This window comes from Pelobates fuscus, chromosome 5 (genome assembly GCF_036172605.1).
Source record: "Pelobates fuscus isolate aPelFus1 chromosome 5, aPelFus1.pri, whole genome shotgun sequence".
In the NCBI taxonomy this organism is placed as follows: domain Eukaryota; kingdom Metazoa; phylum Chordata; class Amphibia; order Anura; family Pelobatidae; genus Pelobates; species Pelobates fuscus.
This window is the reverse complement of record NC_086321.1, coordinates 248,418,444-248,490,532: the sequence shown is the minus strand read 5'-3', so window position 1 is coordinate 248,490,532 and position 72,089 is coordinate 248,418,444. Positions and strand designations below refer to the sequence as shown.

The window sequence follows — 72,089 nt, the reverse complement described above, 5'->3', positions numbered from 1 at the left end:
CGGGATATTTGCATTTTTTATATATACATATACATGCATACATATTATAAAATATAAATAATAAGTAAATAAAAATAAATAAAAAATGTAAAAATAATAAAAATTAATTTTACAAAATTATATATATATGTAATTTTATTCTAACTGTATTTATATATATATATATATATATATATATATACTCATAAATGAAAAAAATCAAAATGCACTCACAGGTCTTCAAATTAGTGGACAAATTGGTGCTTTATTTGGTCATCAAAAAAGTGTACAAAAATCAATCGACGTTTCGACCCTGCCGGGTCTTTTTTAAGATCATAGAGTACATGACAGTACTGTGTTTATATATCAAATACAAATCTAAAAGAAAGTGCACTTACCCAATGGTGAAGTGAGGAGGAGTGAGTCTGTCCGTTACAACCCGGAAGTGATTGGAAGCCGTATAGGACGTCACGTGATCGGGACGTCGGGCGGAGTCAAAGTGGTTGCCGAGGCAACAATATACACAGAACATGATTACATGCCGGGCACAAGTGAAGCATTAGGGAGGACTAAGTGAAAACTGCTGAAGGGTCTACTTAACCCTGATGCCAGAAAAGAGCACTGGTAGACAATAACCAGTGCTGTGCAATACTGTGCGTGGTGTAAAAAAACACACAAGTGATAAAGTGTAGCCACCAAGTGAATGCAAAGTAGTGAGAAAATATATATACATGACATCCTAAATAAAATGAAATAAAATAAAATCAAGAGCAGAGAACAACATATATTCATACATTGCTGTGTTATGGTACTTTTTCAGTAAACCAAAATGTTTAAGCGTCTATCTGTTCCTGTCCAAATTAAAGAGAATTGAATTGCGTATATACGCTGAAGTAATTCAGTCTGACACACGGAGTTCAGGTTAAAATAACTTCGAGGAAATTTATTGGCAAGTGCAGAATCAGCGGGCGCGCAGGCCCTTTTAAGAGACATTTTCGTCATCATTGATTATCAAGATATCAGTGAATAAACATCATTAATTGGATTAATTGTTAAGTGTCTGGGTTAGTGTCCACCTATCAATATAATTAATTGGATCAAAAGCTAAGTGGTTAGTTCCGTGTCCACCCACCAAGAGGTGGTACTTTTCCGGACACGGGTGGGGGACAAGGGGTCTTGAGCGTCATTTTACTCGGTCGGTGATGTCAAATCTCGTGGTTAGGTGCAAGGTCTCTTATGAATAGAACATTTCATTACTACTGTGTTCTCATGGCCTTTAAATTATATTATGTTGCGAGTTAGGGGAAATTCAACAGTTCCTGGGTTAGTCATATCCTTATGGAGAATACTGTCCTTGTCTATTGTATTAAATGTGCTGAGAAATACTGTCATGTAATGTAGTTTTCATATGAAGAAGTCAGGTTATGAGGACAAAATGGAGGATTTGTCACAGTGTCAGGTTAATACAGAGTTAGAGCAGCAATTCAATATAAATACAATAAGATTTTTAATAATTCTACATCAGTCCCCCCTATGAAATGTTAGATTCTAAGAGATAAAAACTTTATTTGTTAATACCAGAAGACGTGTTAGCCCAAAGGCACAGAAACCCCGTGGCCGCTAGCTAGGTGTTAATGCAAAGTGCAAGTCTGTCCCTATTTTCTGACCCTACTAGGCTAGCTCATCTGTCAGTATGGCTCTCGAACACTTCACACCCAAGGGTATCCCATGGCAGCTAACCCACCACTTCTCCACATGGGGCCTTTACCATTCACCGACAGATGCTGTCCCTAATCTAGTCCCTTCCTAGAACTCTCGCACTTTATCATCAAAAGGGATGGATTGCAGCGGCAAACAGGGTGAGTTGAGATCCTGGAAATCTTGGTCATCAACATCAAGTAGTGTGAAAGTGGGTGCCGCTTGGTCAATAGTCTTCGTGAGAGCTTTCCTCAGGCAGGGGAAGACACAACAAAAGAGAAGAGCAAAGATAAAAAGAGAAATTAGTATTGCCATACCAATATGCATTAAAGCCTTTTTCCAACCCGTCATCCAACCAAACCATCTGTCCCAGGGATCTTTTATCCCAGAATTCTTTTTTAATTCTTCTGAGAGGTCATTTAATTTTGCTATGGCTAATGTAACTTTACCATTAGGACCTGTGTTTTCTGGGATGTAGGTACAACATGTCATGGTGTCGGGCAAAATTTTACATACCCCTCCTTTTTCGGCTAGGATCATATCCAGGGCTATTCTATTTTGGAAGGCCATTTGGGATGTTGCCTGCAACTGTTCGGCTAATCCCTGGAGGGCATCTCTGGTGTAATTAACGAAACGCTGTTGATTGTAATAAATGTAGTTTATCCAATTTAAGTTCTTGTTTGCAGTAACTATGGTAAAAATTGATTCAAATCCTGCAGCAACTTCATCTCTTGCTTTAAATTCATTGGGTACCCCCCTAGGCACCCCAATGGCATCAATGTAAATGTGAGGGTCAAAACTTCCTTTTACTGGGGCTTCACGCTTGGCCTTAGTGTGGCTGGACTCATGGGTGTTGGTGTGTGTGTCAGAAATAATGTGTATAGGCATAATGGCCTTGGCCAATGTACACTCCCCCCACCACTCTGTGTCCATTCTGGATCTTAACTGTAAATCCCCACACAACCAGTAAATATCTCCCAGTGACCTAGTGTGCTGCTGCAGCAAACGTACAGGAACAGTTCTATACGTAGTACAATAACCTGCGGGAAAGTTACCCACAAATTTACCAATCCCATCATGTTTGACATAGCAAGTGTAATTACCTTTATATACGGTAACACCATGAGGAGGTCTTACATTTTTGGCTATAAGAGGATACTCCGCTGTCCATGTTTGACATTGAGACCTGTTGAAATTATATTGGTAGGCAAAAAGACTTAAAATGCATTTTTCATCATCTACTGGCAGGGTTAAAGGTACAGTGCCCAGATGAGGCCGGGCACCACCACACACATAGCATGCGGTTCGGTTATGTTTATTGGCATTATATTTCATCCATTCTAACCATAGGTTAACATCATTAAAACCTGTTTCAGCGGCCATAGTATCTTCAAAGGTGGGGTTAGCAATGGCCATCATGTCCTTAAAGGACTGGATGTGTGGTTTTAATGGGTTTGTGACCATATGAGTAGCTCCTCGCCACTCAGGGGAATTACACATATCTTTAAGGTAGAAATGCCCTAATTTAGTATAGGAACCCTTTTTCCAGTACATTCCTAATACATATTGGTCTGCATCTGTTGGGCTTGGATGCTCAACATTAAGAATTAATTTCATTGGTGTGCCTCCTCCAGGCTTTCTCAGAGTCATTCTTTGAAGGAGGGACCTACCATGATCATCTACTTTAGATAAGGCACTTTTTGGCTTGTAGCCCCAGGAAGGCCCGGCATTCCATCCCGCCGCCCCCCAATGGCCACAATCATGCCCCCATTGTTTGTCAACTACACAAACATATGGATCTTTTACATGAGGGATATCTCTATAGATATTCTGGATCTGTGTTGTAGTGAATGGGCATTCTACGATGTCACAATAATCAAAGGTATAGGTAGCCACACGGGTACATGATGAATTATACCAGAAGGTGTACCCACTAGCATCTTTAGTGATGGCTACTTGCTGGGCCTTAATTAAACTAATTAAGGAGACAATGTACCAGAGGTACATGGTTGTGCGGTATCTGCTTCCTCTGGGGCAGGAGACTTCTTGCAGTGGGAAGCGTGGATCCAATGTGGCCTGCCGGCCAATTTGACGGAAGTTGCGGTGATCAGGAGAACTTGGAATGGCCCGTCAAATCTTGGTTCCAGGGAGCTTTTCCGCACGAACTTCTTAACCAGAACCCAATCTCCGGGAAGCAGGTTATGGGTACCTGTGTTCAGATCAGGATCTGGAATTGAAGAGAAAACTTGGGCATGTATTTTGTTCAAGGCACTTGCAAGTTCAGTTACATAGTCTACTAAAACATCTGATTGAAGCTGTAACTGCTGTGGATAATAACAACCTAGCCTGGGTGCTGTCCCAAATAGAATTTCATATGGGGATAACGAGTGTTTCCCTCTAGGTGTGTGCCTAACGCTGAACAAAGCTATTGACAGACTTTCTGGCCAGGGCATTTTTGTTTCTTGTGACATTTTTAACATTCTGGCTTTTAGAGTGCCATTCATGCGCTCTACTTTACCACTACTTTGTGGGTGGTAAGGGGTGTGGAAGGCTAGGGTCACTCCCAGAGCAGTCCAAATTTCTTTAGTCACTGTTGCTGTAAAGGCTGGGCCTTGATCACTTTCAATGACTTCTGGAAGTCCAAATCTACATACAATGTCTGTAAGTAGGCGTCTTGCGGTTGTTTTTGCAGTGATATTGGCTACAGGGTAGGCTTCTGGCCAGCCTGAGAACATGTCCACTATGACTAGTGCATATTCATGGGGCCCACTCTTGGGCATTTGGATGTGGTCAATTTGGATTCGCTGGAAGGGGTACATGGGCTTTGCCAGGTGTTTTGCAGGCACCTTGATTGGTCTTCCTGGATTACATTTTGCACAAATGACACAGGCCCTGCAGAAGCTGTTGATCAGGGTTGTGATTCCAGGTGCTTCATAATATTTTTGAATGAGGGCGGCCATTAGGTCTTTTGACAGATGTGCAGGCCCATGGGCCCATTGGACAACTGCTGGGTATAAGCTTCTTGGAAGGCAAAATTTAGAATTGTTGTAGTATATTCCGTCCTTTAGGACAGCTCCTTTCTTCTTCCATTTCTGGATTTCTTCAGGGGTAATTGTAGCTTGTTGTTCTCGTAGAATTCTTAGGTCAGTAGGAAGAGTTTGTAAGGTAAAGATAGGAACTTCTTCTTCTTGACCGGACACTTCTTCGTCCACTTCCTGCAAATCTCTGGCTGCTTGCTTAGCAGCCTGATCAGCCAAATGGTTGCCCTTTGCTTCATCTGAATCCAATTTCCCATGTGCCTTTACTTTCAAAACGGCCACTTCTTCAGGGAGTAGGAGGGCATCCATTAGTTCCTTGATTGCAGAGCTGTGTTTGACTGGTGTACCGGCAGTGGTAAGAAATCCTCTTGTCTTCCAAATGAGGCCGAAGTCATGTGCCACACCCAGAGCATATCTTGAATCTGTATAGATGTTGGCACGCTTTCCCTTGGAAATCTTGCATGCTGAAGTCAGGGCTTGCAATTCAGCTTCTTGCGCAGACATTGCTGGCGGTAGAGGTGATGACTTGAGAACTTCCCCTGTTGTGGTTACGGCATATCCTGTATGGTATTTTCCTTCTTCATCAGCATACCTTGAACCGTCCACAAACAGAGTAAAATCCGGATCCGGTAATGGATTCTCATGCACAGTTGGTAAGTGTACTGTTTCCATTACCATCTGTTCGAAACAGTCATGAGGAGTTTCTGGGTCATAGTCATTTGTTATAACTAGGTCTTTAAATTCTTTTTCTAGGAAGTGGCGTGGCCATGCTTCCAGAAGGTCAGTTGTTGGGTATTTGACAATACCATTTTCCTGTAGCTGTTCTTCATCCATGGTGGCCCATAACTTTGCCATGGGCCCGAGATCATTCCATGACTTTGTCTTCAATTTGGTAACAGGAATATGTGGGATAGCAGTATCCCAATGGCGGTAAAGGTAGTTAAGTTGTTGAGGTAATTGGACCAAGACCATGCTATTGCCTTCAGAGTCACAATAGAAATCTTGAGCAGTGAGCTTAACATCAGTCCAATGGTAGAGCTCATCTTCATAGCAAGGCTCGGGAGTAATGTCTGGTTTGTACCACATGGTACAGAAGGCGTAATCTGGGCCTTCACAGAGAGGCTTTTCATCTTCATAAAATGTCAAATGTGGATGCATGACTTTCTTGATACATCCACAAAGCAGGTAAATGTAGGTTTCATCTGTGATAAATCCATAATAGATACCCCCCTCAGGGAGTGGAAGAAGAGTGGATGGGTTAAGAACTTGACATCTTTGGATGGAAATGTTGTCAGGTAGAAGAAGATGGCACTGCAGGCGTAGGTGTCTGGCTGGAGACACGTGCTTGAGCTGGACTTGGTTGATGATGGCAGAAATGTCATGAGGGGCCAAAACAACCAGGGGGTGGCCAAGGACCAGGTCTGAGGTTCTTTCTATGAGCTCTCTTGCAGCAAAAACAGCCCTGAGACAGGAAGGGGTCCCTCTGGCCACAATGTCCAGTTGACATGAGAAATATCCAATAGGCCTCTGGCGGCCTCTTAAGTCATTAGTTTGGGTGAGAACTCCTGTTGCGTGGCCTTGTCTTTCAGAGACAAATAATTTGAAAGGTTTTGAGTAGTCAGGTAGGCCCAAGGCAGGAGCAGAAGCAATGGCACGCTTAAGAGATTTGAAATTGTCCAGAGCTTCGTTGGTCAGGCCGAATGGATCTGACTTGAGTGCATCGTAGAGAGGTTGCATAAGCAGAGAGGCCTCTGGGATCCATGCTCTGCAGTAGGAAATGAGGCCTAAGAAGGCATGAAGAGATTTTGAAGTCCTTGGGGGTTGAATGTCCAGAATTGTTCTGACTCGGTCCCGAGTGAGATGTCTGGTACCTTGAGATAATAATTCTACATCAGCTGTATCTGTAAGATTTGTGCAAGGGTACTGGATCTTGCATGTTCTATGCACTAAAGCATATTATAAGATGTACTAATAAAATGTTAGTACTAATGAGTATGTACTGGACTGCACAGATGACACTGACTTGTTCAACTGTATACATGTACTATCTGAGTATATTTCCTTTCTAGAGGACTAGGATGATCAGAAGGACGACCTACTAAATATCTAACTACCCACAAATAGAATAATCTGAAATTCCATGTAGACAGAAAAAAGAAAAACAAAAGAGAAGTAAATAAAATAGATGACTGGAAGCCACAAGTAGGAAAATGTAGCATAGTACCTGATATAGACACACGATGAACTGAAAAGCATGTGATTGCTGTAAACAGAAGGAAAAACTTGTAGTATATAAAGAAACAGCAGTACAACATGGGACTAATGTATATGAAAGCTAGACTCCAGCCACAAACTAAAAAGACACCTGTCTCTAAATATTATCCTCAAAAGGATTGATTCCTCAAAAAAATCATAATTATAGCATGCTTAAAGCATGTGATTGCTGTATACAGAAAGAAAAACTTGTAATATATAAAAAACAACAGAAAAAACATGGGTCTAATGTTTATGAAAGCTAGACTCCAGCCACAAACTAAAAAGACACCTGTCTCTAGATATTATCCTCAAAAGGATTGATTCCTCAAAAAATCATAATTATAGCATGTGTTTGCTGTATACATATCAAAATGCCACAAGTGAATGAAAACACAGGGACTAACCATACGCAACACTCCTGATTCTCTGAACCATGATAGGAGGCCTTTAGGGAAAACATTTGTTAATATACTAAACATGCTATAAGCATATCATTACTACCTACATCAGTTCAGGTATGTGACAATAATATCCGCCTGAGCTTAAACAAAAAGAAACTGTGTTACAGGCTTACGCCAGTAATTGTAACGTATGTTTGCTTTATACATATCAAAATGCCAAAAGTAAATAAAAACACAAGGATTAACCATACGCGACACTCCTGATTATCTAAACCATAATCAGTGGCCTTTAGGAAAAACATTTGTTAATATACTAAACAAGCTGGAAGCATATTATTGCTACCTACATCAATTCTGGAATGTAGCGGTAATATCTGCCTGAGCTGAGCAAAAGGAAACTCCATGCTTCCGCCAATCATTGACATAAAGCCACTGGTGAAAAGAAATAAAAATAAAAAATAAAACCCATGAAAAAAATAAATGAAGAGTATATGAAAAATATAACAGAAAAAATGAAAATGAAGGAATCTTAATACTACAAGGCTCACAGGAACATTGAATATACATTGTTTTCATTTAGTCCCTTGGGTGTAACTGTGTCCAAGTAGTGGATCCAATAGGATTCTCTCTGTAGAAGGATTTTAGAACGATCACCACCACGGACAAGAGGAGGTACATGATCAATTCCGATAAATTTAAGTGTGGGAAGATGGTGCTGCATAGCCCAAAAATGTTTAGCCACAGGTTTTTCTGTGGTCTGGTCCCTATATGCCGTCATTATTCCGGATCGATGACCCCGCATCCTATCACGTAATGTGAGGTCTGTCTTCCCGACATACGATAGTCCACATGGACAGGTGACCATGTAGATGACATGGTCTGTCGTGCAAGTGATGTAATGCTTGATCGGTATCCGTTTGCCCGTGTGCAAATAAAATACTAAAGTATTTTAGATTTGTGGATGACATCCTTCTCCTATGGACCACCACACATCAAGAACTGGAAGAGATGGTACAACATCTGAATACGTTACCTACTACTATAAAATTTACTCTTAATCACCATTGTGACCAAATCCATTTTTTGGATGTTCTATTGTACAAAAAAAATGGTAAAATTGGCTACACTTTATACCGCAAAGACACAGACAGAAATACCATTCTATCAGCCACCAGTTTTCACCCTCAACATTTAAAAGACTCTTTACCCATTTCTCAGTTCCTCAGAGTCCTACGTTACAATAGTGATACTTCTAACATGAACATCCAGCTGGCATAAATGAAACAACGTTTTATCGACAGAGGCTATGCCCCCCGCACATTGGAGATTGCTGAACAAAGAGCCAGAGTACGCCTAGATTCCAGTGCCAACACCAAAACCATGAAAACACAATTGTTTCTCCCTATGACCTACCATACAGCAACTACAAAAATAAGAAACACGATATACAGACACTGGGACGTGATACAAGCTGATAAGAATCTCCCTTCAATCTTCCAACAACGTCCCTTGATTAGCTACAAGAGAAACCGTAATCTGAGGGACCTACTAGTTCGCAATGACCCCATTCAATGTTATACTAAGAAAACATGGATCAAAAAGAAGGGCTGTTTTAAGTGCACTGGTTGTGTAACATGCAGCCATATGCTGACCAGCACTTCATTTGCCCATCCACACACGGGCAAACGGATACCGATCAAGCATTACATCACTTGCACGACAGACCATGTCATCTACATGGTGACCTGTCCATGTGGACTATCGTATGTCGGGAAGACAGACCTCACATTACGTGATAGGATGCGGGGTCATCGATCCAGAATAATGACGGCATATAGGGACCAGACCACAGAAAAACCTGTGGCTAAACATTTTTTGGCTATGCAGCACCATCTTCCCACACTTAAATTTATCGGAATTGATCATGTACCTCCTCTTGTCCGTGGTGGTGATCGTTCTAAAATCCTTCTACAGAGAGAATCCTATTGGATCCACTACTTGGACACAGTTACACCCAAGGGACTAAATGAAAACAATGTATATTCAATGTTCCTGTGAGCCTTGTAGTATTAAGATTCCTTCATTTTCATTTTTTCTGTTATATTTTTCATATACTCTTCATTTATTATTTTTTTCATGGGTTTTATTTCTTTTCACCAGTGGCTTTATGTCAATGATTGGCGGAAGCATGGAGTTTCCTTTTGCTCAGCTCAGGCAGATATTACCGCTACATTCCAGAATTGATGTAGGTAGCAATAATATGCTTCCAGCTTGTTTAGTATATTAACAAATGTTTTTCCTAAAGGCCACTGATTATGGTTTAGATAATCAGGAGTGTCGCGTATGGTTAATCCCTGTGTTTTTATTTACTTTTGGCATTTTGATATGTATAAAGCAAACATACGTTACAATTACTGGCGTAAGCCTGAAACACAGTTTCTTTTTGTTTAAGCTCAGGCGGATACTACTGTCACATACCTGAACTGATGTAGGTAGTAATGATATGCTTATAGCATGTTTAGTATATTAACAAATGTTTTCCCTAAAGGCCTCCTATCATGGTTCAGAGAATCAGGAGTGTTGCGTATGGTTAGTCCCTGTGTTTTCATTCACTTGTGGCATTTTGATATGTATACAGCAAACACATGCTATAATTATGATTTTTTGAGGCATCAATCCTTTTGAGGATAATATCTAGAGACAGGTGTCTTTTTAGTTTGTGGCTGGAGTCTAGCTTTCATAAACATTAGACCCATGTTTTTTCTGTTGTTTTTTATATATTACAAGTTTTTCCTTCTGTATACAGCAATCACATGCTATAAGCATGCTATAATTATGATTTTTTGAGGAATCAATCCTTTTGAGGATAATATTTAGAGACAGGTGTCTTTTTAGTTTGTGGCTGGAGTCTAGCTTTCATATACATTAGACCCATGTTGTACTGTTGTTTCTTTATATACTACAAGTTTTTCCTTCTGTATACAGCAATCACATGCTTTTCAGTTCATCGTGTGTCTATATCAGGTACTATGCTAAATTTTCCTATTTGTGGCTTCCAGTCATCTATTTTATTTACTTCTCTTTTCTTTTTCTTTTTTCTGTCTACATGGAATTTCAGATTATTCTATTTGTGGGTAGTTAGATATTTAGTAGGTCGTCCTTCTGATCATCCTAGTCCTCTAGAAAGGAAATATACTCAGATAGTACATGTATACAGTTGAACAAGTCAGTGTCATCTGTGCAGTCCAGTACATACTCATTAGTACTAACATTTTATTAGTACATCTTATAATATGCTTTAGAGCATAGAACATGCAAGATCCAGTACCCTTGCACAAATCTTACATATACAGCAATGTATGAATATATGTTGTTCTCTGCTCTTGATTTTATTTTATTTCATTTTATTTAGGATGTCATGTATATATATTTTCTCACTACTTTGCATTCACTTGGTGGCTACACTTTATCACTTGTGTGTTTTTTTACACCACGCACAGTATTGCACAGCACTGGTTATTGTCTACCAGTGCTCTTTTCTGGCATCAGGGTTAAGTAAACCCTTCAGCAGTTTTCACTTAGTCCTCCCTAATGCTTCACTTGTGCCCGGCATGTAATCATGTTCTGTGTATATTGTTGCCTCGGCAACCACTTTGACTCCGCCCGACGTCCCGATCACGTGACGTCCTATACGGCTTCCAATCACTTCCGGGTTGTAACGGACAGACTCACTCCTCCTCACTTCACCATTGGGTAAGTGCACTTTCTTTTAGATTTGTATTTGATATATAAACACAGTACTGTCATGTACTCTATGATCTTGAAAAAGACCCGGCAGGGTCGAAACGTCGATTGATTTTTGTACACTATTTTGATGACCAAATAAAGCACCAATTTGTCCACTAATTTGAAGACCTGTGAGTGCATTTTGATTTTTTTCATTTATGAGTATATATATCTGACGCCAGCAATTTGCACCCAGGCACATGTGATATAATTAATTATTTTTGGAGGAGAGTGCCAAGCTTCCATTTGTTTATATATATATATATATATATATATATATATATATATATCTCAAAATACACTTAGAATGAAATCATAAATATATGTATATATAAATAAATAATAATAATACAAAATATATGAATCCATATACAAAATTACATCAATAATTTCATAAATATACATGTAGACTTCAAATATATAAATAAATATATATATATATATATATATATATATATGTATATTTAAATTCTACGTGCATATTTATGTATTATTTTTACATAATTAAGTAATTTTATTGATTTAAGAGACCTGCCTGACAACACAGGCCGAAAGTCCAGATATTTTAATTTGCTAGCACTGTATTTAACCCTGTAACTTTCTATGACACCCTACAACCTGTACATGGGGGGTACTGTTTTTGGGGGGTACTTGGTGGATTAAGTAACCAATCAGAGTGTTATGAGTCAAATTAAACAGCGTGGGAAAATTCCAAAGAACTTTCCCACGCTGTGTAAAATGACACAAAGCACTTTGATTGGTGGATTTCAAACCAACCAATCAGAGTGCTGTGACAGGTAAATGTAGAGACTTACCTGTCAGTCTCTTCATTTACCTGTCAGAGCACTCTGATTGAATGGCTTAAACCCACCAATCAGAGTGCTCTGAGCCTAATTGCAGGGCGGGGCAAGGCTTTATAAGCCTTGCCCTGCCCTGCAGAGCTCAGTCTGCGCGGAGATTTTTTTTTTTTTTTTTTTTTTTTTTTAATTGCGTCGGTTATATATATATTTAAATTCTACGTGCATATTTATGTATTATTTTTACATAATTAAGTAATTTTATTGATTTGAGAGACCTGCCTGACAACACAGGCCGAAAGTCCAGAGAATTTAATTTGCTAGCACTGTATTGAACCCTGTAACTTTCTATGACACCCTACAACCTGTACATGGGGGGTACTGTTTTACTCAGGAGACTTCACTGAACACAAATATTAGTGTTTCCAAACAGTAAAACCTATGTGACTAAGTAGCCACTTAAAAGGACTGGACATCCCATATTGAATACCCTGGGTTGTCTACCTTAAAAAAATATGTACATGTGAGGTGTGATTCAGAGATTTATGACAGATAACAGTATTACAATGTCGCTATTGATACATTTTAAAAATTCCCTGCCTGTACAGTCCCTATGTGATTCCCGGTTAAACTACCGAAAGCCACACGAAGGCGCGACCTCCGGGAAGCTAGCGTGTGCCGTCAATTGACCACTAGTGATGTCGCAAACATGAAATTTTCCATTCGCGAACGGCAAACGCGAACTTCCGCAAATGTCCGCGAACGGGCGAACCTGGCGAACCGCCATAGACTTCAATAGGCAGGCGAATTTTAAAACCCACAGGGACTCTTTCTGGCCACAATAGTGATGGAAAAGTTGTTTCAAGGGGACTAACACCTGGACTGTGGCATGCCGGAGGGGGATCCATGGCAAAACTCCCATGGAAAATTACATAGTTGATGCAGAGTCTGGTTTTAATCCATAAAGGGCATAAATCACCTAATATTCCTAAATTGTTTGGAATAACGTGTAGACATGTGCAATTTGTTTCGGTCCGAATATGTACGTGTACTTCCGAATGTCCGAATTGCCGAAGTCCCGAATTGCCGAAGTGCCGAATTATAACAAGGGGTGGACCTAATGTCCTCCCCCGGGCCCCCACCCCTGAGCGGCGGGTGGGGGCCCTAAATACTAATGGGGGGGACCTAATGTCATCCCCCCTGGCCCCCACCCCTGAGCGGTTGGTGAAGGGCCCTACAGTAAAATAAGGGGGGGACCTAATGTCCTCCCCCCTGGCCCCCACCCCTGAGCGGTGGGTGGGGGCCCTAAATACTAATAAGGGTGGGGGACCTAATGTCCTGCCCCCTGGCCCCCACCCCTGAGCGGCGGGTGGGGGCCCTAAATACTAAAAAGGGGGGGACCTAAGGTCCTCCCCCCTGGCCCCCACCCCTGAGCGGTGGGTGGGGGCCCTAAATACTAATAAGGGGGAGGACCTAATGTCCTCCCCCCGGCCCCCACCCCTGAGCGGCGGGTGGGGGGCCATAAATACTAAAAAGGGGGGACCTAATGTCCTCCCCCCGGGCCCTCACCCCTGAGCGGCGGGTGGGGGCCCTAAATAAGAAAAGGGGGGACCTAATGTCCTGCCCCCTGACCCACACCCCTGAGCGGTGGGTGGGGGCCCTAAATACTAATAGCGGGGGACCTAATGTCCTCCCCCCTGGCCCCCACCCCTGAGCGGTGGGTGGGGGCCCTACAGTAAAATAAGGGGGGACCTAATGTCCTCCCCCCTGGTCACCACCCCTGAGCGGTGGGTGGGGGCCCTACAGTAAAATAAGGGGGGGGACCTAATGTCCTCCCCCCTGGTCCCCACCCCTGAGCAGTGGGTGGGGGCCCTAAATACTAAAAAGGGGGGATGACCTAATGTCCTCCCCCCGGGCCCCCACCCCTGAGCGGCGGGTGGGGGCCCTAAATCAGAATAGGGGGGGACCTAATGTCCTCCCCCCTGGCCCCCACCCCTCTGATTGGTGGATTAAGTAACCAATCAGAGTGTTATGAGTCAAATTAAACAGCGTGGGAAAATTCCAAAGAACTTTCCCACGCTGTGTAAAATGACACAAAGCACTTTGATTGGTGGATTTCAAACCAACCAATCAGAGTGCAGTGACAGGTAAATGTAGAGACTTACCTGTCAGTCTCTTCATTTACCTGTCAGAGCACTCTGATTGGATGGCTTAAACCCACCAATCAGAGTGCTCTGAGCCTAATTGCAGGGCGGGGCAAGGCTTTATAAGCCTTCCCCCGCCCTGCAGAGCTCAGTCTGCGCGGAGCCCTCCATGGGTGAAGATGGATTTTTTTTTTTGCGCTCGTTTTTTTTTCTTTCTTTTTTTTTTTTAATTGCGTCGGTTATTATGGTTTTTTATTTGGCTTTTTGGGGGCTGAAAAAAGAAGATTTTAAAAGAAAGAAAACATCCAATGGTAAGTTTTTTTTATTTTTCTTTACAGGTTCTTAGTTAAAGGTCCCCCCCTCATTATTTTTAGGGTGAGGGGGGTAGGTAGGGGGATACTTTTTTTGGGGGGGGAGGGGGTGACTAGGGGTTTGGGGACCCCTAGTCACCTGGGGGGACATTTTTTTTAGGGCCCCCACCCACCGCTTAGGGGTGGGGGCCGGGGGAGGACAATAGGCCCCCCCTATTGGTATTTTGGGCCCCCACATGCCGCTCAGGGGTGGGGGCCAGGGGGGAGGACATTAGGTCCCCCCTTATTAGTATTTAGAGCCCCCCACCCGCCGCTCAGGGGTGGGGGCCAGGGGGGAGGACCTTAGGTCCCCCCCCTTTTTAGTATTGCGTGCCCCCACCCGCCGCTTAGGGGTGGGGGCCAGGGGGGAGGACATTAGGTCCCTCCCCCCTTATTAGTATTTAGGGCCCCCACGCACCGCTCAGGGGTGGGGGCCAGGGGGGAGGACATTAGGTCCCCCCCTTATTCATGTTTAGGGACCCCATCCACCGCTCAGGGGTGGGGGCCAGGGGGGAGGACATTAGGTCCCCCCCCATTTGTATTTAGGGCCCCCACCCGTCGCTCAGGGGTGGGGGCCAGGGGGGAGGACATTAGATGTCACCCCTCCTTGTTCTTGTTAAGGGCCCCCACCGCCGCTCAGGGGTGGGGGCCGGTGGGGAGGACAATAGGTCCTCTCCGCTTTTTTTTACTTTAGGGCCCCCACCCGCTCAGGGAGGGGGGACCCTTTTTTATTTTTATTTTTAACAGTGAGCAGCCACAGGCTGTGGGAATTAGGGAGTTATCTACCAAGCGGCTGCAACAAAAGTCCCGAAAAGTCCGGAAATGCGGGAGGGATAATGTATAATAAACAGTTTACTGGCTATGGGGGGATAATGTATAATAAACACAGGTTACTGGCTATGGGGAAGATAATGTATAATAAACACAGGTTACTGGCTATGGGGGGATAATGTATAATAAACACAGGTTACTGGTTGTGGGGGGGTAATGTATAATAAACACAGGTTACTGGTTGTGGGGGGATAATGTATAATAAACAGAGGTTACTGGCTATGGGGGAGATAATGTATAATAAGCACAGGTTACTGGCTATGGGGGGGATAATGTATAATAAACACAGGTTACTGGCTATGGGGGGATAATGTATAATAAACACAGGTTACTGGTTGTGGGGTCTAATGTATAATAAACACAGGTTACTGGCTATGGGGGAGACAATGTATAATAAGCACAGGTTACTGGCTATGGGGTGATAATGTATAATAAACACAGGTTACTGGCTACGGGAGGATAATGTATAATAAACACAGGTTATTGGCTATGGGAGGATAATGTATAATAAACACAGGTTACTGGCTATGGGGGGATAATGTATAATAAACACAGGTTACTGGCTATGGGAGGATAATGTATAATAAACATAGGTTACTGGCTATGGGGGGATAATGTATAATAAACACAGGTTACTGGCTATGGGGGGATAATGTATAATAAACACAGGTTACTGGCTATGGGGGGATAATGTATAATAAACACAGGTTACTGGCTATGGGGGGATAATGTATAATAAACACAGGTTACTGGCTATGGGGGGATATGTATAATAAACACAGGTTACTGGCTATGGAGGATAATGTATAATAAACACAAAAAAAAAAAAGAATGCAGCTTCAGAATTAATCTAAATTGTATGCTGTCCAGGAGGTGGGAGGATCTGGGAGGAAGGGTCTGCTGTTGATTGGCTGGAATGTGTCTGCTGACTGTGAGAACAGGGTCAAAGTTTACTCAATGATGACGAATAGGGGGCGGACCGAATATCGCATATGTTCGCCATCCGTGGCGAACGCGAACACGCTATGTTCGCCAGGCACTATTCGCCAGCGAACCATTCGGGACATCACTATTGACCACCCAGTAGCTGCGATTAACCGCAGCTTAATTGATTGTACTGGGTGGTCGCGGTTACACATAGCCGCCACCCGGTGGCGGTGTTATGGAGCTCCCCGGATGGCCAGCAGTGCTCAGCCCAGAATCAGAGCACTAAAAGCAGATACTTTTATGTGCAGGCACTGCTGAGCCTCCAGCCTTCCCTTCTTCTATTTTGGTTGTTTAAACGAACGCTGGATTGACTTTACTTAAGTGAATGTTTTAACCCAGATAGCTATACCATGGAGCCTATTTGTGTAATTAAAAGCTTTGGCTCCATGGCAATTGAACTGTATGTGCGTGATCTGAGCGCTATTCGGTAGTTATGTGCGCTCAGATCTAAGCTATCTGGGGATATGTGACATGTATGGGGTTGGTGTAGTAAATGTAGTATTATATGTTTTAATGTATTTTACTGTCTCTGTGACCCCACGTGTATAATGGCGATTTGCCTCTGTCCTGGGAGATAATTGGATTACTTCCCAATTATCTCCCGGATAGAGGGAGGGAAATTAGGATGCATTGTGGGGATGTTTTACTTCTGTGTGTCTGAATGTTATTACATGTCTGTCTGTGTTACAGTCTTCCATCTGGTCCCTTAGGGGAGTGTCCACCAGGTGGGAGACCTGCATAAATACCGGGCAGGTAGCCCTCAATAAACCAGAATCCTGTTTTACCCTCAATACGGAGCTTGGTCTCGTGATTGAGGGGATTTACTGTACGCGGTTAGAGACTGATTGCTGGGAATGTAAGCCGCTTGGATGCTGTGTGTGTTCGTCTGTTAGCAGCTATTCGTAAGATTACCGTTCGGGAGTTTGGAGTACTACTGGGTATACTGTTCGGGAGTTTGGAGCATTCCCTTCTATCCAGTTCGGGAGTTTGGTGTTTTGCAGTAGCTGTGTCTCTGGAAGGGAAGATCTACTAAACGGCGCTTTAACCCTTTTATGTCCGGGGTGCCGTTACATAGCCCTATAACGCATAACTCCTACTGTAGCCCTATAACGCTAGAAACACTGGTGTTTTTAAACTGAGGACAAAATTTGGAATCTATTTAGCAATTTTTTTCATTCGCTTGTCCTGAAAAAAACAATATATAATTTGTATGGGAACAGTAAATGAGAGAGAGGAAAATTACAGCTAAACACAAACACCAAAAAAGTGTTAAAACAGTCCTGGTGCTTAACGTACAACATGGCCAAAAAAGTCCTTAATGGGTTAATGAATAGACAGGGGGGAAAAAAGAAAACTACATAGGTCAATTACAGAGTTATTCACTAAAGTGAGAATTGTTGGATTCAAAATGAATTAAAAGTTAATTTCAAATGTAAAGTCAAAGTAGCCTAAATTAGAAATTAACTTTGAATTCCCAACAGTTCTCACTTTAGTAAATAACCCTGTAAGAATAAAGAAAGACGGGCTGGAGAGAATCAGTGGCAAAGAGTGAGCAGAGAAATTATGAACACAGAGACTGCAAGCTTTGGAAAAAGAAACAGGAGAAAGATGGGGATAAATGCTGACGAGCGAGAATACACAGATCTAGAAGAATTCTCCATCTCAGCTACAATCTAAGCTCAGCTGTTTTTGCTTAAAGGGACACTCCAGGCACCCAGACCACTTCTGCCCATTGGAGTGGTCTGGGTGCTAACTCCCACTACCCTTAACCCTGCAGCTGTAAATATTGCAGTTTTCATAAATAATTACATTGCAGGGTTAACTCCTCCTCTAGTGGCTGTCTAGTAGACAGCCACTAGAGGGCACTTCCAGGTTTCTGTGCTAGAGCGTCGCTGGACGTCCTCACGCTGTGTGAGGACCTCCAGCGTCGCTCAATTCCCCATAGGAAAGCATTGAAAGCATTTTCAATGCTTACCTATGGAGAGGTCTAATGCGCGCGCATGCGCATTAGGTTTCCCCCACCGGCGGACGTCAGCGGGGGAGGAGCGTGTCAGATGCTTGGTCGGTCCTCCTTCTTCAAATTTGGGGCACTGCGCGGGCAATCTAATGTGCCACCAGATAGGAGTGGTGTGTTTAGTATTATTCTTATCAGTTTAATATCTTTTGCGTCTCCTATCAGTGGACATGTATATGGCAGCCATTTTAGGAACCGCACACCTGGGACCCGAGCAAGGTCACCTCGTTCAACAGGCTACAACATTTGTCCCTGGAAAACTAGCCTGGACATCATGCACAACTTATATGTATATGGCAGCGATTTTTGTAACAGGGATATGGAAGAAGATGCTTGGTCGGTCCTCCTTCTTCAAATTTGGGGCACTGCGCGGGCAATCTAATGTGCCACCAGATAGGAGTGGTGAGTTTAGTAATATTCTTATCAGTTTAATACCTTTCGCGTCTCCTATCAGTGGACGTGTATATGGCAGCGATTTTAGGAACCGCACACCTGGGACCCGAGCAAGGTCACCTCGTTCAACAGGCTACAACATTTGTCCCTGGAAAACTAGCCTGGACATCATGCACAACTTATATGTATATGGCAGCGATTTTTGGAACAGCGAGATGGAAGAAGATGCTTGGTCGGTCCTCCTTCTTCAAATTTGGGGCACTGCGCGGGCAATCTAATGTGCCACCAGATAGGAGTGGTGAGTTTAGTAATATTCTTATCAGTTTAATACCTTTCGCGTCTCCTATCAGTGGACGTGTATATGGCAGCCATTTTAGGAACCGCACACCTGGGACCCGAGCAAGGTCACCTCGTTCAACAGGCTACAACATTTGTCCCTGGAAAACTAGCCTGGACATCATGCACAACTTATATGTATATGGCAGCGATTTTTGGAACAGCGAGATGGAAGAAGATGGTTGGTCGGTCCTCCTTCTTCAAATTTGGGGCACTGCGCGGGCAAAATAATGTGCCAACAGATAGGAGTGGTGTGTTTAGTATTATTCTTATCAGTTTAATATCTTTCGCGTCTCCTATCAGTGGACGTGTATATGGCAGCCATTTTAGGAACCGCACACCTGGGACCCGAGCAAGGTCACCTCGTTCAACAGGCTACAACATTTGTCCCTAGAAAACTAGCCTGGACATCATGCACAACTTATATGTATATGGCAGCGATTTTTGTAACAGGGAGATGGAAGAAGATGGGTCGGTCCTCTTACTTCCAATTTGGGGCACTGCGCGTGCAATCTAATGTGCCACCAGATAGGAGTGGTGTGTTTAGTATTATTCTTATCAGTTTAATACCTTTCGCGTCTCCTATCAGTGGACGTGTATATGGCAGCGATTTTAGGAACCGCACACCTGGGACCCGAGCAAGGTCACCTCGTTCAACAGGCTACAACATTTGTCCCTGGAAAACTAGCCTGGACATCATGCACAACTTATATGTATATGGCAGCGATTTTTGTAACAGGGAGATGGAAGAAGATGCTTGGTCGGTCCTCCTACTTCAAATTTGGGGCACTGCGCGGGCAATCTAATGTGCCACCAGATAGGAGTAGTGTGTTTAGTATTATTCTTATCAGTTTAATACCTTTCTCGTCTCCTATCAGTGGACGTGTATATGGCAGCCATTTTAGGAACCGCATACCTGGGACCCAAGCAAGGTCACCTCGTTCAACAGGCTACAACATTTGTCCCTGGAAAACTAGCCTGGACATCATGCACAACTTATATGTATATGGCAGCGATTTTTGTAACAGGGAGATGGAAGAAGATGCTTGGTCGGTCCTCCTACTTCAAATTTGGGGCACTGCGCAGGCAATCTAATGTGCCACCAGATAGGAGTGGTGTGTTTAGTATTATTCTTATCAGTTTAATACCTTTCGCGTCTCCTATCAGTGGACGTGTATATGGCAGCCATTTTAGGAACCGCACACCTGGGACCCGAGCAAGGTCACCTCGTTCAACAGGCTACAACATTTGTCCCTGGAAAACTAGCCTGGACATCATGCACAACTTATATGTATATGGCAGCTATTTTTGTAACAGGGAGATGGAAGAAGATGCTTGGTCGGTCCTCCTTCTTCAAATTTGGGGCACTGCGCGGGCAATCTAATGTGCCACCAGATAGGAGTGGTGTGTTTAGTATTATTCTTATCAGTTTAATACCTTTCGCGTCCCTATCAGTGGACGTGTATATGGCAGCGATTTTAGGAACCGCACACCTGGGACCCGAGCAAGGTCACCTCGTTCAACAGGCTACAACATTTGTCCCTGGAAAACTAGCCTGGACATCATGCACAACTTATATGTATATGACAGCGATTTTTGTAACAGGGAGATGGAAGAAGATGCTTGGTCGGTCCTCCTTCTTCAAATTTGGGGCACTGCGCGGGCAATATAATGTGCCACCAGATAGGAGTGGTGTGTTTAGTATTATTCTCAGGGGTGTTTTATCCGCAAGGCAAACAAGGCATTTGCCTTGGGCGGCATTTTCCAGGGGGCGGCAAAAAACGCCGCCCCCAAATGCCTAGGGCAAATGCCTTGTTAGCCTTGCGGCTAACTGGGCTGCCGGTCGGGCTGATGGGCTGGGCGGGCGGCTGGCGAGGGAGCTCTTCCTCTGAGCGCTCTGCTCAGCTCCCTCGCGCGCCGCAGAGTGAGGCTGGGAACCGGAAGATGACGTCATCTTCCGGCTCCCAGCCTCACTCTGCGGTGCGCGAGGGAGCTGAGCAGAGAGCTCAGAGGAAGAGCTCCCTCGCCAGCCGCCTACCCGCCAGCGCACAGCAGCCACTGGACCACCAGGGAGAAAGACCTCCCCCCAGCATTCCCAAAGGTAAGGAGGCTGGGGGTAGGTTAAATTATATATTATATTATATATGTTATATTATATTATATTATATATTATATTATATATATTATATTATATTATATATATTATATTATATATTATATATATTATATTATATATTATATATATTATATTATATATTATATATATTATATTATATATGTTATATTATATATTATATCTATTATATATGTTATATTATATATTATATCTATTATATATGTTATATTATATTATATATATTATATTATATATAATATATTATTATATATTATATTATTATATATTATATTATATATTATATTATTATATATTATATTATATATTATATTTTATATTATATATATGAGAGTGTGTGTGTCTGCTAGTGAGTGTGTGTGTGTCTGCTAGTGAGTGTGTGTGTGTGTCTGTTAGCTAGTGTATGCGTATCTGTCAGTGAATGTGTGTGTGTGTATTTAGAATGCGGGACGGGGGGGAAGGGTTGGGTGGGGGTGGCGCGGGGGGGTGGGGGAGATGGGTGCCTGAGTTTTGTCCTGCCTAGGGCAGCACAAAACCAGGATACACCACTGATTATTCTTATCAGTTTAATACCTTTTGCGTCTCCTATCAGTGGACGTGTATATGGCAGCCATTTTAGGAACCGCACACCTGGGACCCGAGCAAGGTCACCTCGTTCAACAGGCTACAACATTTGTCCCTGGAAAACTATTATGGACATCATGTACAACTTATATGGATATGGCAGCGATTTTTGTAACAGGGAGATGGAAGAAGATGCTTGGTCGGTCCTTTTACTTCAAATTTGGGGCACTGCGCGTGCAATCTAATGTGCCACCAGATAGGAGTGGTGTGTTTAGTATTATTCTTATCAGTTTAATATCTTTCGCGTCTCCTATCAGTGGACGTGTATATGGCAGCCATTTTAGGAACCGCACACCTGGGACCCGAGCAAGGTCACCTCGTTCAACAGGCTACAACATTTGTCCCTGGAAAACTAGCCTGGTGGCACATTAGACAGGGAGATGGAAGAAGATGCTTGGTCGGTCCTCTTACTTCAAATTTGGGGCACTGCGCGTGCAATCTAATGTGCCACCAGATAGGAGTGGTGTGTTTAGTATTATTCTTATCAGTTTAATAATACCTGTTGTGTCTCCTATCAGTGGACGTGTATATGGCAGCGATTTTAGGAACTGCACACCTGGGAGGCATGGCATAAGGATTTGAGTACAGCCTTCTCAGAAGAACAATGGAACCAAGCCTTCATAGCCCATAAAGGTAGATCCAGATGCGCATCCCACCTAGAGCTAATGCGCAAGATACAATATAGGTGGTACTTGGTACCGACTAGACTAGCGACCATATATCCCAACACCTCGAGACTTTGCTGGAGATGTTTAATAGAGTAGGGCACAATGCTCCACATCTGGTGGGCCTGCTCGGCCATCAGAGGATACTGGAAGGCAGTTGAGGGGGTGATACAAGGGGCACTTGTCACGAGAACCAACCTGAGACCAGAAAGTGCCCTACCCTTCATCTCGATTGACCCATTCCCAAAAGCACATGCCGACCTAACATATCATATTTTGATTGCTGCCAACTTATTAATAGCCAGAGGGTGGAAACAACAACAGCCACCGGAGAGATCTAGCCTTCTCCAACAGATCTCCCTAAACCTAGCATATGAAACAAAAACCTGCCAGCGGCTACACCCCCCACACCACATAGTGGAAGCCAGGAACATATGGGAGGCGTATCTGAGGAAGGAGGAGGAGGGGGTCGTGTTAGAACAATAACATATCACATATATATATATATATATATATACACGAAGGATGAATAGTACCACTCCTAAGACCTAACTGCTCTGACGCAGAGAGACAACGACTCCAAACACCATGGTACAACAGCCAACATTGAGGTATACCAAGCTGAGGTTAAACAATCTACAGGGCATAACGGAACAAACACCCACATTGTACATAGTTAAGTAGTTAGATAAGGGAATAGACCTGGTGACCGCACACAGCGTGCTAACTAAGAAGGAGACAAAGGGAGATGAGGGGCTTCCGACGTCTATTTCCCCCGTTCTTCTTCCCCTACCGTAGCCTGTCCCCAGGTTTCCCCCTTCCCATACACCGGATCAAACCCAGGTTTAGGAGAGAAAGACAACCATGACATGAAACTAGACCAAAGGCACAAGGGCAGCGGAAAAACTCCCACGAGAATGAATAACCAGTTTGCTCTTGAATGTATAAGATGTGAATAAGATCGATGTACCTTAACCGCTTACCCTCCCTTTTTTCCTTTCTGTATCCCGAACAAGTTCTCTGATAAAATAAACATTGTCAGATTCAAGTTCTTGTGCCCCACAGTTCAAATTAACATTCAAATGACAATTCATGACAGATCACACAAGTGAATAGCCCTGCCAACGTCGTCTCATAATTTTTTTGTTTTCTAAGAAGAAATAGAAATGCAAGAGCAGAATAGAGACTGTTCCCCGTCCTCAGAGACCATGATACACACTGACACAGAGCAGAATAGGGACTGTTCCCCCTACATAGGGTCACTATGTGCCTTTTTTTTGGTTTGGTTTTTGAAGCCACAGTGCAGCACCAGATGGCCTAAAAATTAGGCATGTACACATGCCTGAAAAATTTGGTATTGTTGCAGCCGCTGCTGTAGCAGCGGCCAGAAAAATTGATGTTTGTTTCACAGGCAGAAATTGCCCTAAAACATGTCGGCTTGAACCCTAGTTGGTGGCGGATAAGTCAAGCAAGTCAACCGGCATTCAGAGCTAAAATACAGCAGCGTGTGGACCATTTTTAGCCCAATGCAGCTCATCTCATCAGGCCTTTTTTAATCGAATGTATCGCCCAGTGTCAGTCCCTTCGGGATCCATCCCTCATTCATCTTAATAAAGGTTAGGTAATCTAGACTTTTTTGACCTAGGCGACTTCTCTTCTCAGTGACAATACCTCCTGCTGCACTGAAGGTCCTTTCTGACAGGACACTTGAAGCGGGGCAGGCCAGAAGTTCTATCGCAAATTGGGATAGCTCAGGCCACAGGTCAAGCCTGCATACCCAGTAGTCAAGGGGTTCATCGCTCCTCAGAGTGTCGATATCTGCAGTTAAGGCGAGGTAGTCTGCTACCTGTCGGTCGAGTCGCTCTCTGAGGGTGGATCCCGAAGGGCTGTTGCGATGCGTAGGACTTAAAAAGGTCTGCATGTCCTCCATCAACAACACGTCTTTAAAGCGTCCTGTCCTTGCCGGCGTGGTCGTGGGAGGAGGAGGAGGATGACTTCCACCTCTCCCCCTGTTAGATTCCCGTTGTGCTGTGACATCGCCCTTATACGCTGTGTAAAGCATACGTTTGAATTAATTTTGCAAATGCTGCATCCTTTCCGACTTGTTGTAATTCGGTAACATTTCCGCCACTTTCTGCTTATACCGGGGGTCTAGTAGTGTGGACACCCAGTACAGGTCATTCTCCTTCAGCCTTTTTATACGAGGGTCCCTCAACAGGCACGACAGCATGAAAGACCCCATTTGCACAAGGTTGGATGCCGAGCTACTCATTTCCCATTCCTCCTCCTCACTGATGTCAATGAAGGTATGTTCTTCCCCCCAGCCACGTACAACACCACGGGTACCAGATAGGTGACAACGAGCACCCTGGGATGCCTGTTGTGGTTGGTCTTCCTCCTCCTCCTCCTCAAAGCCACATTCCTCCTCTGACTCCTCTTCCTCACAATCCTCTTCCAGCATTGCCGCAGGTCCAGCAAGCGATGCTGATAAGGCTGTTTCTGGTGGTGATGGTGACCACAACTCTTCCTCTTCACGCTCATCTACGGCCTGATCCAGCACTCTTCGCAGGGCACGCTCCAGGAAGAAAACAAATGGTATGATGTCGCTGATGGTGCCTTCGGTGCGACTGACTAGGTTTGTCACCTCCTCAAAAGGACGCATGAGCCTACAGGCATTGCGCATGAGCGTCCAGTAACGTGGCAAAAAAAATCCCAGCTCCTCAGAGGCTGTCCTAGCACCCCGGTCATACAAATATTCATTAACAGCTTTTTCTTGTTGGAGTAGGCGGTCGAACATTAGGAGTGTTGAATTCCAACGTGTCGGGCTGTCGCAAATCAAGCGCCTCACTGGCATGTTGTTTCGCCGCTGGATATCGGCAAAGTGGGCCATGGCCGTGTAGGAACGCCTGAAATGGCCACACACCTTCCTGGCCTGCTTCAGGACGTCCTGTAAGCCTGTGTACTTATGCACAAAGCGTTGTACGATCAGATTACACACATGTGCCATGCACGGCACATGTGTCAACTTGCCCAACTTCAATGCCGCTAACAAATTTGTTCCGTTGTCACAAACTACTTTGCCAATATCCAGTTGCTGCGGAGTCAGCCACTTTTCCACCTGTGCGTTCAGGGCGGACAGGAGTGCTTGTCCGGTGTGACTCTCTGCTTTCAAGCAAGTCAAACCCAAGACGGCGTGACACTGCCGTATCCAGGATGTGGAATAGTACCTGGGGAGCTGGGTGGGTGCCGTTTATGTGGAGCAAGACGCAGCAGCAGAAGTGGACTCAGCCGAGAAGGTTATGGAAGAGGATGGAGTAGGAGGAGTAGAGGAGGTGGCAGCAGGACTGCCTGCAAGTCATGGCGGTGTCACCAACTCCTCTGAAGAGCCATGCATTCCATGCTTGGCAGCAGTCAGCAGGTTTACCCAATGCGCAGTGTAGGTGATACACTGGAAACCTTTTTTCTTTGTAAAAGCACGCTATAGAGACACCAGATATGAGTGGCAATGTGCACTGGCACAGGTCTGCAGAGCACACGCTGAAGGCCTGACACACCCGCTTTAATTACACTGACTGCTATTAGCTTACACTGGAAACCTTTTTTTCTTTGTAAAAGCATGCTACAGAGACACCAGATATGAGTGGCAATGTGCACTGGCACAGGTCTGCAGAGCACAGGCTGTAGGCCTGACACACCCGCTTGAAGACAAGTAACTGCTATTCAATCTAGAACAGTGAAAAAAGTTTTTTGGTTTTAAATGCACGCTACAGAGACACCAGATATGAGTGGCAATGTGCACTGGCACAGTTCTGCAGAGCACACGCTGTAGGCCTGACACACCCGCTTTAAGGACACTGACTGCTATTTGCTTACACTGGAAACCTTTTTTTCTTTGTAAAAGCACGCTATAGAGACACCAGATATGAGTGGCAATGTGCACTGGCACAGTTCTGCAGAGCACACGCTGAAGGCCTGACACACCCGCTTTAAGGACACTGACTGCTATTAGCTTACACTGGAAACCTTTTTTCTTTGTAAAAGCACGCTATAGAGACACCAGATATGAGTGGCAACTGTCAAAGTACACAGGCAGGGGTCTGCAGAGAACACGCTGAAGGAGGCCTGACACCCAGACGCTTGCAGACAACTAACTGCTCTTCAATCTATTACAGTGAAATGTTTTTATTTTTTTTTAAATGTAAAGCTTAAGCCATTGTGACAACAGATATGAGTGGTGGCACTGTGCAAATGGGCACAGCATCCGCTGAGCCTGACACAGAAGCTGGCAGACAACTAAATGCTCTTCAATCTATTACAGTGAAAAAAACATTTATTTTTTTAAATGTAAAGCTTAAGCTATTGTGACAACAGATATGAGTGGTGGCACTGTACAAATGGGCACAGCAGCCACTGAGCCTGACACAGAAGCTGGCAGGCAGGCAACTGCAATTACATTACACAGAAAAAAAAAAAAAGCAGACTGATGTTCTAGCCCTAAAAAGGGCTTTTTGGGGTGCTGTTCTTACAGCAGAGATCAGATGAGTCCTTCAGGACTGTAGTGGACACTGAATACCCTAGCCTAGCTATCAATTTCCCTATCTAATCAGCAGCAGCTACCCTTTCCCTCCTCTCACTAAGCATGCAGCTTTAGAATGAATCTAAAATGGATGCTGGGAGGGAGGTGGGAGGTGGGAGGGTGTGGAAGGGAGGGTCTGCTGCTGATTTGCTGGAATGTTTCTGCCGCGCATGTGTTCGCCCGCGGCGGCGAACACGAACACGCTATGTTCGCCAGGAACTATTCACCGGCGAACAGTTCGGTACATCACTATCTCGAACCTTCAACATGATCAAACAACTCAGTGATGAGAGGGATAGGATAAGCGTTTTGAACCGTTATATTGTTCAGACCCCTGTAGTCTATACATGGCCTCAAATCACCCTCTTTCTTGGCAACGAAAAAGAAACCAGCACAAGCAGGAGAGGAGGACCTTCTGATAAAACCTTTACTTAAGAATTCCCGTATGTACTCCTCCATAACCTGATTTTCTTTCTCAGAATGCAGGTAGACCTTACCCCTAGGGGGCATAGTACCTGGTAACAGGTTTATGGCACAATCATAATCACGGTGTGGAGGTAGCTTATCAGCCTCCCTTTTTTCAAAAATCAATGCGAGGTCTGCATACACAGAAGGGACAGAAACAGAAAGCGGTTTAGCAGTGGGCACATTAAGTAGACAAACAGAACGCACACGGGCCATACAGTCTCGTTGACAAGATTCCCCCTGGGAGAGTATATCTAAACAACCCCAATCAAGTACTGGGTTGTGTTTAACTAACCAGGGAAAACCCAGAACGATGGAAGCTGTAGGGGAGTCAATTATTTGGAAGGTTAACCTTTCCCTGTGCAAGGCACCCACGGTCATAACAATTTCTTGGGTTTTATGGGTCACCAGGGTTTTTTTAAGTGGTCTACCATCTATGGCCTTAACGGCCAAGGGTGTGGCCTTTTGGATCAGAGTCAAGGCTGCGGTTTTAGCAAAATTCTCATTCATAAGGTTTTCTGCAGCACCTGAATCGATCAAGGCTTTGGTTGTTATAGTGGTTTGATTGACCAAAAGAATAACCGTAATAAACGGTCTAGAGATGGACACATAAGGGGAAAAGGTCATAACACCCGAGGCCGACCCCTCTCTAGGCCTTAGGTGCTGACGTTTCCCTGCAGATTAGGCAGGTTCTTCGGAGATGCCCCCTCTTTCCACAATAAAGGCATAACCCCTCCTTCTGCGATATGCTCTTTCAGCTTCAGTTAACCCTATAGCACCCAATTGCATGGGTTCGGGAGATGGTTGATTAGGAGGAGGTAATGCTAGTAATGCTGTACTTGGTAAAGCAGGTAGCACCTGTGTATTCATCCGTCTTTGACTACGCCTCTCTCTAATACGGTTGTTAATAAGAATGATATAATCTATTACATCATCCAGAAGAACAGGCAATTCCCTGGATGCTATCTCATCTAGTATGTAAGCGGCCAAACCCTCCTGAAAGGCTGTTACGAGGGCGTCGTTATTCCAAACGACTTCAGCTGCAAGAGTGCGGAATTCAATAGTATAATCCGCTACTGATCTATTTCCTTGTCGGACCCTAAGCAGAGCTTTGCCAGCAGAAGCAACCCTACCGGGTTGATCAAATGTGCGTTTGAAAACTGTCAAAAAGTCTGCAAAGGACATTGGGGATGTATTCTCCCACATGGGATTAGCCCATGCTAAAGCTTTCCCGGACAAGTTGTTAATTAAAAAAACAATTTCTATCAGTGGGGTAGGAACGAGGATTCATCACCAAATGAATATCAATTTGGTTGAGGAAACCACGACACAATGCTGGATCACCGCTATAGCGCTGTGGAGGTGTCATGTGAAACACGTGAGCAGGAATGGGTACTGGATCGGGAATGGGTTCTGGCACAGCAGCAACAGCTTCTTGAACGGCAGGTTGCAAGTGGGCCGTACGAGCCAGTATGGTTTGTAAAGCCTGGGCAAACTGATCCATACGGTGGTCTAAACCATCCATTCTAGCCTCATGATTCACTAACAGCTGTGGAATGTCAGCGGGTTCCATGGTGGCCCTGTTGTAATGTCACGACTCGGGAACCTAACACGCTAACAGGTCACAGAAAGTAAAGGGTGCAATACCGATCCTTAGAATGGCCGGGTTAAGCACACTAAGAATAGTCAGGAGACAAGCCAAGTAAAGGGAGCCAGAAAACAGGAAAATCGGAATAACAAGCCAAATAATCGGTAACCAGAGAGAAACACGAGCACACTGCAATAGAGGTATCACAAGACCACAACAGGGCACTGAGAGACAGGAAAGGTAAGTATATAAATCCTGTGGTTAATTCTGATTGGATAGCTTCCAATCAGAATTAACAATCACACGTGGGAGATATTTACACCTCCCACTGTGATTATGGTACTGTGGCTTTAACGCCGGGTCACGTGACTGGCCCCGGCATTCGTATAAACGTGCGGGCTCCCAGTGTGCAGCGTTATACATGCTGCCGCTGGGAGGCGAGGAGGAGGACATGAGCGGTGCATGGAGCTGTGAGGACGCCGCTCGCTGACAGGTAGGGGAAGGGGAAACCTGGCGAAGGACTGAGGCGAAGGACTGAGGGTGAGTGCTGCAAGTGGATTGCAGCCTCCCCTTACAGCCGCCCACAGTGCCCTGACACAGAGTGCTCTGTGTCATTTTACACAGCGTGGGAAAATTCCAAAGAACTTTCCCACACTGTGTAAAATAATAATAACAAAGTATTTAACCAGGAAAGGTACATTCAGATGACACAGAGCACTCTGATTGGTGGATTTCAAGCCAACCAATCAGAGTGCTGTGACAGGTAAATGTAGAGACTTACCTGTCAGTCTCTTCATTTACCTGTCAGAGCACTATGATTGGATGGCTTAAACCCAGCAATCAGAGTGCTCTGAGCCTAATTGCAGGGCGGGCAAGGCTTTATAAGTCAGTCGGAGCCCTCCATGGGTGAAGAAGGATTATTTTAATTTTTGCACTCGTTTTTTGGTTGTTTTTTTTTTTAAACTGCATCGGTTATTGTGTATTTTTATTTGGCCTTTTTTGGGGCTGAAAAAAGAAGATTTTAGAAGAAAGAAGACATCAAATGGTAAGTCTATTTTTTTTTACAGATATTTAGACAAGGGTCCCCCCTCATTATTTTTAGGATGAGGGGGGTAGGTAGGGGTCATTTTTTTGCGGGGAGGAGGGTTACTAGGGGTTTGGGGACCCCTAGTCACCTGGGGGGGATTTTTATTTATGACCCCCACCACTGCTCAGGGGTGGGGCCCGGGGGGGAGGACATTAGGTCCCCCCCCTTATTGTTATTTAGGGCCCCCACCCACCGCTCAGGGGTGGGGCCGGGGTGAGAACAGTAGGTCCCCCCTTCAAATTCTTATTTATGGCCCCCACCCACCGTGCAGGGGTGGGGGCCAGGGGGGAGGACAGTAGGTCCCCCCTCCACATTCTTATTTAGAGCCCCCACCCGTCGCACAGGGGTGGGGGCAATAGGTTTTTTTTTTGTTTTTTTTACAGTGAGTAGTCACTGGCTTCTCACTGTTTACTAGACACGCCCCTACTCGCGGTATAGCGAGTAGGGGCTGAATTTACTAATACTAAGTAATCTTTACTTATTATTAGTAAATGTGGCTGAATGACCAATTTAGGTATTTCAGCCTTTTGGTAGATAGCTCCCTAATACCGTGTGAATTAGGGAGTTATCTACTAAGCGGCTGCTTATTTTATGTTATTTTTCAGTGATTTCCCTATCCACATTTGTTTGCAGGGCACTTGTCCTACTCTTACCCCCATTTTACTTCCTTTTGCAGCCCTCTAGCACTTTCCAAGTTTTTTAGAGCCAATTTTGTGGCCAAAAGTTCGGGTCCCCATTGACTTCAATGGGGTTCGGGTTCAAGTTCGGGGTCAAGTTCGAGCCCGAACATCCCCGAACATCCAGGTGTCCACTCAACTCTAGTTAGGGGGCGTAAGACGCATACAGGGACTGGGGAAAGGTAATATGTATTATACACAAAAGGGACTTGGGAGATCATAAGAGAAAAACCAAGGGGGTGTAAGACATACAAAGGAGAAGAGGGAGGCGTAAAAAGACACAGGTTAAGATGCTTTGGGTGGGGTGTGGGTTGCAAAACCTTCACCTATGTAAGCAAAAATCCTTGCACCAGCCCTGCCCCAATGTTAGGTCCAGGCAACCTTCTCTAGTATAGTCTCTGTTGTAGACTACATCTCCCATAATGTTGACAAACCAACAAGGAAGATGTAGTCCATGATTTCAGGAGTGTTGAACATTGCCTACTACTTGCTTTATGTAATATTAATGGGCCACCGGATAGACCCCTATTCCTTATTTAAGTGAAATCGAGTCCTGAGAAGGGAGAATGATTATTCATTACCTGAACCTCTGCAAGTTAACACTTTACACAGGATCAAGGTAAAAGAGGGAACATGCCAGAACATGGTGAAGATATTTGCAATCAAGTCTCATGCACTATATTAACTGCTTAGTTTAATTGCTTTGGAGTATTCAGATATATTATCTTCCAGAGTACCTGGTGGTGAAAATGGAATATGCCTCTACTAACCCAGGTGTGGTACCATATAGAGAGTATTAAACAAAAAGTACAGTCTTAGTATCTTCACTTTCCACACCCTGTATGGTGCATTAACCCTAATTACAGTAAATCAAACAAAATTTACATGCGTTCAGACTAGGACAATGAATTTGGCATAGATGTGGGTTTCCTCCAAAAAAAGTATACTGTATTTTTGCCTTTATATAACAGAAACTGTGCATCCGCAGACTTAACAGCATCCTATCCATATACAAAGTATTCATTCCATATACGAAGTATCAATTGCAGATACACTACATTCATTCCAGACAAAATGTATCCATTCTAGATGCAAACATCCACGGCCGATAAAAAGTATCTATTCCAGATTTAGATTTAAAAGAAATTTAGTGCTGCTAGCCATGTTTTCTTCATTTTAAATTTTTTTTTTTATTATTACTATTTATGTATTTTGTTATATGTAGTTAGGAAAGTGAACTAGGAAAAATGATACAGAAGAGAAAATGGAAAAGGAGGAAACAAGTCCATCCACAACAAAATGTACAAGAATATAGGAAATTTTTAAAATGCATGAAATATAGTCAATAAACTTTGAACAATAAATGCGTTTATAACACTACATACATTGTTAAACAGTGTCAAATCTAATGAAGAGAGTCTGTTGATTAAAAGAAACATTGCATTTGTCTTCATCTTCGAAAAACAAAGCTGGTAGACACTGTAATGTGAGGAGCATATTGCAGCTGGCCAAAGTACAGTGAGACAAGGTAGGATCAGTCAGAAATGTTCAATTAGAAATGAGGAAACTATTTGAAGGAGAGGTACAATAAAGCGTTACTAATTTATTAATGGTCAGCGCTCACATAGCCTGGATTGAATAAAGTCATAATAAAGCGCATTTTTTTGTTTTTTGAAGATGTGCTGCGTCTGGATGAGATAAATCAGACTAAGCCTAGCTCTGACAGACTGTCCATCATCTGTGGGCTGACCAGGTCCACTGGGCACCTCCCCCAGTTGTCTAGTGGTCGGTGCAGGTACGCTCCCCCGCGGAGCAACACTAGCAGTGTATCCAGAAAGCCAGAGCCGGCTGCATCGTGGGCTGGAGTCATTCCTGTGGATGGGTCCGCGATATTTGGGTCAGCAAAATAATCAATCAGGAGTTGTGCCATCTGAGAACTTCCCATCATCATCACCTGCCGGTACATGTATAGAAATAATAAGGGCAGTGTATTAAAATGTAATAGAAAATAATTTAATGTTACTCTAAAATAGTTATTTACTGTTCTCTAGAATACGTGTACTTCACCATATTTATTCTTTGTTGGGAACATGCGATCACCTTATTTGGGATCAGTTCTATTAATCCGCATCATTATGCGATACCACTTTTCTTGCTAAAAACATTTCTTGGGGGCAATATCATGGAGTGCTGTCACTTTTACGGATGGATAGATAGATAGATAGATAGATAGATAGATAGATAGATAGATAGATAGATAGATAGATCAAAATAACTGTAATGAAAATACAGCTAACTTGATTTTTTTTCCCACCCAATTTGTCTTTTTTGGCTGCGAAATTCACTATTTTTGAATTCCAGATTTTTCATGAATTATAATAGAAACAAGATTTTTTTATGTTGTCACTTAATTAAACGTTCAGTTCAGTGTTTGGATCAAATAATTGTGTTTAATTTCAATTGCCTATTCTGGTTTAATGAGTATAACCCCCAGACTTCTCCCCCTATATTTCCACTTTCTGCGTTTGTATTTATATTTAAAGGGAACATGCAGGGATACTTACCAAAGTTAGAATAAAGGGAATTTCACATTTAAGACCAGAGTCACCGAAATAAAAGCACGGCGACTATAGTGAATAATCCTTCTAAAAGCTCAGTTCATTTTTAAGATATCATAATTAATTTGCGTTTAATTTGAATTGCCCATTCTTGTGTTAATTACACTTTATCTAAAATGTGTAAACAAGTAAAGTAAAGTAGTAGTAGTAAAATGTGAATATATATGTTTCCCTTTCCAATTTAATTCGGTAATTGTAATACTGGTACCAGTCATTTGTGACGCAATAAATAATAAATTCATAGCAAATTCGTTCATAAAATACATTTCTAAAAAAAAACACAAGTCATCCTGGGAAAATCTTAGGTAGCTTTGCTTATGTCTGTTGTCAGCTCATGAAAAAAATAAATAAATCGCTGTTTAGTGAATAAGCCCCGCATTCAATCCCCCACCCCCTCATTCAACTTTTGTGTGTAAAATATATTAAAGTAGGTAAGGGAATAAAGGCATCACAGAATATATATATATATATATTAATTGGGTAACATCGTTCCTTCCCTGCACCCACAAACCTGTATGGGGCACCTTCCAAAGGAGTTTTTGACATTGGGATCCGCACCCTCTTGTAACATGGTTCTTGCTAGCTGCAGGTCCCCTCTGGCTGCTGCACTCGATAACTGGTCAGCAATTGTAGCCATGATATCTGTTAATAAATATAAATGAAACATGTACATCTATATGGGTGGGTAGACACGCCCCTTCCCTCATGTGATTAGACGGCAGCCAATGACTGCAGACGTGCTGTGCAATGCTGCAGTGCTGCCATGAGGTCTGTTTTTTTTTTCTTTCTCAAGTCTCCATTAATGTAAGATGCTACAGTTTTCTTTCCTTTATTCTGTTTTTTTTTTCTTCTACAAACCAGGAAATGCCCGCCCATGTACAGCAAGCAAAACTTGGCACCTAGTCATCTGAAAGCGTCCTTACAGCAAAAACATCTGGCATACCAACAAGTACAAACAATTTAATAGAAATGGATTGATTTATTTATTTTAGATCTGCCAGAATTCTTTTTACTTATATATGATGTGTCATACAAACTGCATTAACCCTCTAGCAAACACAACAATTCTGTATTCGACTAGTAGATTTTTTTTTATAAAGTCCATAATGTATACAGTTTAACTAAAATGTACCAATACTTTTAAAATACATTTTTTTTTATTTTTTATTGCACTAACATGGTTATTCGTTAAACAGTGAATTGTTTTGAATTGGGATTGAGTCTTACAAATATAGGACAAAATAGATCATTGAGAAAAACCATTAGTAAGTAGTTCTTATTCCACCTTTGCTACAATGCCTAGTATTTGCATTGTTTCATAAAAAAAAACACCGAACGTTCCATTTTTTGGTTAATTTATATTATATTATGTATATATATATATATATATATATATATAGTCAAATAGAAAAAAGATGCACTCTATGGTCTTTATAATGAAATCACTGGTATTTAATAACATAAATCCGATCGACGTTTCGACCTCTTCAGGTCTTCCTCCATTTGTATATATATCTATATATATATATATATAGATATATATGTGTGTGTGTGTTCCTCATTTAGTATATATATTTAGTGCATGTATATATATATATATATATATATATATATATATATATATATTTATATATATATACATACACACACACACACACACACACTAAATGAGGAACAGGGTATCAAAGAAAGTGATGATATATATATCTTTTTTTTTACACTATCTATCTATCTATCTATATCATAGTGATGACTTGTTTTATTCCACTTAGTCTCTTTCGACTGCTCCACTTTGTCCCATGATACCCTGTTCCCCATTAAGTGTAACTAGTACACGGACCGATTCACCTGAAATTACAGTACATTGTGTTTTTCATGCTCGTTTTTTCTTCGTTTATTGCTTTTTTTTTTTTTTTTTTATGCCCAATCTGTTTAAGAGCCTTAAGTAAGGACCATGCAATAAATGGATAATATAAGAGCACATTCGCAGGCTAATGATGACATTTTAAATTCAAATGCTTCTATATTTATAATTCATTGATAAAAAAAAAAAGATATGGGAAAAGGGCATTATAAAACTTGATACAATATTTAATGTCACTAATCAACGCTATTTACCAAACTTCGGAACGTACCCAATTAAAATCCGAATTACAAGGTTCAGGTTAAAATAGTAAATCTGTGCCTATAGCAGAGTTGATTTTTTTTTAATCGGCTATCTAAGCCATAGTTTCCCCATCTAAATCTTAATGCACTACAACTAAGAGTTTTGTGACTAGCCCCTAGTTAGTTTTGTTTTTGTTCTGAAGTTTTTATTCCATAAACGTCGAATTGTTACGAACTGAAATCCGAACTGAAACATTTCGATTTATAGGCCTTGATTTAAAATTGTTGGATAAGCTTTTCAAGTGGTTTATTAGTTTTTGGATACACGTTTTAAATGATTATTTTCAAACTACTATAAATATATCATATATAAAAAATATACATCAACATATCAACATAAATATAAAAATATTACAACATTAAACTATTTGTCATGATATTATATCGTTTAAGAATATCCAAACATTTAAAATAATACGAAAAAGCGTATTTAAAAAATATTTAATTGAAGCCTTAATAAAATAAATCTTCAACTCACCTTAGATACTTGCCTAAGTATTGCCATTCGAATTGATATTATTATTTTTTTTTATTTTTTATTTTATTTTTTATTATTTACATAGCGCCATCATATTCCGATTAATGAATAACCGAAAGTCCCACATCAGATTTACCCAGCCTAGAGCTGAAATGATTGAGGCTGTGCATAACTCTGCAATCGAAATAAATATTGATAGCAGTGTAACAAATTATTTTACATGATCTACACAGCAACTACTAGAGACTGCAAACAAATGGGAGAGACAATTAATGGATTTATAAACAAAATTGTGAGTTATGTTGAATTGCTATCCAGCCTAAAGTCAGACAGAAATAAACGAAATGCAGAGAAATATTGATGTGAATTAAAATATTATAATAAAATAAAGCAAGGTATTGTATTGGCGCATACAGTGCACTCTTTGTCAGATGCATCAGCTCCCACAGACTAATTAGAAAAATGAGCATATATCCTGCCATTAATCATTGTTACAGACTGGCTTCGTTAGAAACGAAATAATATTTCCTCTGCTGATTTAGTATAGAGGGATTTTCTCTAATTGACACATCCATTGAAATGCACTGTATAGTGCAAAATAGAAATGTTTTGGAGGTTTGTCAAGCTTAGACAGGTGTTATGTTGGGTGCAAACTGCTACTGTGCCCCAGAATTGCATCACTTTTGCCTTGATACATTTACCTAAATTTGTTTTCACCATTTTAAGTGATTCACCAACAAATAATTATCATTGTAAATTAGTGTTGTACAAACCTCCTTCTAAGTAATATGCAAATTATATATCTGTATCCACTACATTCCTAATGGATTTCCAGAAATGACAGATTTTCTTTAAATCAGCAAAGAATAGCTGCTCTATAAAAGTATAATCTAATGTAATTTGGTGATGTCTTTGAATCTACACCATCACGGTATTTTTGTTTTCTTTTCTAGAAAGTAGCATCTCATTTTATTTTCATATTACTCTGGATAGAAATCACAATCATCCTGCCCTTTGTGCTCCTAAATCGTCACATTTCCATAGCAATGCTTTGTTATCACATATCACATTACTCCATATTGTTTCCCCTAATTGTAGTTTCCGTGTCCAATATATCTCCCCCTTTTTATTCACACTGCTCTTATATATATTCCCCCAATGTGGACCAATCGGAGAGTCCCGTGAAAGTCCTACTTGCATGGCTGCCACTTGCATATATATGAGAATGGCTCTATACTCCTCTATACACCGCACTGTCAGTGAATGGGTTAAAATCGCGCATTATTTCCAGTTTTACGTTTGACTACAATAAATACATGTCAATTATAACTGATTGATCAGTAAAGGGGTCTGTGTTGCTATAATAGCTGCAAAGCGCGGCATGGGTTGGTTAAACGGCAATTAAGACTACAAATCTAATCATCCTAATCCTGGCAGAGGCCTAGTTTGTGTTTATATGAGTGGAACGCACCCTTCTATATAGACATGTGATAAACTCATTCATTATTCATTAACAGTCCATTCGGTAACTTCCAGGGATTTGAGGTTTTATTCACAAACCATGAGTAATGCTCATTTCACAACTGTCTATTTCCTGCACTGTGATTGGTGGGCTTGGAATCTAACCAATCAGAGTGCTCTGTGTCATTTTACTGTGTAAAAGGACACAGAGCACTCTGATTGGCTTAAACCAGCCAATCAGAGTGTTCTTAGCCTAATTGCAGGGCGTGGCAAGGCTTTATAAGCCTTCCCCCACCCTGCAGAGCTCAGTCTGCGGAGCCCTCCATGGGGGAAGATGGATTTTTTTTTTTTTGGCGCTCGTTTATTTTTTTTTAAATTGCGTCGGTTCTTATGGCTTTTTATTTGGCCTTTTTTGGGGCTAAAAAATAAGATTTTTAAAAAAAGAAGACGTCAAATGGTAAGTTGAATTTTTCTTTACAGGTTAGTTATTTTATTCCCCCTTCACTATTTTTTAGGGTGAGGGGGGTAGGTAGGGGGTAACTTTTTGGGGGTGGGGGTGTGGGTGACTAGGGGCTTGGGGACCCTTAGTCACCTTTGATTGGGGGGGATTTTTATTTAGGGCCCCCACCCCCCACTAAGGGGTGGGGGCTGTGGGGGACAGTATGTCCCCCCCTTATTGTTTTTTTTAGGGACCCCACCCACCGCTCAGGGGTGGGGGCAGGGGGAGGACAGTAGGTCCTCCCCCCATTGTGACTTATGGCCCCCACCCACCGCGCAGGAGTGGGGGCTGGGGGAGAGGACAGTAGGTCCCCCCTCATTATTTTTATGGCCCCCACCCACCACGCAGGGGCAGAGGGAGGACAGTAGGTCCCACCCCAGTGTGTATCAGGGTCCCTGAGGACAGGTGTCAATCCATATCTGCCAAGTGACCCTATGTAGGGGGAACAGTCCCTATTCTGCTCTGTGTCAGTGTGTATCAGGGATCCTTAGGATAGGTGTCAATCCATATCTGCCAAGTGACCCTATGTAGGGGGAACAGTCCCTATTCTGCTCTGTGTCAGTGTCTGGGGGGAGTATCTGCAGTAATACAGGGTGTCTGGAGGGAGTATCTGCAGTAATACAGGGTGTCTGGAGGGAGTATCTGCAGTAACACAGGGTGTCTGGAGGGAGTTTCTGCAGTAACACAGGGTGTCTGGAGGGAGTATCTGCAGTAACACAGAGTGTCTGGAGGGAGTATCTGCAGTAACACAGAGTGTCTGGGGGGAGTATCTGCAGTAATACAGAGTGTCTTGGGGGAGTATCTGCTTGTAACATTTATATGCACTGAAAAAAAAAAAATTCAAAAAAAAAAATAAAATGGTTGCAGCTTCCGAATGAATCTAAAATGGATGCTGTCCAGTAGGTGGGAGGGTCTGCTAGGGAGGGTGTGCTGCTAATTGGCTGGAATGTGTCTGCTGACTGTGAGGTACAGGGTCAATGTTTACTCAATGATAAAGAATAGGGGGCGGACCGAACATCGCATGTGTTCGCCCGCAGTGGCGAACGCGAACATGCTATGTTCGCCAGGAACTATTCGCCTGCGAACCGTTCGGGACATCACTATCAATGGAATATCCCATTGTACAGCGCTATGAAATCTGATGGCACTATATAAATAATAAAATAATAATAATAATAAACTACAGAACACGGGACACACAACCCCCTGTTACACAAATGGTTCCATTTGTTATTTTTTATGTTTTATACTCCCAAAAGAAGACCGGTCAAAGCCTAAAACCCTCTGAAACTATTTTGTAGTTTCAACTCGTGGTTCACTCGTCTAAACTTCACTCGAATGGCATTCCTAATCTACCAAACAGATCTGAGTTATATTTTGACCTAGTGGGCGCTCAGATCTTTTGTGGAGCTCTGAACTAGGAAAATGTGTTTTATATGGTTTTGATATTGTAGATATTCTGTACCTGGGAGATAAAGAGTTGTTCTTCTTTAATTATCTCCCAGGCACAGCGGAGGAGTCTGTGAAATGTTGATTTGTCCCTTGTCTCCAACAAGGTCCACCAGGGGAAAACCCCTGGAATGTAAATTAAGAATGCATAGGGAGTAGCATAAAAGCCAGCTGTGGCTGAAGAAAAATCAGTTGACTCCCAAAACTGTGTATCGTCTGTTACTGGGGAATTGGGATTATATTGATACACAGCACTTCTCTTTGATGTTCTACAGTCTACCAGCGGAGATATTGATTTTAATATTGCAGCTCTGCTACACACACACTACATCCCTACTACACACACATAGACACACACTTCCTCCCCAGCACACCCACATAGAGACACTACCATTGCAGAAGCATATATGTTTGTTTGTTTTTGGTGGGGGAGGGGGGACAGCATAATGTCTTGGGCCACCCTGTGTTGACTACATCTTCCTTGATTCTTTGCCAGCATTGTGGCTGTAAGAGTATTATGGGAGATGTAGTCCAAAACATCTGGAGTGGTGGAGTGGTGAAGGTTGCCTACCCCTGGCCTAGGGACACCTCCCATAGCCACTCCTCAGATGGTTTCTGGAGGTGCTTCCTGGGGTAGTACTTCACACTATTCAACACTGATATTCAGTGTCTTCACCCTCTGCATGGAGACATCGAACTTTCCTCATAGAGATGCATTGATTCAATGCATCTCTGTGAGGAGATGCTGATTGGCAAGGGTGGCATTTTGGCTTAACCCTCGGCCCACCTCCTTGGCTGAGGTAATCAGAAATGACTATGGAAAAGCATTGTGATGGGTTGAGATCATCACTTCTGATGATGTCAGTCAAGGAGACAGATCTGAAGCAGCACCTGCAAACTGAAATAAAGGTAAGATTTTACTATATTTAAGATCACATAACTATTTGTAGTTAAATGCCTTACACACTGATTTTTTTTTTTTTTAGCTTAGTGAATAACCCCTACCAGTCTGGATTTAAGGTTTGAAAAAAGAAAAGCTGACAAATCCTCTCTGTCACAGACTGTGGAGGTCACGGTTAATGAATAGGATGAGTGAGAGCCACTGATTGTGCTGCAAATTGGTCCTGATCACCACTCTTATTATACTTATCATTAGACCTGTCAAAGAAAATAGATTAATGGCATTTTAAGTTTTGCCTATCTCCAAATAAGTAGTATGGTACTAATGTGTAGTTTGTTCGGTGAATGTCCCTTCTGGGATCTGGAAATGTAGCATTTAGTATAGGTTATGCATACACATGGATTCACAAGCTTAAGGATGATGGGAACTTTCAGATATTGCATTCTGATGGAATTTAGAGGATGGGTGCCCTTAAAAGCAAGATAGGACAACTCAGGGTGTTGATTGAACAGTATATAAATCCCTTCCAGCAATGTGCTGCTTATAACATGAATACTGACTTACCTAATTTAAAGTGGGGATTTCATTTAAGTATATGGCAACATAGTTGCTCCTTTTTGATCTTACTTTCCAGTGTAAAATTATATGCACATATTTATATGTTAGTGATAAACCATTGTCCTGTTCAATACTACATTGTTTGTGTTTTACTTTAATTATTTCTAAGTAGTAACACAACTTGTATCTATGTGATTGATAGTGTAACAATTAACAAGAACACTTCATATTCAGCATTTTAAATTCAATGAGGCCACCTCCTGAGCTGTGAACTATTTTTGATATTCGAAAGGTATGATATATATTTTATATGTAAAATACCATTATTCTGTCTTGTAATCTTTGTAGTAAAACTTCACCAATAACATCCTGTCTGTCTGTCTGTCTGCCTGTTTACTTCTGTTATATGATATTTTATTTATTAAACTTTATAAACGTTACGTTTTAATTCACTAAAGATATCATGTTACTCCAGACTCCCTTCCTTGTTAGAATGTACTAAGAAACCCTTGTTTTTTTTTATTTATTCTAATCTTTCAGTTAGGGATTATCCCTCTTCCTCTGTGTTTTCAATAGAATTGTATATTTTCTCAACTTTCTGATTTATTGTAGATAATATGATTTATATTCATTTCTACAGCATAACTGTATTTGTTTTGCCTAGAAAAATCAAAAGGCACCATTATATCGATAAAATATACTTTTTTTTAATCTTGTAAACTTTGTAGTAAAAACTCAGCAATAACATTATGTCTGTGTGTCTATTTCTGTCTGCTTCTGTTTCATACTTATCTAATATTATCAGTAATTTTCTATCAAATATTAAGATATGCTTTATAAATAAAACATTTAGGGTTGTTTAAAATCGAAACTGTTTAGTTTTTGCAAACCAGAGAAGTATTCCTAATTGCAATATTTCTAGTACCTCTGGTTTAATTCACAGTGATGCAATGTTGCTCCGTTTTCAGAACTTCTATATTCAATCCGATAATAAGTCGATTTACAGTGACAGTAAAGTCCATTTTGGATATATTTCGATGGAGAGTGAGAAAAATGTGATCCTACATAAGGGCTTCTTTTTTTTGTTCACATCCTTTGCGGAAGACTATATTTAGTCTTGGACTGGTACCCAATCCCAATCTTCAGCCTGCAGTATAAGATCTTTATACATTCTAAATATTTCATAATGGTTCTCCAGGTGCAGCATCCCAGTATTAGACAGAAAGTCAAGTGAATTGAATAACTGAAACCCCAGGTAAATGCCTGACAAATAATAATATAATTTGTTGTGGATCCATTTAGGTTCCCCACACAGAAATGTAATATCTTTTGAAACAGTGTCACCAACAGTATCTGACACCTGGGATGCCTCTATATAGACGATAATAGTAAATAAAGGAATCACATACAAATTTTTACAATATCATGTCCTATTTACATGTGCAAGATATGCAGTACAGTACACTCACAGGTCATCTGAAACAGAATAGTAAATCTATTAGTAGAATCAGTCCAAAATCAGTCCAAAATCTGCTCCTGTCTCAGCACCTCCATCATCTGTTCTGTGACCAGGTCTATGGGGCGCTTCCCATACTTGTCAAGGGGTTCAATGATACTGGCACCAGCTTTGTACAAGACTATAAGAGTGTCTACAAATCCTTCTCTGGCGGCATCGTGAGCTGGGCTTGTGCCAGTGTCCGGATCTTGGATAGAAGGGTTGGCACCATAACGTATTAAGAGCTCAGCCATTTTGGTGCAGCCCATCATCATCACCTTTAACAAAACAAAGACAAAAAAAGAAAAAGAAGAAGCAAAACAAGACAAATTATTAATCATGTTATATCATTAGTTTTTCATACAGGCAATAATAAAAATATATTTATTATTTTATTTTATTATTGTATTAGCTAACACTCCATATCACACGAGTAATAGACAGCCATTCTTGGGAACTTTGTCATGAAATAACTGATATTACACACACAGTTTATTTACCTAAGAATGAAAGATCCACAAGTGGTGGTGGTCCAAATATGGTCCCACCTTCACTTGTGGAAAGAACACCTAATTGGACACTCCAGAAGTGTCCCGGGGCTTAACCCTTATGCGTAGAACTGAAAGAATACTTTGGCTTCTGGATGGAATATCCCGATGCTTAGAGTATGCTCTGGAATAATTTAAAGTGAAATCTTCGTAATGATGATTAATAATAAAGAGTAAATTACAGTACAGCATAGATGCCCATTCATAGTAGTCAGAATCCCATAAGTGATAAAAATCTTGCCAAGTGGCTCACCTCCAAATGTCCTAGTTGTAAAAATATATCAAAATCTATATCTCTATAATGCTACAGACTGCAGACTTTAATTATATTACGTGAGGTCAAATGTCTGAAAGCGAAGAGGTTAAATTATCATGTCCCTGAAAAAACGGACATACACAAATAACTAGGAAACTAGTCAAGAGACAACAAGCTAGTGTATATCTGAAAAGCTATCGGTAGCTATAATATAAATACTCAAAAGCTAGCTTGTAAGTATCAGAATACAACTAGAATACTATAGTGGGTAAAAAGACAGGCTTTGAAGGACATAGCTGCAAAAAGTCCAATGCAACTATAGTGTATCTAATGTTGGCAGTTACAGTTTAAAAGCTGTACTGATGCATTTGGAGGTGAGCCACTTGCCAAGATTTTTTTTTTTTATCACTTATGGGATTCTGACTACTATGAATGGGCATCTATGCTGTACTGTAATTTACTCTTTATTATTAATCATCATTACGAAGATTTCACTTTAAATTATTCCAGAGCATACTCTAAGCATCTGGATATTCCATCCAGAAGCCAAAGTATTCTTTCAGTTTATTTACCTACTCTGAATATATTACACGAAAGAATGCATATACATTACAAATAGATGGAAGTGAGCATAATGTTTAATATTAATGTATTCGTATTTAATTTATTGTTCTATTTGCACATACAATACGAATATCCAGCAATAAGGTATTTGTTCTACAATTTGTTTCAGCTTGGGGTATACATCCTGCGACATCAATCTGCAAAAATGTCTAATAAAAACATGGTTATTTTAGTCAGAATGTTACAATTGAAGTTTCAGTTCCCTACAATATGCTTTTTACTGAATGTCCTTCTTTAGTTTAATATTGGCAATTGAAAGTCAAAATTAATTTCAAGGTTTAGGGCAACAGACTCTAGCTGTAAAAATATCAGGCAAGGTTTGTTTTCAGTTCAACTACTTCGGGTTAAAAATTGGAATTCATCTTGAATTGACATTGATTTCTCCCCCCCAAAAAAATCATGTTATAGAAAAATCCTGCGTGAGCTAGGGTCAGCTGCCAAAGTTCACATTTTGCAAATCTGCTGTCATTGTAATGTACTTTAGAGAATAAATCCCCCAGTGTGACTGTGCTGTGTACTGTCCTGCATTGCTTCCATGATCATTTTCACTTTAATAATTTAATAAAGGAAACTAACCATGTGGATTCAAATGACAACATATGGTAAAACATGTTGCAATTACTCCCCCCACAATAAGAATGTAACTGCGTTTAACTGATTTGTAAAACGGTTACACATTGTAATATCTTTAACTAATGTCTGCACAGATTAATTAAAATACTATACTGCAGGAGCGGTGCATTTTTTTTTGCAATATCTTATATTTTTTTATATTATTTTTATTAGTGTTTTATTATATTATATTTTATATATTTGATATATTCTTATAGTCTTTATATTTTATAAAAAAAATCTATATTTTGCTTTGACTTTTATTTTAATCACACGTATGTAGATGTAAGCATAATATTTGTATATAGTTATCTATATTATATATTAAACATATATATTAGCACACACATACATATTTGCGTACATATACACCCACCCACGTATATACATTTTACATTAATGCATTTTTTTTAAAAAAAAAAATAGTGTTTATATTTTACGTATAAATGTATCTAGACACCCAGCATTATAAATATATCTAGAGAAGAAGAAATAAAACAAACATTACATTTAGATACTAAGAGAAACATACATATAATATTTTCATTTTTATTATTATTATTATTATTATTATTATTATTATTACTATTTATGTAGCGCAAATGAAACTCTGCATCTAATCCCATGCTGATAATTAAATAGATACAAATATAAAATTACCATTTTTCAATGTTTCTTTATATTAGATAAATACAGATAGCTACTGTAAATTAAAATATATTTTCATTCAAATATATTAGATAAAAAAAAACACAACTGACCATATATTAAAAATGCTTATCAATCTACCATAGGAAAATACAAGAAACTATTTTAGATCTACTTTCATTTTCCTGTTCTGGTTTTAGCTATGTATCCAGGAAATGCCCTTGTTATTACAATTCTAGTTACAGTAATTATTTAACATGTTCATGCAAATTCTATTGAATATACATTGAGGATGTCTAGCATCAATCATCAATATCTTACTTAAATTGCTTTTTAAAGAAATATGTCATTAGAGACAACCCAAAGCCATGATCTGCAAAACATTATGGATACATATAACATTATTATATATACCAAGGAAATATGCGAATATATAAGGACGCTGTGTAATAAATCTTTATTCAGATTTATTCACTAAACAGCGATACCAGGCGAGTTGAAACTGCACTTTAGAACGATTTATATCCCCATTTCATTTACAAGGGAGATTTTGTGAACTCTCAATTTCAGCTCACCATATATTGCAAACTGACATGTACATACTGTAAGTTCACAATAAAGTATTCAGTGAAATATAAATAGCATCTCATCTAACCTTTCTATGTTTAATGTTGTTTACCAATACGTAGCGCATATAAATGCTACATAACACATCGCTATATCCATTCTGTATCAATTGTACTTGTTAATTTATCTGATAAATAGTATATATATATATATATAGGACTTTAGTCTTTTTTTGAACCTGGACTACTATATATATGCGTGTGTATTGAATCTACCTAATTAATTAGTAAGCAAGTATACAATAATTGACAAACGCAATGCATAAAAAAAACCCAAAACACACACACACACACCTTATCTATATAAATTATACACACTCCAAACACAAATAATATTGAACACACACCAAACATAAATACCTGACACACAAAAACACATCATAGATACATATCTGACAATTACACACACCTTAAATAAAAGAAATACACATAAATAATTTACACACAGATAGACAGACAGACATAATTTACACACACGATCATGCATCAACAGCTCTAGTTCACACACACACACACGCACACACACACACACACACACACACACACACACACACACACACACACACACACACCCACAATGTAAATGTTGCACAGCATACATCAATGATTTCCATAAACACACACACACACAACACCTGAGTGATTCACACACACATTTCTATTTATTTGAATTATTTGATATCCTGTTGCAATGGGATCGCCCCAACTAGCAGTTGTGGACTGGCCCTTGGGTTGGCAAATTATGTAATATTATCCATTAAAAAAAGTCCCTATTGATATGTTTAATGAAGGTACGAGAAAAGTTTGATTTGATGTGAATAGCAGTAATAATAACACAAGCCCAAGCCTATTGCCCTGATTCCTTACTGAATATATGGCGCAGTATATAATCCATATTATTTACATTCACATACTGAACACTATAAATTGGAACTCGCAGATATTTAAATAAATGGTAAACTAGATGAATGGAAGATGGGATTTAGCGTATTGTTACAAACTATATTGCTCAAAGTAGGAAGGATAGCAAACACTATGTCTGTCTGTCTAGATACTGTCCTTCCTGTGTCTGTCTGCCTATCTCTACAGGCATGCAGTCACAGACTGTCTGTGTTTACATTAGTGTAGCTAGCTATGTCTATCTACACCGATATTATGGCTTTGTAGCCCATGCATGTAAATACATGACGTGTAGACACATTTACTGTTTCTTTTTTCTCTTAACTCATGACCCTACCCTAGAGTGTGTGTATGTGACACTTCTATTACCTCTCTGTAATTTGTATCTATATGGTCTATTGATATCTTACTATGCTAACCTGTATAGCTGATATTGCTACACTAGTGAAATATAAATTGTTGTTTGCACCTATAGAGACCTAGTTGTGATGTACAGCTTTGACCCAGCTATCGGTTTGTGTGATGTTGTACTTGCAGTATACCGGGAGGGTATAATATATATAGCTGTCGGTGTACCGGTTTGTGTGATGCTGTACCTGCAGTATACCGGCAGGGTATGATGTCTATCGGCAGATCAGCATGATGAAGGTACTCTTTAATACCCAAGCCCACAGCTGGCACTTGCCTGGATGGGGGTCCTTCCCAATGAGTTAGGGGCATTAGGGTCAGCTCCCTGCTCCAGCATTTCACTCGCCAGCTGGAGGTCGCCACGAGCCGCTGCATTCGCCAGCTGGTCTGCCGGAGTCGCCATGGAGGCAGGGATCACACAGTGGGTGACAACAGCGATTACTGAGTGGATGGTTTATACCCAAACCCACGGACTTTTAAATGGTTCCCCAGAGGTGAAATGGGGGCATTGTGCTCCAGCAGGTTGATCAGGGGTGTCTTCAGGTTTATATATCCTGTGTGTAGTGTGGGGTACTCCTGGAATCACTGTCCATCACACACAGGATGTCCTTGAGATCCTCTCTCTCGCAGGTTTTCCCACGGCAGGGTGTTTCCCCTTCACCTCTCCGCTCTGATCTCCAGTTAAAGTTTCTTGTTCTGACTTGTCTACAAGCACATCAGATACATTGAACACACTGAGTCACTGGCACACACACCCACTCACAGACTGGGAAATTGCTCCCTCTACTGGACATTGCGGGGATTAGCATTGGAAACGTCATATACAATGACTTCATATTTCTTTATTTCTATATTGTTGGACAAAAAAATTGGAGCTGTATTGGCACAATGATATAGTTGTCAAAAAGATGGAATTATTATTTTGTATTACTAATGAGAAAGGGAGGACCTTCAGAAAGTTTATAATTCTCTATCTATCGTGCTGTCGGTCTATAATTAAGCAGTGGTAATATATATAAAATAGACCACTGCCCAAAAAATAAATCACTGCGTAGTAGATTTACTCCAAATTAAAATGTGTTTCATTATGTATTTTTTTATATTGGGGGTATATATAAAAACAGCTTGAACAAGCTGCAGATCTATTGTCTCCTGCCTTTACAAGCTCTCCACTTCTAAACCAGTCCAATTAAAGGCTGCCCAATGCAGCTCAATGAGAAGTATTTGCAAGACAGATGTTCTGAGTAATTGCTGCCTCTTAAGTTTATCTCCACTGAGCTAGATAAAGTAGGAAGTATCAGTGCCACTTGTCTGACTGACAGTCAGGGGGTGTAATCAGATTCATTGTAAAATATCTAATTTTTATTGAAATCTGTACTTTTTGTAAAATGAAAAAAGAGAACACACTCTTCACATGCAAACCACTTTAGCAAGTTAATGTGATTTAAGGGGCTGGAGTGTCTCTTCAATATTGCATTAATATGATGTTACCTCTTGTAAACATAAGAAAAGATTGAGCATTTGATTTCTGACAGGTCTTTTTAATCCTCCACAATTATGTCCCACTCATAATACTGTGCAAATCTTCACACATATTTTGCCTCACTTTTTACATCATAATAATATTGGCGGAAAAGGAAGAACACCAAAAACCAAGAACCAAAATATTTTTGGTGCAAAAAAAAGGAATAAAACAAAAAAAAAAGAATAAAATAAATAAAAAAAAAATTACAGAAAAATAAAATAAAATATAAATAAATTGATGGTGTTGTAGAAAATGTAATGCAAATAAGAAAATGACAAAAAAATTGAAAAAGTAATAACGATTAATATGTAATTGCAATGGAGGTGTTTATAACATTTATATTCCAGAACTTACATACCTTACATACTCATATTTGATAAATAAACAAAATAAGTAAAACGAATACTAAATAAACTTGCACTTGATGGACCCTCTTTAAATACAGACAGACATGTTGCCAGTTCCATCACTTCCATTATCTTCAATAGTGAGAGGGTTAACATGTATTTGGAAACTATTCAACTTACTGTAAATGTTATCATTCTCATGCTGCTTACTGTCACGGGGTTAAGAACTATTTGGTTACATTCTTTGAATGTTGGAACCTATAGCTTGTTCAGCAATTTGTTCCTCCTGGCTGGCAGCTTGACTTCTATCTTTGACCAGCTTTCTATTATTTTGTAACTGTCTGACAGCTTGACCAGGGTTTTGAAATTGTCTGATGGCTTGATTCCAGTTGGAGAAAGGGAGCAGAAATTCCCAGATTTTACTATTAACATGACGTAAAGTCATGATTTTATTAAAGACACGGAGGCGAGTATTATGCATATCTCTTTCTTTATTACTCTCAGCAGCAAAGAAAATAGAGATAAATAAATAACTGAAATGAACAAAAAATACAGTGCTCAAGCAACCAATCATATAACACAGGAAGTGACTATAATATGCTTGAAGCACCCACAATCCCCCTCTTTCTTGCGGATAACGAAGACCAAAAACGTAGAACATCCAACTTCAGCTAACGTATCCAACAGCATCTCCAACATGGAAAATCACAAGACATTCAGGCTAAAGGAGACATAGAAAAAATATGGTAATATCTGGGCTCCAACTGTATATGCATAATGACAAACAATTAAATCACATTAAGTCAAGCCCAAACTCTTCACACCCAAAAAATGTTAATATATCAAGTGGTAGCATAAACACATTTCGCCAATATGTAGAACGTCAGATACTGAAACATTAAAATCAAAACTTCCAACAAAGAACTTACCATACTTACCCACCATACCAGCCAATTTCCAACCACAACCGGGTGGGTGGGTGGGAATAATACTCGCCTCCGTGTCTTTAATAAAATCATGACTTTACGTCATGTTAATAGTAAAATCTGGGAATTTTATTAAAGACACGGAGGCTCCTATTATGCAAGTTCAAAGCTTAGAAACCATTAGAGATGCAAAATGGTCAATCGGTCTGAAGTAGAAGTCACGAAAAATCGATTCCCGTGACCAATCTGCCGCACGTAGAATATCTTCCAAGTGGCAGCCCATTGCTGATGCCTTGGAGGCCATAGCGCCATGGACTAAATGAGGGGTGAATATGGACGTACCGATCCCAGCCAACGTCAACGGCTCTCGAACCCACCTTGCCAACGTAGGTTTAGACACCGGTAGGTGTGGGGCTCGAAACGAAATGAACAAAGGGGGTAAAACGTAATGGCATTCCAGTCAAGTGCTCGAACATCCGACACCCTCTTACAAGAAATCAAACATAACAGCATGACTACCTTAGCCGATAGCTGTTTCAGTGTCAGATCCTGATTCGGGTACCAAGATGACAAAAATCGAAGGACCACATTCACATCCCAAAAAGCAATGAATCTCGCACAGGGTGGGCTAGCGAGACGGATCCCTTCGATTAGCCGGCATACGAAGGGGTGACGTCCTATAGCCGAACCATCCAAAACCTGATGCCCAGCCGATATAGCAGATCGGTGTAAATTAATGGTGCGATAAGCCTATCCAGAATCAAACATTCCGGTAAGGAATTCCATGATCATATGCAAAGGGGCAGATACGGGATCCACTGACCGCCTCATGCACCAATCAAACCAGATTCGGTAGGCGTATTGGTATGCCACCCGAGTACCTAGTGCACATGCATCGTCGAGGAGGTCGAGAGTTGATTGCTGAACTCCCGTGATCGTCCAGGGTCCCCTGAAAGGCGCCATGCCATTAGGTGTAGCAGGCCGCGATCCACTAACTCGTGTGAGTTGCAATCCGGATCCCTCAGGAGATTCGGAAAGGTTGGTATTAGTCGTGGATAATCTGCAGTCAACTCCAGTAACCGGGGGAACCAGGGCCGAGACCGCCACAGAGGTGCGATCAATACCATCGAACAGTTGTGATGAGTCAGCTTCGAGAGCGTGTGAGCTATCAGATTGAACGTGGAAAAAGCGTAAATTCGGGCCTTCGGCTATTCCTGAAGGAAAACATCCGTCGCCACTGCTGCCGGGTCTGGTCTCTAACTGAAGAACTTGGGCACTTGTGCGTTTAGACGGGATGAGAAGAGGTCCATTTCGAATGGGCCCCATATTCGATTTAATCCTTGGAATGCCGCAGCGTGCAAATGCCCATCTCCAGAGTCCTTTAACTAGAGTGAATTCCAATCGGTCGTCGAATTGTCCAGTCCCGATATATGTTCTGCCTGTACTGAAATGTTGTTGTGAAGGCAGAACCGCCAGAAGTCCTTCACCAAGAGAGCCAACATGCACGATTTTGTGCCTCCCAGGTGGCTGATGTAACGCACCGTCGACACGTTGTCCATCCGGAGCATCACGCAACCATCCGCACGTTCTGGCGTAAGGCTGCGAATAGCGAAAGCTCTTGCCATTAACTCCAGGCAATTGATATGGAGCGTCCGCTCTTGTTCTGACCAACTGCCTCCGGTAGACATGGTACCACAACGAGCACCCCAGCTGCGTAAGCTGGCATCCGATTCTATCTCGCCGTCTGGGATGGGTCCGAATATAGCTCTCCCGTTCCAGGCGTCCATGTGGGCTAACCACCAGGTCAGCTCGTCTCTGGACTCGCCGTCCAGCCTCACTCTCATCTCGTAAGATTGACCTGCACGCAGGTGAGAGCCTTTCGGTCGTTGAAAAGGCCCGATAGCGGAGAGGCCCAGGAAAATATTGCCTGTATCGAAGCAGCCAAAAGGCCGATCACTCTTGCCAGGTGACGGATCGAGAGATCATCTGCACGTACCGTACGCCTGATGTCTTTCTTGATGGCCTTCATGTTGGAACTGTTGTATGAAATAGGAACTGTTGTATGGAGTCCACTGTAAACCCCAGGAATTCTATGGATTGAGTGGGGTTCAGCACTGATTTCTCCCAATTGATGAGGAAAACCAGGATTCTGAAGTAAGGACGTAGTCAATGTGACATGAATCCGTAAGTGCTCTCTTGATTGAGCCATCAATAGGATGTCGTCCAAATAGATAAGCAGACGTACTCCGCGGTATCGGAGGAAGGACACCACTGGCTTCATGACCTTGGTGAAACACCAGGGAGCCGAGGAGAGTCTATCTTCCTTTCCAGGTGAACTGGAGAAAATCCCTGTGTTCCTTGGTTATGGGAACCGTAAAGTAGGCGTCCTTGAGGTCCAATTTGGCCAGCCAGTCAGCCTCCTGCAGGAGGTCCCAAAGACAATGGATGCCTTCCATCTGGAAGTGTTGGTATTGAAGGAAGGCGTTGAGGGGGCGTAGGTTGATGACGGGCCGCACCCTTTCACCTTTTTTCGGAACCAAAAAGAGGTTGTTCGTAAACCCTAGATGGGTGAACGGAATCTCATGTATCGCACACTTGGCGGATAGTTCGGCGATCTCCGAGGGCTCAGTTCTTCCTGATCCTGAGCCAATGACAGCTCTCTGGGGACAGAAAAACTGGACAGGCATGGACACAAACCTATATGGTAGCCTTTTACTGTTTGGAGAACCCAAGCATCTGTCGTCAAGGCAGCCCACGCCTCGTTAAACTGTGCCAATCTGCTCGCCACCCGCTCTTGAGCGTGAGGGGAAAAAAGGGGGGTACTCACCATAAGGGCGTCTGTCCGACGTGGCACCTCTCGGGTAGCGGGGATTCCAGGGTCTACCTCTGGATGGGAAGAATGGAGCTGGTCTGGGCTCCTGGAAGGTTTTCGAAGGGAAGGAGGAGCCTCTTGAGCTCGAAACGAACCCCTGGATCCTCGGCCGGGCGGGTGGTTCCTGTTGCGCCCGGCCCCTCCAAAAACTCTAGGAGGAAAAACCTCCTCTTCATGTTGGCTTGCGCCTTATCAATGGCGGTGAATGTTTCCACATACGATCCCAGATCCCTTTCAAAATTGTATCCAAATAACATTCCCTCAGCCGAAGGGGCCTGGTTCTGATATGGCCATGGTAGCCAATTTGGGATCAATTTGACCAAGATAGCCATCCTGCGTGCAGCAGACACGGCCATATTGGTATTGCCTAGCAGGCAAATGGCACGCTGTATCCAGTCAATCGCCACATCTAGGTCAAGAACCAACTCACCAGCTTTGGCGGGTTCCAATAGCCCATAGGCCTTTGACAGTGGACCAAGGGTGTCCATTATTTTATCCTGGCAATTTCACAGGGAAAAAAATCTAGGCCTCTTTTCGGCTTCCAGCCTGATTTGCTAAGGAATTGAGCGATCTGTGGATCGACCTCAGGCGTCTTGCACGCCGAACCCGGCACTGAGGGTCTAGGGCATTCCGCCCGCAGTTCATTGCGGCCCTCCTTAGAGAGTGGCGTGCGCATCCTGTGCGCAATATATCGGGCAATATGCTCAGGTGGTTCCCACTCAGCAGAACGAGGGAGGCGCAAGTCGTCCGGATCAAACAGGGGGTTACCCTGCGGATCCAGGAGCACCGCGCCACCGCCCGCCCCCTGAGCAGCAACACCCTGGGCAGGAATAGCGCCCCCAGGACGGGACGTTACGGCAGAGGGAGCTCTCTCCTCAGAGCCGTACCCGAGCAGGATCGGATGTAAGCACTCTCCCCAGGGGCCTAAGACCCGCGGGGGGAGAGGGGAAGGGCGGGCGGCAGTAACGCCGAGCGCGGAAAGAAAAACAGGCGCCCAGGGGAATACACCACACTAAAAACGGAGCAATAAAAGCAACAGGCTCCAATAAAGCCAAGAAGGCAAAAGTAAGGAGCAGCAAGCAAAACAAGTAGTCATAAATATCATAAATGCACAATTAACACAGAGCATTAAAAGTGTGTACTTAACTGGTCTGAGAGCAGCAAAGAAAGAGGGGGATTGTGGGTGCTTCAAGCATATTATAGTCACTTCCTGTGTTATATGATTGGTTGCTTGAGCACTGTATTTTTTGTTCATTTCAGTTATTTATTTATCTCTATTTTCTTTGCTGCTGAGAGTAATAAAGAAAGAGATATGCATAATAGGAGCCTCCGTGTCTTTAATAAAATTGAAAACCCTATTAAACAATGCCTATTATTAGACCTACTAAGCCATGCTACACATGCTTTTCCCTAAGACCATCCAACAGAGTGGCACCATCACTAGTGCCTAGAGGGCTGACGGATAATGCACTGTGAGTGCACGAATATTTGTGCTTGCGCTGCACTTTTAATGTAATTCAGGGCATTTGAACACAGAGTAAAAAATACAAAACAAATGTAAATATTGATATTTAATAGCTAAACCCCCAATTAATACATGTTTGTATTTATTTATGCACGTAGTAATTTGGGGTATATTTAAAAGTAAGAAGTACAGTAAGAAGCCTCTGAACCTGTGCCTTTTGTATGCGCATGCCTGCTTGTGCACAAGTTTGCCTGCTTGCACCAGTGGTCTGGAGGAGCTGAAGGACCCTGGTGTGAGGTCTGTGAGTAGCAATGGGGGAGAAGGGAGGTACACTCAAGTAGAGCGCGCCCCTGACACTTCCGTTAGCTTAGGGGACCAAATGGAAGGAGGAAGCAAACCTCCCTGACTGTCTGATCGACATCCAGGGAGGTGTTTCATAAATGAAATATAAAAGTGCAGATTCCGATGAGAAATCAGTACTTTTATATATTGTAATTTAAATCTGAAGTGCTTTTTGGGTGTGGAGTGGTCCTTTAAACCTATAGCAGAGTGCTACAGCACTGCTCAATGTTTAAAGATCCTTGAATTGGCTGCCCGTGGACAAAATGAACAACTTAAGTGTTTGTTCACTTGGGATCGTTTTTTAGGGGGAGACCTAATTATCACCTAACAGGCCTAATTACAGAGCTGCCTTTGACTAGGAAGTTATTACTTGTATAGTGTTAAGTCATGAAATGCTGCTCACTATTATAATTGTGGGTCACATAATAGTGTTCAGCAGGCTGTATGTTTATTACTGTAGGTGCAGGACCTCTGAGAAAAAGCTATGGAAGGTCAAAGTATGATAAAGAGAAGAGATAGATCAAATCCTTGGGAAATCTTTATAATAGTAAGTGCTTTTTTAAAATTATGTATTTGAAATGCGTTATCTGTATGATTATCTTTATTCATATTTGATGTCTGTATTAAAACCTGGAGTTTCCCTAACAACAGCACACTTCTGTTAATGTTTGATGGATCTCTTTATTGTATACTTTAAATGTACCTCATTAACTACTATTATCTGTTTACTATTTCTTGCAGTTCTTATTCCCGTAATATACCTTCCATCAGGGTGGATTCAGGACATAAACAGAAAATGACATTTATAGTTGTGAAAAACACCCACACAACAGAAAGAATTTCTTGGTACTCTGTACAAACATTATGATTCATCATTCGTCTGGTGATATATATCACACAATTTCTGTTAAGGTCGACTTTTAATTTTCAGGTTTCATAAGGAAATACATTTCATAGAGTTGTGGCGTCTGTATGGTTAGCGAATACAATTTATTGAATATAGTTGTTAGAGTATTTTTTGCAACCCATGCAAGAGTTTTTTCATTTCACATGATTATAATAATGCAGTATAATTTAGCCACCCCATTAAATATTGCGAGTAATAAACTTGATATTTGAATGCTGGACTACATTCTAGAACAAGAAGCAATCATAACATACAAACGTAGGCCCTGCGCTTAAACTCCCACTAGTCCTGATTGGCAGCAGTGACTATAGTACACTTCAGCCCCAATACATACAATAAAACCCCCCAAAAAGTTACTTGCACACTATCCCAAATCCCTATGTACATTTAAATAACCAGATTTTTTTTAGTATCACTCCAATGGCCATATTAGTGCATGGCACCTACCATGTCAAAGCAGAAGCACTTAGGTGAGCCCTTCACTAACAATTGATCTTTCTTCTTTCAGCCAAAAGGCAAAATCTCTAATGAGACAGAGAGGGTTACATAATCTAAAGGTATTGCTGCCACTCATGTGGCATTAGTAAAATAACTAAATGAATTGAACCCCAAGGTTCTACAGCTACACAATACCAACTTGATATGTAATACTGAGGACATTTCAAGCCTTCATTATAAGCTCAGGTCTGTGAGTGCGCACGTTGTGTTCACAGCATTGAAAGTCTCTGAAATTATTTGACTTCATGAATTCACTGCAGTTGTTTCAATGGAATCAGGCTCCATTTATTAATTAGTGGAACACAAAATATAAGTAACAACATCACTGCCAACATATTTATGCTTATTCTGCGCCAAATCAAGAGATTCCAGATCAACCTTCACCCAAGTCGTCAGACTCCCCAGTGCACTGTGTGAACAACATGTGCTCATGCCAGAGAAACTCTTGGCCAAGTATTATTAAAGTGATCGCATCTTGAATTTATGGAATGAGTTACTATTAGCTGTAGTGATTTGCCAAATTCATAGTCCAGAATCTGCCCACACCAGGTCATTTTGATTATTCAAATAGAAATCATTTAAATAAGTTAAATTAATAGAGAGAATTTCAAGTTTTATTAAATTTCTCACTATGCAGTGAAAAATAATTATTGTTGATTTAAAAGGAACACTCCAAATACCACAAACACTATTGGGCACTATAGTGGTTATAGTGTTAGCAGGGCCAGATTAAGAGCCCAGCGGGCCTGGTGCTGACAATTACGATGGGCCTAATTACAAAATCTAATTGACCAAAAACACTAAAACAGTCCTACCTCCTAAGCGTCATGTATCTGATGGAGATGGTGCTGGAGGGAAACTCATAGGATGCAGCTATGAGAAAACACATACCCTACTAATCATACGCTTTCATCTTTCAAGTAAACCCATACCCCCTAACAGCAGTGTCCAGTAAAGCAGGAAGTCTATGGATCGCGTAAAAGGGTGGGCCACTGACACAAATCACATAACCAGAACTGCCGAAAGAGGCAAACATACACAAAAAGGGGGCATGTCTGTGTCCCCATGTCTCCCAGTCCCTTAGTGTCTGTGTCCCCATTTCTCCCAGTGTCCCCATGACACTAGGGGACATTGAGAGACATTGGGGCACTGGGAGACATGGGGACACTGAGATACTAGGGAACACTGGGAGACCTGGGGACAGTGAGATTCTTGGGGACACTGAGTGACATGGGGACACTGGGTGACTTTGAGACATGAGGGGACACTGGGAGACATGGGGCACCGAGACACTGTGATACATAGGGGACACTGGAGACTTGATAAAGACCTGGGTACAGGACAAAACATTACAGTGTCCAATGAACCTGCTTAAATCTATCACAATGAGTGCCTGAGATTTTTTTCTTTTATACTTGGGGACACTGAGACACTTGGAGGCACTGTGAGACATGGGGACACTGGGAGACTTAGGGACACAGACACTACGGACAATGAGAGACACCAGGGACACTGGGAAACATGGGGCACTGAGACACTCTGATACATAGGGGGCACTGTGATACATAGGGGACACTGGAGACTTGAGTGCCTGAGATTTTTCTTTTATACTAGGGGACACAGACACTGGGAGACATTGGGACACTGGGAGACTAGGGGACTTTGGGAGACTAGGAAACACTGAGGCACTAGGGGCACTGGCACATTACGGACACTGAGAGACACCAGGGACACTACGAGACATGGGGATACTAAGATACTAGGGACACTGGCTGGGAGACATGGGGACACTGGGAGTGCCCCATATCTACCAAGTCTCAAAGTCGCCCAGTGTCCCCATGTCTCCTTGTGTCCCCCAGTGTCTCCATGTCTCTGTGTCCCCCAGTGTCTCAGTGTCCCCATGTCGCCCAGTGTCCCTTAGTGTTTGTAGCCCCATGTCTCCCAGTGTCCCTTAGAGTCTGTGTCCCCATGTCTCCCAGTGTCCCGATGTCACTAGGGTACTATGGGACACTTAGAGACATTGGGACACTGGGAGACATGGGGACACTCAGAGACTGGGAGAAACATGGGGACACTGAGATACATGGGGACTCTGGGAGACTAGGGACACATACACTAGGGACACTGGGAGAAATGGGGACACTAGGACACTAGGGACACTGGCTGGGAGACATGGGGACACTGAGAGACTAGGGGCCACTGAGAGACATGGGTCAAAACGTTGCAGTGTCACTGTGTCCCTAGTGTCTCAGGGTCCCCATGTTCCCTAGTGTCCCAATGTCTCACCGTCCCCATGTCTCGCAGGCTCGGAGCTGCTGTCTGGACTCTCTGCGCAGATCTGCTTCCCCGCGGGTCAGTGAGTAGAGAGAGGCAGGGAGGGAGATGCTGTAACTTCTTATCCCTGCCTCCACACAAACAGTGACCCCTACTGGCCGGTGCGGGTATTGCAGAATAATCTGTTTATACTGAGAGAGACATTTCTATTGCCGGTATTACTGCAAAACCAGCACTGGCTATGCAGCCTCAAATACCTGAGAAATACTTCTGAAAAATACCTGGCATCCCTAAGAAATACATTAGAAATACCTGGCAACCCTAAGAGTAGTGTGTAAAAAAAAAAAAAAAAATTTTTTTTTTTTTTTTTATAAAATCAATGGGCCTATTCCATGGGCCTGGGCCTGGAGCTGCAGCTCCATCAGCCCCTATGTTAATCCGGCCCTGAGTGTTAGGCAGGGCCGGACTGGGAAGAAAATTAGGCCCGGGCATTTTTCAATCAGATCGGCCCCCTAAAAAGGGGGCAGGGCCAGAGAGGGTGTGTTTTGTCATCACTAATGACAAGCATGCCCCCTCTCAAAGTAAGCATGTTGGTTCAATGCCTAGAGCCCCGCGGAAGAGCTCTGGCATTAGAAAAAGGACCTGAATTTGTTCTGCGCAGCGCAAGCAAATTTAATGACATGCTTGCGCTGTGTTTGCTTTTAAATTGTCTCTGGTGTCTCCACAAGTGGGATACCAGAGGACAAAAGGACCAGGAAAGCGTATGGTGCATGTGTTTGGAGCCTGCTTGTGGGATTGCGTGTGTGTAGAGTGTGGTGTGGTATTGTGTAAATAGGTCAATTTAATTTGTGTTTGTGGTGTAATATGTGTGGCTAGGGGCTGTAGAGAGTGTGTGTATAGGGGGCATAGTGTTATAGGGGATGTAGCGAGTGTGTGCATACGGGCTGTAGTGTGTGTGTATAGGTGACGTAGTGTGTGTAGGGGTTGTAGAGAGGGTGTGTTTAGAGAATGTTGTATGTGTTTCCTGACAAGGAATGTAGTGTGTGTGTGTAGGATATCTAGTGTGTAAAGGACCCAGACTTTGTATAGGAGATTGTGTGTGTGTGTGTAGAGGATTAAGAGTGCATATAGGGTAAGGGATCTAGCGTGTATCTGGAGCGTAATGTGTGTAGTGGTGCAGTGTGAGGGGTGCTGTAGTGTGTGTGTATATATATATATATATATATATTTGGACGTATTGTATGTGTGAGGGGCGCAGTGTGTGTGTGTATGTAAGAGAGGTGCTGTGTGTGAGGGTGTTTTTATCTGCCATCACATTCTAGGTTTCGAATTTTCTTTGTCTGTTAACTCACTGAGGGTTATTTTATATATTATATATATATATATATATATATATATGTGTGTGTGTGTGTGCTGTGTGTGTGAGCGAGGGTGCTGTCTGTCTGAGGGTGCTGTGTGTGAGTGAGGGTGCTGTGTGTGTCTGGGAGTGCACTGTGTGTCTGGGGGTGCTGTGTGTGTCTGGGGGTGCTGTGTGTGTGTCTGGGTGCTGTGTGTGTCTGTGTGCTGTGTGTGTTTGGGGTGCGGTGTGTTTCTGGGTGCTGTGTTTGTCTGGGGGTGCTGTGTGTGTTTGGGGTGCTGTGTGTGTTTGGGTGCGGTGTTTGTCTGGGGGTGCTGTGTGTATTTGGGTGCTGGGTGTGTCTGAGGGTGCTGTGTGTGTCTGAGGGTGCTGTGTGTGTCTGGGTGCTGTGTGTGTCTGGGGTGCTGTGTGTGTTTGGGTGCTGTGTTTGTCTGGGGGTGCTGTGTGTATCTGGGTGCTGGGTGTGTCTGAGGGTGCTGTGTGTGTCTGGGTGCTGTGTGTGTCTGGGTGCTGTGTGTGTTTGGGTGCTGTGTTTGTCTGGGGGTGCTGTGTGTGTCTGGGTGCTGTGTGTGTTTGGGTGCTGTGTTTGTCTGGGGGTGCTGTGTGTTTCTGGGTGCTGTGTGTGTCTGGGTGCTGTGTGTGTCTGAGGGTGCTGTGTGTGTTTGGGTGCTGTGTTTTTCTGGGGGTGCTGTGTGTGTTTGGGTGCTGTGTGTTTCTGGGTGCTGTGTGTGTCTGGGTGCTGTGTGTGTCTGGGTTCTGTGTGTGTCTGGGTGCTGCGTGTGTCTGGGTGCTGTGTGTGTTTGGGTGCTGTGTGTGTTTGGGTGCTGTGTGTGTTTGGGTGCTGTGTGTTTCTGGGTGCTGTGTGTGTCTGGGTGCTGTGTGTGTCTAGGTGCTGTGTGTGTTTGGGTGCTTTATTTGTCTGGGGGTGCTGTGTGTGTTTGGGTGCTGTGTGTTTCTGGATACTGTGTTTGTCTGGGGGTGCTGTGTGTGTCTGGGGGTGCTGTGTGTGTCTGGGTGCTGTGTGTGTCTGGGGGTGCTGTGTGTGTTTGTCTGGGGGTTGTGTGTGTGTGTTTGTCTGGGGGTTGTGTGTGTCTGGGGGTGCTGTGTGTGTGAGTGCGAATGTATTTTTTTATTTAAATTTAAATATTTTTTTGTATTAATAATAATAAAAAAAGTTATATCCCCCTCCCTCCCCCCTCCCTTCTTACATTTATCCTGGGAGGTGGGGGGAGCCGTTCTGCCTGGGGGGGAGCCGTTCTGCCTGGGGGGGGAGCCGTTCTGCCTGGAAGGGGGTGCCATGCTGCCTTCCCTGGTGGTCCAGTGGTGAGAGTGGTCTCACTCTCGCGAGATCTGAGCGTTGACGCGGTAACTGCGGCAATGCTCAGAATCGTGCGAGAGGACACGGCGGAGCTGCTGGATAGAGCTCCGCTGGTGTCTCTCTCCTGCCTCCCTCACTCACACCCCAGCAAGCGGCCGCCTGTCAGTTCCTGTGGGCTGGTGAAGGAGATCTAGCGCTGGCCCTACAGAGGCTGGCAGGGGAGATCCTGTGATCTCCCCTGCCAGCCTCGGCCCCACAGCCATCGCGGCCCACCGGGCATTTGCACGGTATGCCCGATGGCCAGTCCGGGCCTGGTGTTAGGAGTTCTTTGGCGCCCACCTTTTGAACAGTCTTACCTGGGGTTCGCTGGGAGCCGCTTAGTGAATCTGCTACCAATGCTGGAGAGCCAGAAGTTCCTATGCAGGAATTCCATTAGCTCTCTTGAGCTATACTCTGCAATAAAGGATTAGCTCATTGTCTCAGCGTCTGCTTAGGAAATTACAGCTGTCCAGTGCTGGTAGTGGAAGTGGGACTGGGGAGTTGCGCATGGCAGACCTTAGGTATAAAAAAATTACAATTCAAAAATAGTTGAGTTTTTACAATGGGGTAACGGGCACTCATGGCACTATAACCACTTCGTCAGCTGCAGTGGTTATGTTGCTTGTGTGTTCCTAATGAGTAGATAAAGGTGAAATAGATCATTTGTGGGTGAATACCTTAATTTAGAAAACATATCAGAATTTGCAATATTGACCAGAATATAGCTAGAAAATAAATTTAGATGTTTCAAGGTAAGAAGGTATACTCGTCATGCCATATTTCATACATCTTACTTGTTTTAAACGACGCATCTGTCTGCCATCAAGAAATATCCTGTTGTTGATTTAAAGGCATACTCCTAAAACAAGCAAAAATGCAATTATATTGTGTTCAAGATCTTGTCAAATACCTCTTTTCCAGCAGTGCCATATGCAATAACAAGTGAGTAACATAATTCTTCACCCTCAAAACTGGTGTATAACACCATCACCCAGCCTATATTTATTACTTATAATGCCATCTCAGACTGCACTTTTTAAATAGGGCCACACATCGGCAATGTAGCACACAACACCATGGATATGCCACGTTTAATCCTTATAAAAACTACAGATGATATGAGAAGTGTTACTCTATTCATAGTATCTGTATGCAAAATGTATGATCCTTCAACTTGTGTCAACCCTTTCGGAATGAATCAGAATAAGCTCTGAATCTGAAACATTCATAATCAATTTCAAATGGTCTTAAAAAATTACCCATCAATCACTACTTTATTGTTATCATGTTCATTTACACAGTTATTTATTAAAAGGAGAATTCAAAGTAAGTTCAAAGGAAATTTCAAATTTAAGGCCACAGCACCCAAACTGGCTTATTTGGATTATTTTTACCTTACATTTGAAATTCACTTTGAAATCTAACTTTAGTTAATACATTATGCTAATATTCCTAGTACACAAGAAACACCCACCCACCAAAATATATATTTTTTTAAGTATATATGTTATATGAAAACAGGATGACATATACCAAATATAGAAAATCAAAGTATAGAAAACTAAAGCTGCAGAGCAAATGTGAATGCATACCTTTCCCAAAATATACAGAAATAAAACCTGCATGTTACACTGATAAAGCACAGCAATGTGCTGTGTTCCAATACAGAAGGTGCAGTAGGCCTAATATCCAACCTACAATAAAGGCATGCTGCTTGATATCCCTAGTCACTTCAGCTGGCCCAAGACAGTGAAAAATGTGAAGTTAGCAGTGAGGGGGATAATGTGATGTACATTACCCTGTACATCAAAAAATGTTGCATACATGATTGAATGCACACATATACTTCAGTCTATAATCAATGGACTAAACGTGTGAGAGAAATGTGAGGTCATCAAAGTTGGAAATGCATGGTAGCAAAGCAGGAAAGCATTGGGAGACTATTGCACATGTGCAGCAAAACACCACGCTGCGCCAATCAACATCTCTTCATAGAGATCCATTGAATCAAGAGCATTCGACATCTCAATGTGAGCATGGAGATGCTGATTGTCAGAGCTGCACACTGTGCAGCACTGATCCAGAAAGCACCTCACCTCTAGTGGCCATGTGAAGGACTGCCATTGGAGGTGTTACTAGTGACAGTCACTCACTTTTCTCTGAAAAGGCAGTGTTTACATTAAAAATCCTGCAGGTGCAGGTTGTTAACACCAGAACAACTACATTAAGCTGTAGATGTTCTGGTGGCTATAGTGTCCCTTTAATTCTCAAAGTTAATCAGCTTGATCAGCAGTATCTGAATCAGTAACACCTCCAATGGCAGTCCTTCACATGGCCACTAGAGGTGAGGTGCTTTCTGGATCAGTGCTGCACAGTCTGCAGCACTGACAATCAGCATCTCCATGCTCACATGGAGTTGTCGAATGCTCTTGATTCAATGAATCTCTGCTGTGTACTTACGTAAAGACTTATTTTGCTTAGGCCTCAGCATGTGAACCTTGTATGCAGACTGTATCCTTTTCATCTGGCCATTGCACAGGCAGCTACAGTAAATTATTTTTATTTAAAAAAAAAATCACTCTCCTCCACAGTGTGTGAATGAATGAATCTGAATGAGATCTGAAATGCAAACTTTCTACACTAATTTGATATGGAGATATGCATATAGAGATAATAGACATCAGGTACCCAACATATTTGCAGGGTAGTACAGGTCACTACTATATTATTCTAAATAGCCTTCAACAAAATGTAACTAATATGGAAGATTTAAATTGGACAGTTACAACAAATAAGTTTGAAATAGCTTCAATTGGCTTCCCAAGGTTAACTGTCTTCCAATGTACAATTGACCCAGAACAAGGAGCACTAATGATGAACACTTTGAATGCATTTTACTTGGTCTTTGATTAGAGGAGTTGTCAAAAAGTAGGGACTTTCTGTATATTGTTTTAATCATTTATTGCATTAAAATATCAAAAGAATAGTGTGGATAGTAGGTGTAAATTGTAATACACTTTCAAAATGAATACATCACAAACAAACATGAAATCTTTTTTTATATGGTATTGGTTTTATGGTGTTTTCAGGGTTAACTGGAGTGTGGAATTATTGGAGGTAATCACTATACTCTCTGTGTTGAATTTATTGCATTAGGAACTGTTTAGGAAACTACCTACCTCTAGTCACTTTCATCCCACATGGAACAAATAATTCTAGATCAATTGCACATTTGGGAGACACTTGACCTTGGGCAGCCGATTGAAGCTATTTTAAGCCTCTTAGAATATTTATTTGGCATCTGTAACAAAGCTTCACTATGTGATAACCGTAACTGCGGGTGGGGGATAAACTTATCACATAAACCACTATTATACAGGATTCATAAAATTCGGCAGCGATAGGCAGGGGTCAGCCTGAGGCTGTGGAAAGGCGAAGATTTCAGATTTATGACGGAGAGTATCTTTTTTTTTTTATTTCATATTTTTGCATAATTTTTAATGCATTACTTATGCAAGTGATGAAAAAATAGAGTCAATTTTTTACATTAGTTTTTCTTTAATAAATATATTAAATCTTAGTGAAATAATTTCTACAAATCTAAATAAAACAGAAGACGTGCAAAGACTTCCTGTTGCCAGTAAAACCGTATACCTGTCTTATCTCTGGATTTTTATATCACACTAGGTAATTAATGTTCTTGATATCCTATGTCCTATGCTATGATTATTGGCATTAATGATTGACTCAAAGCATTTCTGCAAGTGCAATAGAAAGTGTTTTGAAGAAAAACCTATTCAGCTGTTGTACGATGGACTTATAGGTCATAGACCCATGTGTTTGTAAGAAACCAACATGAGTAACGGCTCGGAGCACGCTTCACATATTCTATTAACAACAATAAACATCACGTTAGTTCAAAAAAAGCCTCTTAAAGAAATGGCACACAATCAACAGGAATACTATACATAATCAGAACAACCATTTTTTTAATAGCGAATTCAACTCTAAATACATTTTTCACCAAGCACTGAATTGTAGTGAACTAAAAGCAAAATTGCAAAATGTTGGTCAAAATAGCTAATTTTGAAACATTCTTCAACTCCGCTGTAGTAACAGCTTTGTTGTTTTAGTCAAAATTTTGCAATTTACTTTTTAGTGAATAAATTCGGTAAGGATTGTATGTATATCAAACTCACAGACGACCTACTAGGTTCTAAACACAGTATGAATATTTTTCATTTTGCTAACACCGGTTCTGATATTTTCATGGTCTTTTGACCTTTTATATTTTTATTTTTTATTGTCAGACACCAACAATACTTATAATATTGGCTCTACATCTTACAATTTATATATTTCAGGAATTATGGGGACAACAACTCAACAAAGTGAAATAATGGAACCAAAAATAGAAAAGGTCAAAGTTGGGGGTAATCGATTCAAGGAAGTACTGACACTTTCCAAATTAGAGTGACAGGTAAAGCAACATTTTTTATATTCATCCCATGGAGACCAAACTTCCAAATATGGTAAAATTGTCCATCACAGTCAATTTACCTATAATTTGGTTACTGATAACTTTTACTTCCACTGTGTCCATGGTAGGGATCTGAATCATGTAGCCACAATGCTGCAATAGTGAAGGGAAGATATTACCTGTATTCCAGATGGTTTCATCTCACCCGTTCATTTATCTACCATCTGTTTTAAGTAATCCATCGTCATTTTTGATCCAAGCATCGGACACTCATTAATCATCATCATCATCATCATTAGCATTTATTCAGCATAATCTTTATTAGCAGCATTTAGAACTAGTTAAATAATTGCAATAACAAACAAAGAGACCATCCACTCCCAAATATAAAATAAATAAAAATCACTGTTTAGTAGATATCCACTTAAATGAAAACATGCATGCATTTAATTATGCATTTTTGTCATTAGAGTTTTATATAAGAAATATTTTACATTTTTTTAAATTTAGTTTATTAAATTTGTCTGCTTTAATATTTTAATATATTCTTGAACTTCATCATATAAAGAATAATAACTAAATTCTAAAATTAAGTGGGGTTTGTTTTTCAAGTCATTTATATATTAACCTGAATAACTGTGCGGTAAAAAGCAAGCAATAAAAAATGAAAATAATAACTAAAAAGAAACATTGTAGTTCCTGGTATCTCTTTTGGAATGACATGCAACAGTAGGTATGAGAAGGTACCCAAACTCTCATACCTACTGTGAACATTTAGCTGGAGCTAAGAGCTTCAATTATACTCCATTTCATAAAACTGTTTATTTGCGGTTTTACAAATTATCATATCTGGGGTGCCCAGGTTAAATGTAGGACCCACAGACCACTACCCATGTTTTTCATCCCACTGAGTGCATTTACATTAGAATGGGTTCATGGATTTAGGAATGCCAAAAATCTGTAAAATGTTTTCTTTTATTGAAAAACTCTGATGCTCCTCCTTACCTAAAGCATACACCAAATCTCACAGTTTTGTACAGCCAAAGATGACCAGCTCCCTGTACCTGCATGTAACGGAGCACCTGTACCCGGAGTGGCACCTCCGTTGTAGATTCTCCCAGGTCTCATAGTGAATCTATGATTATAACTCCAGCATACCCAAACATCAGTCGAGATTTGATGATGGGTACAAGAACTGGTTTATTCATCCAAAAGCACACACATTTATACACAGACCCCAGCATTGGGTCTCTATTCATAAACACTTAAGCCTGCCAAGGCATCTCTGTGTCTGGGAGATAATTGAGTTGATAACCGGTAAACTAATTATCTCCCATACACAGAGAGTACAACATAGAAATACCCCTAGAACATCCTTTAAACATCAAGGTATCTCCACGTCACAGATCATTTTCTTGGAAAATAGCGCTCGGACCCATGCAGAATTGTCTAAACGCCATATAGTCAAAGTTTTGCTAATCCTCTGTAATTAACCTGGTTTTAGGGAGCGATTGTTCACTTTTATGGACATAAGATTTTCCTTCCAAAAAGCGCTCTTCTGCATTGCAGGGAAAGTGGGGAAAGTGAACGTCCAAGATGCCTGGGAAATCCCAAAGAAAGTGGCTGGGCCGGAGTTCCAAAGCAGTTTTAGGTTTTTCCCGCTAATAGCGTCTGGACACTCCGGCTCTCAGTGAGGGTCAGGGTACAGTACAGGGAGGTAGGAGCTTAGTGGATCATAGTCTTTTATAATTGAGTTTATCACACTGCACGCTCCCAAAAAGTGTGCAAACAGGTGGGTGGCTAAAAATTTTATATTTTGTCCATTAATTTCTGCGTGTGTATTTTTGTATTTTAGATGAATATATGTGCATCTGCATATGTGTATTTGTGTGTGTGCCATTGTGTATCGATGTGTCAGTGCATGTGTATCTAGTGTACATCTAGTGTATCTAGTGAGTGTGTGCTAGTGTATATCTGTGTATGTAACATTGTGTATTTGTGTTTGTGTGGCAATGTGTAACTAAATGTGGCATTTTGTGTTTGTGTGTATATGGCAGTTCGTATTTGGATGTGTATTTGTCATTGCCTATCTGAATGTGTGTCAGTGTTTGTTGGTATCTGGAAATGTGTGTGGCTGACATATGTGTGTGTATCTGTGTTTTAATCATTGTGTGTGTGATAGTGTTTATATGTTTGTGAATATGTGTGTCTGCAAATATGTATTGTACAAAGACTGAATAGTGCACATGCTGAATAAGGGAGTAATCCCAGAGTAGTGCTCCAGAAAGGGAGGGAAATCCCACAAATTCACGCTGTAAGTTAAACAAAAGCCCAAGCACACACACCAGTTTCCTCAAGTAGGCACAATATTTTGTCTCTTAATTGAGCCTTTGTCAACTCTATACAAAGGCTCAACAAAGTCTCGATGAAACGTGTCGTGGATATATATATTGTTAATTTTATATTGTATTTTAATAAAGGTATTTTGGCTACTTTCTGTGAGTGTGCCATTTAACTTTTTGTATTTGCTATTATTTTTATTTTGTACCTGGCATCCGATATTAATGTTCCACTGAGGACTACTCCTAATTAATCCAAGGTGGGGATTGTGACAGAACCAACTGCCTGTGAAATACTTTTATTGTTTCCTCATTTGCCTGTTTGTTTGGCTATTTCCCTGTCCGTACAGCCCCCACGCTAGTTTCTTTTATATCGAACAATTCACCGAACGGCTGGCCACCCAGCCTGGAAGTGTGCTGCTGGTTAACCTCTTGGCCTCATTAGAACGTTGTGGTTAACCGCAGACACTTCCTAATTGTCGAATGCCGACTGGGTGGTCGTCGTTCATATGCCGACTATGAGGCGGCAGCCATCTTGGACATACGAATGTTCAGCGGTGTTCATCGACGATTTCATGGAACTAAAAACAGACACTGTTTCTCACGAACACCACTGAAGCCGCCGACCTCCCTTCTTCTATTTCTCCAGCACACGAACGCCGTTCCGTTCGGTAGTTTCTTCTCACGAATAGACTTATCCCAGATAGCTGTCCCATGGAGCCCATTCATATAACAAAAGACTGTGTGAAAGACTTTGGCTCCATGGCGATTGAACTGTGTGTATAGGATCTGAGCGCCATTTGGTAATAATGTGCGCTCAGATCCAAGCTATCTGGGTATGTATTGAATGTATCTATTGTGTTCGGTAGTTCTTGTATTATGTATTTTTATGTGTTTTCATTACTTTGTATAAAATGGAGTTTGGCCTCTGTCCTCGGAGATAATTGAGTTACTTCCCAATTATCTCCAGGACAGAGAGGAGGGTCCTGTACAGTAAAAGAGGAGTGTTTATGTCTTCAACCCTGTGATTGGCTAATGTACAAAATGTGTCCCAGTTTTCCACCAGGTCCCTAGAGGAGTGTCCACCTGGTGGAAAACCTGCATAAATACCGGGCAGGTAGCCCATATTAAACCAGATTCCTACTGACCCTCAATACGGAGTTTTCTCTCATACTTGGGGGGATTAATTCGTATGGTGATTCTCATTCGGATGTTTGGAGGGTGTATGATTCGTTCGGTTCCTGTTCGGCTGATTGGAGGGATCCGTAGTTGCCTTCGCATTCGGGAAAGGAGTATCCTAAACGGTTTTAACCCCTTTCATACCTGGGGTACCGTAACAGGGATTATACCACTTAAGCCTATACATTGAGCAGTTAGTATGCCCAATCAAATGTAAGTACCCATTCATTATTCTATACTCCTTGTATCTTTTATACTGTGAGCACTATTGTTATCTCTTTTATATTTTTATAGTCTTCAGACCAATGATACATCTGTCTATCAATACCTTATCAATTATCCTATTAATGGGGATGCTACCAGTGTACGCCATTCATACTAGAGCTAGGTTAAGCTCTATCAATTGTGAGTAGGACTTTATTTAAATAGACTTTTATTTAATTTTATGTTATCCTGGGATTTTCTGCACCACTAGTTTTCTCTTTCTGTTTACATATATGGCTGCAAAGAACGTTCTGATCTGACCCCATTCTAGAAGAACTACCCTGACCATTTGAGGTTTTATCTTCCGGCAAGTTTTACATTGGGACTTATATTTGGACATTCTATTGCTTTTATTTACCTATGTATGTTTTAACAGTTTTGGTGATGTCAACCAATCCAATGCTTTTTCATAGGAAGCATTGGGAAGCTACTGTGCATGCACGGCCAAACGCTTTGAATCAATGCATCTATTTGAGGAACTTTCAACAACCAGCACCCAACTCTCTTGTGGCTGTCTGAGGCAGTAAATGTAAACGTTGCCTACAGGATACGCACCAGAACTACATTAAGCCGTAGTTGTTCTGGTGCTTAAAGTGTCCCTTTAAGGAAATTGTATATTGAATGGGGAAACAATATAATAAAAAATACAATTTTGCAAATAGTAATACATAAGCAAATTATTTTGTGATTTTTCTACATTATTTAAGTACGTCATATGTTTTTTGGTAATTGCTAAATTTAACCACACCAGCTGAGTAGGTAATTTCCCCAAATTCTTTCTGCAAGCAGATACAGTTACAGGGAAAATACAGATAGAACTTTCTGCAGAACAGGAAAGCACAAATAGGACTGGTGAGCATAAAGCACCTGGAAGAGAAGGGGACATGAAAGCAAAATGGAAAACTGGAAAGGAAAAATAAAATGGAAAAAAATGAAAACAGAGTGGTAGACCAATGGAGGAGAGGAAGACAAGGTGCAAAGAGAAAACAATGAAAAGGGAGAAGAGAAGGAGGAAGGAGCAAAATAAACAATAGAGGTGGGATGAACATTTAAAAGAGGTGGGAGATCAGGGGAAGAGAGCTGGAAGGAGCAGAGCAATGGAAAACGTGGGAGAGAGCAATGGAATAATAGAGAAGCAATACATCAATGAATGAAACAAAAGCATCAAGTGCAATGTATCAGTATAAATCAAAAAAGAAATAATCCAAAATTCTGTTAATTTAAAAAAAGAATAAAATACAGTTTCTATTATTTTGATTTAGACCTCACCCCGTTAAAGTTACGATTGCCATACTGTGCTCAACTTCATAAAAGAACAACAATCACTAACAGGGTTATTCACCAAAGTGAGCATTGACAGAAATATAAAGTAAATTCAGATTTAAAGGAACACTTTAGGAATACAAATGTGTATTCTTACCAATGTACTGCCCCAGTCATCTTTAACCCCTTAAGGACACATGACATGTGTGACATGTCATGATTCCCTTTTATTCCAGAAGTTTGGTCCTTAAGGGGTTAAGGTCCCACAGTCAAAAGGTAGTTTTACTTACCTTTTTCCCTCACAGTTCTGGTCTCCAGCGTTCCACTCTGTCTGCTTTGCTGAGATCATCAAGATCGATGATCTCAGCTGATTCAATGTTTTTCTTCAAGAAAGCCTTGAAAGGCTAGTGCGCTTCTACAGAAAAATTCCAAGCTGTGTCAATTTAGATTATGTCGGTGAGACTCTCTGAGTTTTGCTCAACTTTTTTGCTGGCGGTGTCTCAGTGGATGTCAGTATGAGAGCCACTAGACACATGTTAAAGGGACACTATAGTCACCAGAACAACTACAGCTTAATGTAGTTGTTCTGGTGATTATAATCATCACCTTTAGGCATTTTTTCTGCATTTGATTTTCAGAGAAAAGGCAGTGTTTAAATTACAGCCTAGGGACACCTTCCGTGGCCACTCCTCAGATAGTCACTGGAGGTGCTTCCTAGGGGAAGTTCTGCACAGTAGGCAACACTGCCATTCAGCATCTGCACGCTTTGCATGGAGATGCTTTGATTCAATGCATCTCTATGAGGAGGTGCTGATTGGCCAAAACAGTGTTTTGCCCTGCCCCCATCCTGCCTCTTTGCCTATTTCAGCCAAGCAAATGCTTTCCCTATGGGAAAAAAATCCTAAATTCTGATGATGTCACCAAGGAGAAAGGGGCAGGGCCAGCCGCGCATCATGGGAAATAAGGTATGTTTTAACCCCTTCTAAGGGCGCTAAGGGGGGCACGCCACCTAAATTGTGGTTTTAACATTATAGGGTCATAAATACATGTTTATGTTTCTGACCCTATAATGTTCCTTTAACGTTGCAATAAAAACATTGCTGTTTCAGCTGCTGGATTAAAACTGGGGGCAGATGGCACCCAGACCACTTTATTGAAATTAGCCAAAATATTAAAACTGAAAAATGTCAGCTATGCTTCTAGTATGTAACCAGGTCAATTTGTAAAAGTGTAAATTGTTTTTTGAAATCTGTACTTTTTGCAACAACAAAAAAAACAAAAAACATATGACACATTCTTCACATGCTTTAGGGTTCTGAAGTGTCCCTTTAAATTTGAATTTCACTTTCAATTCACAATTCTCCCTTTAGTGGATAGTCCTGTAAATAAAAAACATTAGCACCCAGCAAGAAAGCTGCTCCCTCAAATGTGCCCAACCTCAACAAACCCATCCACAAAGTAGTAGTTATGGTGTTTGGTGTGCTCCTTTAAATTATATGGCATAGTTGATAAACTAGAAACTTGTAGCCTCTCTTATCATTTTGTCCCTACAAAACTGGGTTTCCAACATATCAGTCATTATCTTAAAGGAACACTATAGTCACCCAGACCACTTCATCTC

General features: G+C 41.6%; 2 protein-coding genes across 2 annotated transcripts; both read right to left on the bottom strand.

Annotated features, from left to right (window-relative positions):
- Nucleotides 1-32,230: 32,230 nt before the first annotated feature.
- LOC134612791 (cyclin-dependent kinase 4 inhibitor B-like) lies at nt 32,231-70,780 on the bottom strand. Its single transcript, XM_063457236.1, has 3 exons — nt 70,759-70,780; nt 33,956-34,086; nt 32,231-32,780 (listed from the first exon to the last, which is right to left on the bottom strand). Exons 2-3 carry the CDS (start codon nt 34,079-34,081, stop codon nt 32,529-32,531), a joined length of 378 nt encoding a protein of 125 aa, XP_063313306.1. The 5' UTR covers nt 34,082-34,086; nt 70,759-70,780; the 3' UTR covers nt 32,231-32,528.
- LOC134612790 (cyclin-dependent kinase 4 inhibitor B-like) lies at nt 42,309-47,758 on the bottom strand. Its single transcript, XM_063457234.1, has 2 exons — nt 47,351-47,758; nt 42,309-42,729 (listed from the first exon to the last, which is right to left on the bottom strand). Exons 1-2 carry the CDS (start codon nt 47,474-47,476, stop codon nt 42,475-42,477), a joined length of 381 nt encoding a protein of 126 aa, XP_063313304.1. The 5' UTR covers nt 47,477-47,758; the 3' UTR covers nt 42,309-42,474.
- Nucleotides 70,781-72,089: the final 1,309 nt, after the last annotated feature.

Bases quoted from the DNA above. Each gene is read 5' to 3' on its own strand.
- LOC134612790 (XM_063457234.1), bottom strand. From the start codon at position 47,476: ATGGCGACTCCGGCAGACCAGCTGGCGAATGCAGCGGCTCGTGGCGAC. The intron at 42,730-47,350 runs GCAAGTGCCAGC...GTTTTGTTAAAG, and splicing joins TGGGAAGGACCCCCATCCAG to GTGATGATGATGGGCTGCAC.
- LOC134612791 (XM_063457236.1), bottom strand. From the start codon at position 34,081: ATGGCTACAATTGCTGACCAGTTATCGAGTGCAGCAGCCAGAGGGGAC. The intron at 32,781-33,955 runs GTTTGTGGGTGC...ATGTACCGGCAG, and splicing joins TTGGAAGGTGCCCCATACAG to GTGATGATGATGGGAAGTTC.